The 69,727-nt window shown below is 35.2% G+C and overlaps 5 protein-coding genes across 5 annotated transcripts; 4 read left to right on the top strand and 1 right to left on the bottom strand.

Annotated features, from left to right (window-relative positions):
• Positions 1–13,104: 13,104 nt before the first annotated feature.
• LOC145755036 (arylamine N-acetyltransferase, liver isozyme-like) lies at positions 13,105–18,403 on the top strand. Its single transcript, XM_082571235.1, has 5 exons — positions 13,105–13,332; positions 14,087–14,236; positions 15,585–15,700; positions 16,265–16,332; positions 16,798–18,403. Exons 1-5 carry the CDS (start codon positions 13,153–13,155, stop codon positions 17,214–17,216), a joined length of 933 nt encoding a protein of 310 aa, XP_082427361.1. The 5' UTR covers positions 13,105–13,152; the 3' UTR covers positions 17,217–18,403.
• Positions 18,404–20,947: 2,544 nt separating this feature from the next.
• LOC145755053 (selenoprotein T2-like) lies at positions 20,948–22,437 on the top strand. The gene has a single exon (XM_082571252.1). The coding sequence runs from the start codon at positions 20,959–20,961 to the stop codon at positions 21,562–21,564; it is 606 nt and encodes a 201-aa protein (XP_082427378.1). The 5' UTR covers positions 20,948–20,958; the 3' UTR covers positions 21,565–22,437.
• A 6,880-nt stretch (positions 22,438–29,317) lies between these two features.
• On the top strand, positions 29,318–36,759 carry LOC145754798 (beta-1,4-galactosyltransferase 4-like). The gene is made up of 8 exons (XM_082570921.1): positions 29,318–29,802; positions 30,574–30,636; positions 31,408–31,646; positions 33,018–33,205; positions 33,527–33,663; positions 34,145–34,235; positions 34,928–35,042; positions 35,869–36,759. Exons 1-8 carry the CDS (start codon positions 29,427–29,429, stop codon positions 36,022–36,024), a joined length of 1,365 nt encoding a protein of 454 aa, XP_082427047.1. The 5' UTR covers positions 29,318–29,426; the 3' UTR covers positions 36,025–36,759.
• Positions 36,760–37,797: 1,038 nt separating this feature from the next.
• On the bottom strand, positions 37,798–42,084 carry LOC145755913 (uncharacterized). Its single transcript, XM_082572147.1, has 4 exons — positions 42,073–42,084; positions 39,929–40,051; positions 39,402–39,551; positions 37,798–38,163 (listed from the first exon to the last, which is right to left on the bottom strand). Exons 1-4 carry the CDS (start codon positions 42,082–42,084, stop codon positions 37,798–37,800), a joined length of 651 nt encoding a protein of 216 aa, XP_082428273.1.
• Positions 42,085–45,203: 3,119 nt separating this feature from the next.
• On the top strand, positions 45,204–50,424 carry LOC145755912 (MFS-type efflux pump MSMEG_3705-like). Its single transcript, XM_082572145.1, has 10 exons — positions 45,204–45,424; positions 46,091–46,243; positions 46,707–46,817; positions 47,208–47,370; positions 47,606–47,695; positions 48,258–48,315; positions 48,811–48,966; positions 49,511–49,633; positions 49,724–49,921; positions 50,309–50,424. Exons 1-10 carry the CDS (start codon positions 45,204–45,206, stop codon positions 50,422–50,424), a joined length of 1,389 nt encoding a protein of 462 aa, XP_082428271.1.
• The last annotated feature ends 19,303 nt before the right edge of the window (positions 50,425–69,727 follow it).

Raw genomic sequence — 69,727 nt, 5'->3', positions numbered from 1 at the left:
AGAAAAGAAAGATACGAAAAGGACGCCGCTTCTGTGGGATTGGATGCAAACGGACTAAGACAGTTACTCGAACCAGACGCAAAAGCTTTCAGAAATATAATGAAGCGAGGAATAGAAGCAGACTCAACAGAAGACGAGCCAGCTAATAAAATAGCGGCGGGAGAAAATACGGGGGGGGGAGCAGCACACCCGGGACAATTCACATCCCTGATAAGAGCACCGAAAATGTACAGAAATATAGTAGTATATGGACGAAGAAAGGGTGTGCTGCTATTTGAAGGTAACCGGACAGGCAGTGATGCCGAAACGACAAGAGCGCCATGGACACCGTGGTGGAGCCACACGAATACAGACAATGGGCAAATAGTACCAAGTACTGTACAACAATGCATAGTGAGCAGCGCAGTACAAACGCGCCAAATGTTGATAGGAGAAAATCACAACGCAGCCCATACTGGAAATAGATGGCGTTTCTATACGCCAGGGGGGAGCATAAGACATGCATTGACAGGAACAACCAATTCGGTAAAGGCGGACATAGCAGGATACGACATGTATCGAGTGAAAAATTGGCACATGAACCTCTGGCCAATAACAGCAATGAATAGGATAACCGCCGACGGCGCAATAAAACCAAGAGTGTTCCTAGACATGGCCTGGGACTCAGACTCGATGTTGTACCGTAGATCATTCGACATAGGCCACCAAACAACATCGACACACTATGTAACAAATTGTGATGAAGAACCACTGATAACAAACAACAGTATGAAACGATATGAGATAGGGGACGACTTCAATGACATCCCGATAATGCTGCTGCAAAAAGACAATCATGCGACGGGGATAAACGAGGAAGCTACGGGACCAACATTAAGCACAACAATAAGCGCCAAAAGAGACAGCGGGTGGTTCGACATCTCCGACATGACAGCACCTATATCAAAAGCCATGGTCACCCAGATGCACGTCTATACGGACACTATTAAAAAAAACCTGATAACATCAAAGTACACAGCAATACCTGGCAAATCCGACAATATAATGTCGATCCCGTATATAACTACGGTAGAAATAGAATTTGGATTTCATCGTTGACACTGGCGCGCCTTTTTTTATATAATATTTTGTAGCGCCAGTGTCGTTTCGTTTCGGTTCGTTATTTTTTCGTATAAACCAATAAAAACAAAAAGAAAAAAGGGGTGTGGTTATAAGCCAATGAGAATAGATTCTAATTAGTTCGTTTAGAAAAAAGGCAATGGGTACCGCCAATATAAGAGTGGGATTAATAGACAACATCATCACAAATTTCTGGAAGCGCGATTAAACAAATACAAAAGTAGAAGATGACACAAAGAAAGCAGCAACAAGACGAGAGCTTCTTAGTATATGGGGAGAATGGAGGCGACGAACTCCTTCCGAGCCCGCAAGTGGTGTTTCACCACGACCAATGGCTCGGAAGGAGTGTACCAAACACCCAACTGCACGATAGTTGTCGGTCCACAAGAAGGGGGGATGAACGGAGTGAGCCCACACCACCATGGTCTGCTTTGGCGGAAGAAAGCGGAGGGGCTCACTCCGGCCATCCGGAAGAAGACGGTCCTCGACACCCTAACGTCTCTTGGTATGGCAATCAGTTGGGCTGGTCCAGTAAAAATCTTAGACTCCTGGATCAGATACATGTACAAATCAAACACCGACGCGATGCCAGACATACTCCGCAAAGAACTAGCGAACAATACCAAAGGAAAAGGGATAAGAGGATACGAAACGACGGCAAAAAAGATCGCAAAAGAATTCGACAGCAAGCCCTCTGTCAATGCCTTCAAGCAGGCCTTATTCAGAGAAGACTTCACTTTCCCCGAGACGTTCGTAAAGCGAGCGTACGGCATGATGACTTGGGGAAAGGGGGAGTCTAGGATGAATAAGGCCTTCGGGAAGATGCCCACACAATCGGCACCATGGACAGCAGAGAGCGGGTCCGCAATAATCAACAACATAATAGACAACGCAAAGAACATCAAGTCAAATGGCAGCCGACTTTCAAGGTTTGACCTGAAAGTCGGACTCGTTGGGGCCGCGCTTGAGATACGCGACCCAAACGAGGACGGCATAAGGCTCAGTCAGCATTTTATGCTGCACGGAGCAGCCGGTAAGGGGAAGACGCTGCTTGGCGCGTTGCTCTTCCCCACTGAATATGCCTCCACCTTGACAAATGACAGCGCTGGGGTTGGTCAGATGTCGCTCCGGCTTAAGCATAAGATGATGAAGATAGACGATGCCGGAGCGTCATTCTTCAACAATGACCAACTGACCAGCGCTGTCAAGTTCATGTACCACAATGCGTGGTCAGCCAAGGTCCATGGCGATAGGCAGGACAATGCCGCGAGCTATTTTAAACCCCAAATATTTAAAATTAAGACTTTATCTTAATTAGTTTGTATTCAGCAAATCAAAAAGTCCTTTTCAGGGCTACTTTGACTTTGTCTTAATTAGTTTGTATTCAGCAAATCAAAAAGTCCTTTTCAGGGCTATCTCGAGTTAATTTTGGTATATATATTTTAATTTCTTTTTAAAGGCAGGTAATTTGTTAAAAACATTATGTCTTGGTTTTTTTATATTGTAGTTAATTAATCTATACAAGGCTCCTTTTTTCGTATATACCTTAAGTCATGATCAACATTTACCAGTTTATACTGTTAGAAAAGGAGCAAATAGTAGTTATATATTGAAATATTTAACCACACTCATTAAAGTTTCAACCACTTAAATTGTGTTTTAGCGAGTGATATGGTTTATTGGGATGAAGAAAATATTCCTCTTAAGCGAATAGAAACTATTCGGAAGGAGTGTCAACATTCGAAAGATCGAAATAAAGTGAGAAACCTTCGTACCCAACAAGGTCATGTAGTTCCCCAGGTTTGTGGGTTAGAGTTTAATACAACTGTCCTTTATTTAAAATTGCTACCAATGGTGCTTATTAATAAGGTTAAGGCAGGCAAAATTTTGTAATGCTTAAATATAAAGGTTGGGCAAAATAGGGTGCCAGTTTATAGTTGCACTTTGAAAAAAAAGCAACTTGTGCCTTCAGGGAACAAAAAAGTTTAACTGTACTGCTAAGCTTACCATATCAAAAATAGTCAGATTTTCAGAATATCAGGTTTTATTAATAATTAAGATAAGTTAACTATTTCAAATAATTCTGATCGCAAATTGAGAGTTTAAGATAAAGTTTATGATTTAATGTTTTTAAAGTAGTATATACTATACGTTTGCCATTTTATTTATTTATTAACACTTTTTAAGATCAAATCAAGCCTTAATGAAAATGATTTTAAAAATAAGAGCTGCCAGTGTAGATATCAGAAAAAATTAAAGTTACAGAATTACTTTGGCATGGTAGTTTACAAAATTAAGTTTCCACAAGACGAGGACCATAGTGGACATGTTATTGGTTATTATTTTGATTTAATCAATGCATTGTGTAAAACTTTTAAATTAAATATTTAAATTATATATGTATATTTATATACTATTATATCACTTAGTTTTTTCAAATTTTAATAGCACACCTATTTATAACGTCACATAATATTGTAAATAGCATAAACCCTTAGTAAATAAAACTTCTAATTTTTTTACAGGACGCAGAATATATGCAAATGGTTGACAAACAAATTATTGCTAAAATTGGAAAATTGGTTGATGACGGTGTAAGCAATGTTAGAGAATTACAAAGAGCGGTTAATTTATGTGAAGCATGACCTATTTAAAGCTAAAGAAGTTCCCATTTCTACGAATCGCCGATTTTTCCCGACCACAAGAGATTTAGCAAATCATTTTTATAAAGCATTTGTACAAAAAAAACCCTCAAAATTTGATCAAACAATTGTAAAACTTTTAATTGATGAATGGAAAGAGTCATATGGTACTGATGACAATGTTTTGTATCGACCCTATGTCGCAGATGGAAGGGGACCAACTAGTGAAAAAAATGATGTTAAATTAGATAAAATCTCTATTATCAAAAGTAGGCAGTCGCTACTATTTGTTCACCAATTTTCATGGCAAAAGCGACTGCTTGAACGATATGGTCAAGAGATCTGTCTTTTAGATGCTACTTACAAAACTTCAAAGTATGCTCTTCCCTTATTAAGACTAACGTTAACTATCAGGTTGTTGGATCATTTATTATACAAAATGATATTCAAGAGGCTCTTAAAGTTTTGCAAAAATGGTGTCCCAAGTGGAATTGTAGCTTATTTTGGATAAATCCACATAAGCTAACTTTTAATTTTATAAACAAACAGTTTTTGATGTTGATTTGAAATAAAATTGTTATTTATTTGCTGTCAAGCTTTGACGTATTTTTCCTCCCTATTTAAACAATAAGTTTCAATGCTTTTAACTATAACTTGTTTATCGAATTTGCGGCTTATTTAACAACTCTTTTCACATGGAAACTCTAACCTCGTTTTTCTGGTATTGAACTATTTTTCCAACGATTTATTTCTGTTTGGTATTTAATATTTTAATTATTTATAAAATATACACCTTTAAATGTAGCGTCTATTGCATTTATTTCAGCATGGCATTAATCTGTCATAAAAAAAGAAGGATTCTGTAGCGAATTATTAATTTTAATTATTAAGAACTGTCCTTTGTTGTTGGTTGATACAAGAATATAAAATTCTGGCTAATTCTTACGGAAATAAACTCTGAATTTAAATATTTATTTGGTTGTTTTTTTTAACAGGCTGACGGGTTCTTATGTGATTTTCACCGTGAACAGGCATAAAAAAGGTGAAAATGGTGTTGGAGATAAAGAAAAACGGCAACTTGTGTTAAATTTATTGCGATCCATTGCTTCAGCTGATACAGAGGAAATGTTTAGCAATGACCTTCATGAAATTTTGAAAGAAAACAACAAATTTAAAAACTACTTTAATAATATCTGGGAACCTACAAACAAAGTATGTTTAACAAATTAACATTGATTTTGTTATTGTTATTACAATCAACACGGGTGGGGGGGGTTACACAACTAACTACTACAGCGGATGAGTAAACATTTATATTTACCGAGATGTAATATTGCTTGCTAAATTTTAATAATTAGTAGTATTAATAATTAGTATTTAACCTATGTACCATATTTTGTGTTCATTTATTTTAAATTAAATGCAATTTATGCAGAAATGCCAACAACAAGAATAACAAAAACACAGAGGTGGTGTCCGAAAAGGAAATGGGGCGAAACGGGGAAGGCGCGCCAAAAAAGTGGATGCCCGCAGCATTATCTCTGCCGCAAAGTATAATTTAGTCAATATTATATAATTAACTATGACTAAAGATAATCACGATCATTTTTTTGCTTAACTGTTAAAATCTTATGCAAGTAATTTGAACTTCTAATGTAGATATTTTACAGAGAACAAAAAAGTGGCTAGCCTGGAGCCAAACAGCTCCATCCTCTCCATTAGATCAGAGAGGTTCCAGGCTAGCCAACCTCTTCGGTCGGTATCAAGGGTCTCCCTTCGTTGCGGCGGAACCATAACATCTTCCCGCGACAAAGAGAAGTCCCTGGCCGGAGAGGCAGCGGTGGGTAAACCCCAGGAAGGCGTGCCTTCTACTTCTACCCCAAGGCCCATTCGGACACCACCTAACAAAAACAATAAAATTATTTCGGCCCCAAATACCGCCAATCCCCCCACCTCCTTCCCCATTACCAACAAAGCGATCCATATATCCCCCTTCCACCCACTTAAATTTACCCCATGACTTATACTCTTGTTGTTGTTAAAAATTCTACCAAAAACATTTTTTGTGGTTAATGACAAAATACCAACTAATGGAGCTCAGTATTAAACTAAAGTTATACCGCTACTTACGAATAAAAAACGAATTTTTAACTTGTTCAACAGTTAAATCCAGCTATTAAAGGGTCTAAAAGCTTCAAGTTTTGCTTATACATCTTTTATCCATCAAAACACGCTATTTTTTTTATGCAAATTCCGTAGTAAAACAAGAAGAGAACTTCTTAGCCTATGGGGCCAACGTGGACGCCGACAACTCCTTCCGAGCCCGCAAGTGGTGTTTCACCACAACCAATGGCTCGAAAGGAGTATATCAGACACCAACAGCGATCATAGTCGTCGGACGTCACTTGGCATGGCCACAACCTGGGTTAGTCCAGTGAAGGTACTAACGAGTTGGATCAAGTACATGTATAAGACCAACCCAGATGCCATGCCAGACATCCTACAAAAAGAGATGGCGAACAACACGAAAGGCAAAGGCATCAGAGGGTACGAACAAACAGTCAAAAAGGTGGCGAAACAATTCGACTCAAAACCATCGGTCAATTCATTTAAACAGGCTCTGTTCAGGGAGGACTTCACCTTCCCCGAAACCTTCGTCAAGAGGGCATATGGAATGATGACCTGGGGGAAGGAGAAGTCCAAAATGGGCAAAGCCTTCAAAAATATGCCCAACCAGTCAACACCGTGGACGGCAGATACGGGGGCCGAAATGGTCAACCAAATAGTGAACAACGCAATCAACATCAAAAGCAATGGCTACCGACTTTCGATTTGAAAGTCGGACTCGTGGGGGCCGCGTTAGAGATTCTCGACCCACATAGTCCTGTATCTCTGTTCCTTAGCCCAGTTCCCCATCGTCCCGTATCCCAGTCCTCTGACCAAGTTTTCCATAGTTCTCTACCCCATTCCCCCTTTGAAATCCCCGGGCGACTGGGCTATTTCAATGCTGCAACAAAAAGAGGCATCAGAGAGGGCATACTGGTGCTAAACCATATCAGTGCCCAGTGTGCGGTAAACGTTGCAGCATAAAGGATAACTTGAATTCTCATACCAGTTCTTTTATATAAACTTACAAGTATTAAGTTTATTTTTCTTGGTTAATATTTTAACTTAATTCAGTGATCTTCAGCGACGGTTAAAACAAAGAAACTTTAGAAACCTGGATAAATAAAAGTGCTTTAGATAGCCAGACTACACTTGTATATTAGGCATATTAATATGATTATACTTATTAAGCAAGCACGTCTTTGGGTAGAAGTTGCTAGAATAAAACAAATCTGTGCAAATATTTTTGTCGCCCGAAACAGACATTTTTAAAACCCTTCCCTACGATGAAATACTAATAGGAGACGTGGTAGAAACGACCATGAACTAGGAGAACTGGACAGATATTTTGTTTTCAAATTCACATAGAACAGTCAACAAAGCGAGCCACTCGAACCAGAACAAAAACCAAAAAGAGCGAATATAAGAGAGCAGCATTTCAACATGACATAGAAAAGAAAAAGGTGACCACGTGGTATCGGTTGAGTGAGCACAATTATTTTTTATTTATCCTCAAGCAGAAGAGTTGCCTAAACCATTAGATACAATAGAGCTAGGTGCTAAAAAAAGTTAGGAGTCGATGTGCTTTTTTGTATTCAATAAATGCTTTCATGCTGTAGCACAGTAAGTGGTATAAACACCGACCTAGCTACAAACCAATAAATTATTAAATACCAAAGCAAGCTGTTATCGTATGTTTAAACAACATTAATTGTTTTATTTATTTATTCTCGATGTAGCGAGGTCTACTCTAAAATTTACACCAACCCAGTTTTGAATTTAAGTGTTGGTATCGTTTATATCGCCTTACTCAAGGGCGCTACGGCGTTAGAGCATTGAGGATCAAACCTAGAACCTCACGTAGTGATGCCAAGCTTTTTGACCACTACAACATGCTGCCGGCAATTCGTTAGCCATAATTCCAAGCCAGCAATAATGAACAAGCCAGTTAAGATCAACCATCAAGTTCTAGTTATAACGGATTAGTCCATCTTAAGCTTCTTTACGACTCGTACAAAGTGGTCAGGTTATAATAATTAACATCGCCCCAAGGCACATCTAACTATACGACTAATTGCTAGTTACTTAACTATTTTATTCGATCAAGATGAAGTGGCTGTTGACTGTATTGGTTTTAATTATCAGCAAATCTGCCAGTAAGTAACTTATTTTAGTTGTTAAAACTTAGGACTAAAAGAAATAAAGACCATTGTTGTAAAAGCTTGTCAAAGAACCAAAATTAATTTAGTTTTTTTGTTTGTTTAACAATATTTATTTTAAAGAGCTTTAAAGTAAGGTGAATAACTTAAACCTTAGGTTTTGTAAAAACAATTTAAAAAAAATCATTTTAGAACTACATTTGGGATACAAAAATTTAACTTTTAATGTAACTAACATTTTAGAAATCAGCCAGCTATTATGCGACCGGGGTTTTAGTAAAAAAGAAATAATTTACGTCTTTTGCTCGATCGTTTTCCATAAAGCTAGAGCGGTTAAAGAAAATAATTTAAGAATATTTTTAATTTTTTAAATACTTCCCAACCCCAGATGTAAAAAATTTAAGTTAAAATAATTTTTTACCGAACCTGAATAAAAAGTTAATCGCTTAAACATCACTCAAGCCTTAACAAATATTTTAGTAAATTTAGCGCCCAAACGTTAATTATAATATTCTAACCGATGAAGACCAACTTTCAATCCGCTTTTAAGCGGTTATTAACTCCATCTTCTTTCCGCTCCAAAGCCGTTAATCGCCAAGTAATCAAGTGATATTTTAGACAGTTGTTTAACAAGTATTGTTGTTCAGGTGCCGACCAATTATGCACAGAACTTGGTGGAATTTGTTCAACTTGGTCCAACAACTTCTGTACTGCTGGCTGGGTCAGAGGTCTTTGTGATAACGATCCAGTTCGGAGATGTTGTTTGAACTGTGGGGTACAATGTAAGTTACAATTTTAATTGTAGCTTGTGTATTTAATTGAAGGGCTGAAGGATAATGCAGAAATAATTTTAAAGGGGGTGATACGAAATCGACTCTAAAGTGCAAGGGGAAATTAGTTAGGGGCATAAAAATTCCTTTTTTTCCACAATTAGCGATTTTTTGTTAATGTTTACATAAGGTTTTTATTTTCCACACCCCGTAACTTTTCGCATCCCGTATTTAAGTATTATCCGCTTAAGGTTTTATGTAAGAAGCCGCACCAATGCCACACCATTTGACCAAAATTCGGCTTTTTCAGATACTTTAAGACCTTTTCCAGTAAAGATCTTTAAATAATTTAAAAAACAACAGCATCAACTATTTAGTTTTATTAATAAAACCTATTTAAATAATTTTCCAGCCAAAATCCATTTAAAAGCACCAAACTTCCCCCTACATAAATTTTATTATTTTTAAGAAATTTCTCTGTAATATTTTATTCGATTACCTACCAGGTGTCGCTGCAGAGGCAAATTTTGCTCAGAATAGTGACGTCACGTGCGTTACGTCATCAGGCAGATGTCAAGATACGTCGAACTATTGTCTTGGAAATTATGACGTTACAATCAGCTGTGGGGGCGGAGTCGATCGACAGTGTTGTTTAAGTCAGCCACAACAAGAAACAGGTATTTATGACGTCAGGATAACTTCCATATTTATTTATCCTTGATGTGGGAGGGTCGAATGTGCGACTTAAACATAAAGTAACATCAGTTACCCCGACCCAGTCTCAATTGACTTTGGCAGTTTGGGATATTATATATTATAATTGCCTAATAATTAATCTGCTAATTAGAATTGTTTAGAATAGTTTATTTAAATAAACTACAATATGGAAGTAGTGGGTATCGAACCAAGAACCTTGTGTAGTGAAGCCAGTCGTCGTCAGAAATGACGTCACTTTTTTACTTTTTTAAAGCGAATAGAAATTTAAAAAAATAGAAATATTTAAATGATCACAGTAAAATATATTTAAAAATAATAAAAATTTAATTGTTTAAATACTAGTTGTATTAAAAATAAAGTTCGGCCTTTTAAAAGTTAAATATTTATTTCACAAAGAATTTTAGTTTTTTATTTAACGCTTTTAAAACTGGCACCGCCTCGCCTGTAGCGCTGTTTTAATATTTATAAATACGCCTAGTTAATACGATTAACAAGTTGTAATTAACTTAATTGTTTAACTACTAGATCTCTGTTTAAATGTAAACATCTAAAACTAGTTTAACTCGTTTTTAAATGTTTTAACTTTGTTTAATTTCAACTTTGATCGAATAATGTTTATCGATGACGTAGTGGTTAGAGCACTTAACTTTATTACATGATTTCATTGGTTGGATTTCTAATGCTTTAATGTTGTAGCAAGTAGGGCACTTTAAACAGTTTCAAAAAAACAATCAGCAACCTAATTTTAGACATTTATAATTAATAATATCTAAACTGTCAACGTCAACTTGAGACTGGGTCAGGGTAACAAATGTTACTTTATGTTTAGGTCGTGAAGTCGACCCTTCCCATATTAAGGATAAATAAAAATGAAAACAAAACTTTTAATTTTTCTAGATTGCCCAATTGTAGAATACACACCAACATTGACAATAACGTCAAGGGATTCAAACCCGATCTTGGTCCACCGAAACTTTGTCGAACTCTTGAATGAAGTTGATTCCATTGCACAAGAAACTGGAGTTATCGTAAGATTTAATTTCTTTAAAAATAGGTTTATAACTTATTGGAAAAAAATAATTAAAAAGTTAAACACAGAAAATACCTGAAAACGTTACAAAACGCCATTTTATCCTAAAAACGCCATTTTGTCGACAAATCATAAGACATTTTCGATTAATCTTCTATCTTAACTTTCGTAAGAGAAATACCCTTTTATTTTCAGAAAATGTTGATTGCCCGGCATCACTTAAAAAAAATAAATATCAAAATTATTTTCTTAGGTTGAAGTAACAAAATCGTTCATCCGTAGAGCATCGCCTACGTCACGATCACGTGTTCTGGTACCCGGAAGACGTAACAATCACGTGGTTGGTCACGCTATTGATTTCAACATAAGAACCCAAAATGGAAATTGTGGCAGAAACTGTATTGAAGGTAAACATAGGTTTTTAAATTTTTTGTATTTATTTATCCTCGATGTGGAAAGGTCGAAGTGCGACCTAAACATGGGGGAACAACAGTTACCCCGACCCAGTCTCAAGTTGATTTTGGCAGTTTGGGATATTATAGATTAAAATTGCCTGATAACTTTGCTGCTTATTGAGTGCTGGCTTAGCAGGAGTTCATATCGTTTATAGCCTTTTACTCAACAGCGTTAGAGCATGAGGGCAGTTGGGATTAAACCTACAACAGTTACCCTGACTTAGTCTTGAGTTGCCTGTGGTAGTTTAAGGGTCTATAGCAGGGAATAAAACCTAGGATGTTTTGTAGTGAAGCCAAGTGTTCTGACCACTACACCATTCTGCCGGTCGTTTAGTCAAAATTTTAACAATGTTTTTTTTTCCTCCAAGGTCGCAGTAATGTGAATGCAAACGCGTTTGTTGATCGTATAGATGTTCATCCTATCCTAACTCGTGCCGCCAACCACATTGACGACCGATTTGATTTGGAACAAAACTGGAAACTTGAAGTAAGGAAAGCGCAGAATAATTGCTTTTAAAAGAACTTTAGACTACATGCAAAAACTTACTTGTAGATAATAATTATCATTAGCGTTATTAGAAATATAAATTATTTAAATAATATTAATTTGTAAATTATTTATGAAACACATTATGAATTATTAGTTAATTGAATGCCAAATTTTGTTTTAAAAATATCAATTTACTTTATTGTGCTTGTTATTTAAAGATAAATAAAAAACAACGATAAAGTGATTGGCTGCCCGTCATTGTAGTTAGAATTAATTTAGGTTTGGTACAGAAGTCCCGGGTTTAATCCCCACTGCTTCTATTTTACTATTTTTTGCACATTTTAGTTGTTTCTATAAACTATAAAACTAAGACAAAAACTAATTAACAGTCTCAATATTAGACAATTATAAAAAATAATATCCCAAACTGCCACAGGCAACTCAAAACTGGGTCGAGGTAACTAATAATACTCCATGTTTAGGTTGTAAGGTCGACCTTTTAACATAGAGGATAAATAAATATAAAATATAACAGTAGAACGCGCGGTCACACTTTTTGCAGTTACTCTATTCTTACTGTACAAATAAAATAGTGACGTCACTATCACAGTTCGCGAATTTTTTTTTTTGTAATAAAGGTTTTGTTCTATTTCTTAGTTTGGCAAAAAATTTAACAAAGGGCAAATAAAAGGCAATTCATCTTACTTTATTGAACGAAATAAGTAATAAACTTACATATTTAAATAATCAACAGCGTTTAATTTTTTTTTAAAAACTTTTTTTATGTGTATATCTTTATCCTCGATGTGGAAAAATCGAATGCGCGTCTTAAACATAGAAAAACCTGAGTTACTCCGACCCAGTCTCAAAATGACTTTAGCAGTTTGGGATATTATATAGATTATAATTGCCCGATTATTAAGCTGTTGATTAAGTGCTGGCTCAGCAGGAGTTCGTACCGTTTATAGCACTTTACTCAAGGGCGCTACAGCATGAGATCAGTGGAGATTGAACCCACGTCCTCATGTATGGTGTAGCAAGTGTTCTTACCCCACGCTGCCGGTTTAAAATCATGTGTGTACTTCTAGACATACAAACATACCCCCCTACAGGCCGATTTTTTTCGTGCTTTACGGTTATTTAAAAAAAAACATTTTTATATTTGCCATAATATTTGAAGCTTTTTTGCGCCTTTTTACTAAAAAAAAAAAAACTTTTTACTAAAAAAAATTTCATCCATTTTTAAATGTTTTTATATCAGCTATGATCAGATGATTAACACAAGACATTATGTTCGAATCGGCAGCATGTTTTGGTGGTCAGAATACCTAATATACAACCTGAAGTCCCGGGTTTTATCCCCACTGCTCTTATGCTTTAGTGCTCATGAGTAAGGTACTATAAACGGTATGAACTTCAGCACTTAATTAGCAGCATAAATATGGGCAATTATAATCTATAATATTCCAAACTGCCACAGGCAACTCGAGACTGGGTCGGTAACTGATGTTACTCTATGTTTAAGTTGCGCATTCGACTTTTCTACATCGAGGATAAAGATATATACAAAAAAAATAAAATTTTCCAACAAAAAAAATTAATTCTTTTTTAGAAACTTGTTTTTTTTATTATTGTAACTGGCATTCCATTTTAAAATCTTAAAAATGAACGTAAATGAATATCTACAAAGAATTGGATATAACGGGGATCGGAAAACAACTTTAAACGTTTTACAAAACCTATGTGCTGCACATATGTACACTGTGCCTTTTGAAAATATTGAAATCGTGTCGGGAAGGCAAATTCAATATAACTTGGAATCTATTTTCAACAAAGTGGTCAAGGTAATTTTCTATTTTTAATGATTTACAAAAATGAGATTTTTATGATTCGCTTACCATTATTAGCATGTTGTTACATTCTAAAATGAACTTATTTTTACCAATTATATATATGTTTTTTTTTATTATTTATCCTCGATGTGGGAAGGACAACTTTGTGACTACGACAAAAAGCATCATCGTTGCCCCAACCTAGTCTTGAGTTGGCTTTTGCAGTTAAAGATATTATTGATTATTTTTTTGTATAAATTTTTATCCTTAATGTGGGAAGGTCGAATGTGCGACCAAAACATAAAGTAACAACTGTTACCCCGACCAAGTCTTGAGTTCCTGTGGCAGTTTGGGATATTATAGATTACAATTGCCCGATAATTATGCTGCTGATTAAGTGCTGACTTAGCAGGAGTTCGTACCGTTTATAGCGCCTTAATAAAGGACTCTACAGCATGGGATCACTGGGAATTAAACCCAGGAACTAATGTAGTGTAGAAAGTGTTCTTACCACTACACCACACTGCCGCCGGTATTGTTTTTTGAAAATTAAGATTGGTTGTGGAATTTAATCAAGGATGCTACAACATGAGAGCAGTGGGAATTAAACCCAGGAACTCATGTGTTAAAACCAAGTGTTTTGATCTTTGTTGCCAACGATATTTAAAAAGTTGCAGTCCATGAAACTGTCGTTAAAAAAATAAATTTGTACAACTTAAGACTGTGTCAAATCAAAATGGAATTAAAATTTTGTTATTTTTTTTAGGAGAAAAAGGGGGGCATTTGCTACGAATTAAATACTTTGTTCTACTGGCTTCTTAAAACTATTGGTTTTGAAGTTACCATACTACAAGGACAAATATATATTGATCACATTGACACATATAAGGACAAATTTAGTCATTTAACATTACAGGTATTTATATTTAACTTAGTTTTTGATGGGCCAATCGAATCTGAGTCCGAGTACTCGGCCCGAGTATTAAGAATATTTCAATACTCGTGCTTGTCGAGCATTTTTTAGTACTCGGACGCCAAGTAATGATTTGTCAATTAAGATCGTATATGATTTACTAAACATAAAAAAAACACGAAGTTTGCCTTTTTCTAATAAATTATAATCTACTTCACGTTATTTAAGCAGCTATTGCACAACAAATACACTTTTTAAATAGTAAAATTTTACGCATAATAAATTTGAGACGTTTACATTTTCGTTTGGACTTAAAATGATATTGCTTTCAGCAGTAGGTAGTTTTGCCAACGTTAAACACTTTATTATCCATAAATACGTGATTTTGGCATATTTTGCAGTTTTAAAATTATGCGGGAAAGATTCTCGTAACCGGTTATATACGTTTAAATGACGTACGCCATAACCGAGTAATCGGCCGAGTATCGCAACAAAATACTCGGGCTCGTCGTATCTTGGATTTCAGCCCATCCCCATTTTTAATTAAATTAAATTTAGACTTTTTTATATAGTTAAATCTTCGAAGTGAAAAGGTTGATTAACGAGCCCTAATTTAAAGCAACGTTTGTTACCCCAACCCATTCTTAAGTTGACTTTTCCACTTTGGAATAATATTGATTATAGTTTTTGCTTAAAGCTGTTGATTGGTTTTTGGCCTTTACAGTCTTCACTAATTCTCTCTTATACTTTACAGTCCTCGCTAATTCTTTCTCGTACTTTACAGTCCTCGCTAATTTTCTCTTGTACTTTACAGTCCTAGCTAACCTTTCTTATACTTTACAGTCCTCGGTAATTCTCTCTTGTACTTTACATTCCTCGCTTATTCTCCCTTGTACTTTACAGTCCTCGCTAATTCTCTCTTGTACTTTACAGTCCTAGCTAATTCTCTCTTGTACTTTACAGTCCTCGCTAATTCTTTCTCGTACTTTACATTCCTCGCTTATTCTCGCTTGTACTTTACAGTCCTCGCTAATTCTCTTTTGTACTTTACAGTCCTCGCTAATTCTCTCTTATACATTGCAGTCCTCGCTAATTCTTTCTCGTACTTTACAGTCTTCGCTAATTCTTTCTTGTACTTTACAGTCCTCGCTAATTCTTTCTTGTACTTCACAGTCCTCGCTAATTCTCTCTTGTACTTTACAGTCCTCGCTAATTCTCTCTTGTACTTTACAGTCCTCGCTAATTCTCTCTTGTACTTTACAGTCCTCGCTAATTCTTTCTCGTACTTTACAGTCCTCGCTAATTTTTTTTGTACTTTACAGTCCTCACTAATTCTCTCTTTTACTCTAAGGTTGAAATAGAGAAAACCAAGTATTTGGCTGATGTAGGTTATTCCGGTTTTGGTTTCATTTATCCTCTCCAACTTTGTCTCAGAAGAGAACAAATTCAAACTAACGGCACTTACAGGTAAAGTTTATAAACAATCTTTATTTATTTTTTAACAACATTGTCGTTGTTAGTTTTGGCCAAAGGCATGATGTAGTGTGTAAAACTTGTGGTTTCACTACATGAGGTCGGTGGTTCGATCTACACTAGTTACATACTGTGTAGTAAGGCACTTTTTGCCAGCATGGTGTAGTGGTCATAACAATTTCTACACTACTTGAGGTTCTAAGTTTAATTCCCAACTGCTCTCGTACTGTAGTGTCCTTAAGTAAGGCGCTATAAACGGTATAAACTCCTGCTAAGTCAATACTTAATCAACAGCTTAATTATCGGGCAATTATAATCTATAATATCCCAAACTGCCACAGGCAACTCGAGACAGGGTTAGGGTAACTGATGTTACTCTATGTTTAGGTCGCGCATTTGACCTTTCCTTATCGAGGATGTATAAGTACAAAAAAGCTTGCCAATAGCTACATTATGTCGAAAATAAGATGTTAAAAATGATTTTAAACACTCAATTTTTATACTGTTATACCATTTTTATACTAGTTTAAGTTATAAAAACCTTTTTAATATATTTAGAATAAAAGAATTGGGAAATTCAAGTTATGTCGTTGAAAGAAAGAGAAAAAATTATCTTGATTCAACAGGTCTCTAGATTTTATCATCAATTTTATAAAGAAAAAAAAGCACACGCTTCAAATATAGTTTTTTTATAGGTTTTAGTTTGTAAAATTTAAAAATTTACACAGGAAAAGAAAGATAACATGTTCTTGCACATTATTATTAAAAAAAATATTAATTTACTGCTTATTTTGTTTCAAATACTGTCTAAAAAACTGTACATAACTATGCGAAAATAAAATTTTTCACGGTAATTAAATTGTGAAACCCCGCTGTTTTGAAAAAAATGTTGGCCGAAGTGTCCGGGTGCCGAAGTGTCTGGTTACCCAATTGCCAAATATAGTGCCTTACCTAAAGGCGCTAATGCATGGAAGCAGTGGGTATCAAACCCAGGACCTCATGTCCAGAAACCAAGTGTTCTAACCACTATACCACGCTGCCGGTATTCTATAAAAAACTGAAATAAATTTTTACAAAATTGAACAATTTAGGTGAACGATGTTTTGCTACAGACAACCCAAAATACTTTGCTGGATCGAGTAGCCATCGAGTGGATGGATGGGATATCATGTACAAGCTGACGACCGACAGCTACAACATGTCCGACTTTTCTGACACTCTGGAGCGGCGACATGCAAACTCAGACGATTTTCTGCGACAGAATTTTTTATGTTTGTTGCACAGCGAGAGGGGTTTTATGGGGGTTTGGGGTGATATGTTTGTTCAAAAGTATTATTACGCGCATGATGACAACGACTCGGACAATATGACATGCAAAGTTACAACTGTCCGAATGGAACCGTCTAAAGGCGTCCGCGGGGTTGTTAAATCAAAATTTGGACTCAATTTGCCAAGAAATTTTGTCGCAAAGTTTCGTGATAGAAAAGATCGAATTGAAGTCGTTTATTAACTTTGACCCGTTTTTTGGGGACAATTTTTACCCCTTATTCGAATAACTTTGACCCCCTTTTTTGATTAACTTTGATCCCTCATTTGGACAATTTTTGCCCCTTTTTTGGACAGTTTTTCCCCCTTTTTTAAATAATTTTACCCCTTTTTTAAATAACTTTGACCCCTTTTTTGAATAACTTTGACCCCCTTTTTTGAATAACTTTGCCCCCTTTTTTAAATAACTTTGACCCCTTTTTTGAATAACTTTGACCCCCTTTTTTAAATAACTTTGACCCCTTTTTTAAATAACTTTGACCCCCTTTTTTAAATAACTTTGACCCTTTTATTGAATAATTTTAACCCCTTTTTTGAATAACTTTAACCCCTTTTTGAAATAACTTTGACCCCTTATTTAAATAACTTTGACCCTTTATTTTAATAACTTTGACCCCTTATTCAAATAGCCTTGACCCCCATTTTTGAATAACTTTGACCCTTTTTAGACAATTTTTATCCCTTTTTTGGACAGTTTTTACCCCTTTTTTTAAATAACTTTAACCCCTTATTCAAATTAATTTAACCCCTTTTTTAAATAACTTTGACCCCCTTTTTTGAATAACTTAGACCCCTTATTTAAATAACTTAAACCCCAGTTTTATACAATAATTTACATAAATATTTAGATTTTTGAAATCTATTTTAAAATTGTCTAAATCATTATTTTAACTTTAAAGCATCTGATGCTGACAGTATGCAATATTTTAAATATTTTATTCTTTTGTGTTGCTCAATATCAAAAATTGTTTTAAATTTGTGAAAAAAAAGTTATTTCTTCAATCATTTAAGGTTTAAGGTTTTTTTTTAAATCATTTGGTTTTTAGTTTACTCTAAAGTCTACTTTATTCTAAAAAAATCAACTTAATAAGGTTAAGTCGACTCTAGTTGGTGTTTATGCCAAATTTTTACACCGTTTTAACGAATTTTACTAAAAGTTAACTTTTTTTTTATTTCAAATTAGTTTTTTTTTAGTTTTTGCAAGTGTTGTTGCTTTAGTTTTACTATAAAAAGCTAGGTAGCAGTGCTTTTAGAAATATTAGTCTAATCTTTTGTTATATTAACATAAATTGCAATGTTTCTATTTTTTTATTGCTGTGTTTATTATTATTTTATGGACAACTTTCAAATTCTGTAATATTTTTTCTTGTGTCAGCCTTTTTAGTTTGTAGTTAACATTATTCTTCAAATTAAAAATAGTTTTTAAAATATAGAGTATTATTATTTTTTTTTGTTTATTTCTTTATCCTCAACGTGGGAAAGTCAAATGCGCGACTTAAACATAGAGTAACATCAGTTACTCCGACTCAGTCTCAAGTTGCCTTTGGCAGTTCGGGATATTATTGATTATAATTGCTCGATAATTAAGCTGCTAATTAAGTGCTGGCTAAGCAGGAGTTTATATCGTTTATAGCGCCTTACTCAAGGGTGCTACAGCATGAGATCAGTGGGGATTAAACCCACGACCTCAAGTGTAGTGTAGCAATTGTTATTACCACTACACCACGTTGCCGGGTTAACACAAATAGAAGATAGCGTAGGGCATAAGAAAAGACATAAGTTTTAGTCTTAACTTTTTAAGTTTGGGGTATTATATAGATTATAATTGCCCGAAATTTAAACTGCTGATTTTGTGCTTGCTCAGCAATAGTTTATGGCGTTTATAGCACCTTACTTTATGGCGTTTCTGCACGAGAGCAGTGGGGATCAAACCCAGGACCTTGTGAAGTAAAACCAATGGTGTTTTGACCACTTCACTATGTTTTTTTTATTTCGGCATCTCCAAAATGTATATGCGCGATATGGTCAATATGCCTGATCTCATGCTGTATTAAAATTACCAACTTTTGTTTTTCTTTTTTTTTTAACTAAAAGCGTTGTGTACTAGCCAGAACACAACTGGCTTTACGACACAAGGTCCCGGGTTAAATCCCCCCTTTTTTTATTATGTAGTTTCCTTAAGTAAGGCACTATACCAGCATAGTATTAAAATTATAATCTATAATATCCCAATTTGCCAAAGTCAACCCGAGACTGGGTCTGGGTAATAAATGTTACCCCATGTTTAGGTCGTTATTAAAATAAATAAATACAAAAAAATTTCTTCCCACATTAAAAATAAATAAATACAAAAAATTTTATTTTTTGTTGATTTAAAAATATTTGGAATCTCTGAGTTTACGATCATTCACTTAAGCTAAATGTTTTCCAGACCTGAAGTCAACGATCTCTGTATTTTAATAGTTACACGTCAGTTTAACAACAGGTCTGGCTGACATTTTTTTGTTTTGGTCAGCTGTTTAGTAGATAAAAAAATTGTCGGTTGTTATGGCAAGGGGTTTTAGATTAAATAATAATTTTATAAAAATTTTTTAAGCGATATTTTTATAATAATCACTAATTAGTAATTGTTATTAAGTGTAGGAAGGTTTAATAGCCAAATTAAGTATTGTTAAAAAGCCTGACTTCACTACTTAAGTTCTTATGTTTGATTCTCACTGCTTGCGTGCATAAGCATCATTTAGTAAGTAACGCTGCCAGGAGCTTTTTTAGGGTCGTCCGCCAGTTTAAACGAGTAGTACTAAAATAAATGCAGAAAAGGCGAAACGTCCAAAAGAAGATTAGGGTGAGATTATAAAAATTCTGCAATTCCGCATTTTATAAACCTGGCAGACAACGCTAATAGAGCTCCAGTCACCCAGTCTAAAAAGTACACGCACAAGATTTTTTTCATTGAAAAAATGCATGTCTGGGTTTAAAAGTAAATACAAAGTTAAAGGTGAAAACGCCAACATAAATCATGCGTAGACCAAAAATTTTTGTGCGCGTGCAACCGCGGCCCTGCCATTTATTACGCTTACACGCACAAGTTCTCGTCGAAAACTGCCCTACGCCCTTAAGTAAGGCGCTATAAATAGTATAAACTCCTGCTGAGCCAGCACTTAATCAGCAGCATAATTACCGCGCAATTATAATCTAAAATATCCCAAACTACCACAGGCAACTCAAGACTGGGTCGGGATAACTGATGTTACTCTATGTTTAAGTTGCGCATTTTCCCACACCGAGGATAAAGATATACAAAAACGTAAAAGAAAAGATTAGGGTAAGGTTATAAAAATCCACAATTCCTCATTTTATAAACTTGGCAGATGACGCTAATAGAGCTCTAGTCACCATTCCCTCTGCAGATATACTGACTGAATTAAAATTTAATTGGCATTTTATTTATAGAGCAAATTATATTCAATAATATTTTAATACTGGCAAAGTTAACTTAAGACTTGGTCAGGGTAACTCCAGTCTAGAAAGTAGGGCAGCGTGCACGCACAAGATTTTTTTTTCGGTGAAAAAATGCACGCCCGAAATTAACGTTTTGCACGCCTGGTTTTTAAAAAAATTTGCGCACGATACTAACGCCTTGTAGTAGCATATTTAGGCCAAATTTAAGTAAAATACGAAAAAAATAAATCACGTGTAAACCGAAAATTTTAGTACGGAAGCACGTGCGGTCATTCCATTTTTTTAAAACTGCCCTACTTTCTAGACTGGGGGTGACAGTTGTTACTCTATTTTTGGTTGTTAAGTTTTTCCCACATCGAGAATGAATAAATATAAAAAAATCAACTTATGGCCTCATGCAATAAAACAATTTGTTTTAATTAAGTAATAACAAAACAACTTTTTTTTAGATTTATAAATAAAATATGGCTTCCAACACTTCCATGTTGGTGGTTTCAGTCTTTCTCTTAACTTTGTTAACTGTAAAAGATTTTCAAACAAATGGAGTTGAAGCAAGTCAAGAAAGCGCGATACCAAAACTTAAAAATCAGTTTACAACGCCAGTAATCAAGTTCCTGGTCTGTAATTCCTGAGGTTACAAACGCGCGTTCGAGGAATTTGCCGGAATTATACGACAACGATACTCGGACGTGAATATCGAAGGTGGGAATTACCCTCCACCGAAAGCCAACCAAATTATTGCCTCAATTCTTTCAACTTTAAAATTTATGATAATTGCTTGTATTCTAACTGGGACCAATCCCTTTGAAAAACTAGGACTCGAAACTCCTCAGATTTACAATTGGGCTCGTGAGAATATGATCTACTCTTGCGTGATGTTATTTTTCGTGACTAATACAATCGAAACTCAGTTAATATCGACCGGGGCTTTTGAAATTATGTTAAACGATGTCACAATTTGGTCAAAACTTCAATCTGGAAGGATACCGAGGGTCGACGAAATTATGCAAATTATTGATTCTCATATCAGCCTCGATAAAGTAGATCCTTCACAACAGTTTAAAATTTAGATTTTTTTAAGCATTTAAATTTAATGGTGATGATTTTTTGTTAAAAAGGGGAATTAGTGTGTTTTGTAGATTTGGTGAATTAGTAAAAACTTGTTTATTTAAAACTAAACCGTCACGTTATCGAAAACTATTTACGGAACAAAAATTTAACCCACAATGTGACATTTATTATTTGCCCCAATTCCTTTTAAAGGTACTTACACTAAATTTAAAGTATTTATCTTTAATTTAAAGTACTAACCCTATCTTTAAGGTATTTACCCTATCTTAAAGTAGTTACCCTATTTTAAAAGTACTTACCCTATCTTTAAGGTATTTACCCCATCTTAAAGTAGTTACCCTAAATTTAAAGTATTCACCCTGTTTTTAAGGTATTTACCCCATCTTAAAGTAGTTGCCCTAAATTTAAAGTATTCACCCTATTTTTAAGGTATTTACCCCATCTTAAAGTAGTTACCCTAAATTTAAAGTAATTACCCTGAATTTAAGGTATTTGCCCTGAATTTAAGGTATTTACCCTTTCCTAAAGTGCTTACCCTAACAATAAAAGTTAAAACACAATTGTGCAATTATCTATATAGGTTAATTGTTCTTTTTAAATTAAACACAATTAATTTATTTTTCAATAACTTAAAATTTAATTTGCAATATTTTTAATATAATTTTTTTTGTGGTATTAACTTACCTTGTTCTCGTTTAAATTATGTTGTTGTATTTATGTTAATTTACTTTTACTTGAGATCTTGTTTTTTTAACAGTTTGATTTTGTGAATTTAAACTCGAATTTTTATGACGACATTTTAACAAAAAGCTTGGCTTATTAAAATTGTCCGATTTTCGACATTTTGGCTTTATGTCGCCATTCATTTTAAAATAAACACATTTCCAAATTGTTACATTCTTGTTGTTTTATTTTTTATAATAAAGTATTGTTAGCATCGTGTAGTGGTTCAAACACTTACACACAACATGAGGTCATTGGTTTGATCCCAGCTGCTGCTATGTTTTGGCACTCATGAGGTCATTAGTTTGATCCCAGCTGCTGCTATGTTTTAGCACTCATGAGGTCAATGGTTTAATCCCAACTACTGCTATGCTTTAGCACTCATGAGGTCATTGGTTTGATCCCAACTGCTGCTATGTTTTGGCACTCATGAGGTCATTGGTTTGATCCCAGCTGCTGCTATGTTTTGGCACTCATGAGGTCATTAGTTTGATCCCAGCTGCTGCTATGTTTTAGCAATCATGAGGTCAATGGTTTAATCCCAACTACTGCTATGCTTTAGCACTCATGAGGTCATTGGTTTGATCCCAGCTGCTGCTATGTTTTGGCACTCATAAGGTCATTGATTTGATCCCAGCTGCTGCTATGTTTTGGCACTCATGAGGTCATTGGTTTGATCCCAGCTGCTGCTATGTTTTAGCACTCATGAGGTCAATGGTTTAATCCCAACTACTGCTATGCTTTAGCACTCATGAGGTCATTGGTTTGATCCCAACTGCTGCTATGTTTTGGCACTCATGAGGTCATTGATTTGATCCCAGCTGCTATGCTTTAGCACTCATGAGGTCATTGGTTTGATCCCAACTGCTGCTATGTTTTAGCACCCATGAGGTCATTGGTTTGATCCCAACTGCTGCTATGTTTTAGCACTCATGAGGTCATTGGTTTGATCCCAGCTGCTGCTATGTTTAAACACTCATGAGGTCATTGGTTTGATCCCAGCTGCTGCTATGTTTTGGCACTCATGAGGTCATTGGTTTGATCCCAACTGCTGCTATGTTTTGGCACTCATAAGGTCATTGATTTGATCCCAGCTGCTGCTATGTTTTGGCACTCATGAGGTCATTAGTTTGATCCCAACTGCTGCAATGTTTTAGCACTCATGAGGTCAATGGTTTAATCCCAACTACTGCTATGCTTTAGCACTCATGAGGTCATTGGTTTGATCCCAGCTGCTGCTATACTTTAGCACTCATGAGGTCATTGGTTTGATCCCAACTGCTGCTATGTTTTGGCACTCATAAGGTCATTGATTTGATCCCAGCTGCTGCTATGTTTTGGCACTCATGAGGTCATTGGTTTGATACCAACTGCTATGCTTTAGCACTCATGAGGTCATTGGTTTGATCCCAGCTGCTGCTATGTTTTGGCACTCATGAGGTCATTGGTTTGATCCCAACTGCTATGCTTTAGCACTCATGAGGTCATTGGTTTGATCCCAACTGCTGCTATGTTTAAACACTCATGAGGTCATTGGTTTGATCCCAACTGCTGCTATGTTTTAGCACTCATGAGGTCATTGGTTTGATCCCAACTGCTGCTATGTTTTAGCACCCATGAGGTCATTGGTTTGATCCCAACTGCTGCTATGTTTTAGCACTCATGAGGTCATTGGTTTGATCCCAGCTGCTGCTATGTTTAAACACTCATGAGGTCATTGGTTTGATCCCAGCTGCTGCTATGTTTTGGCACTCATGAGGTCACTGGTTTGATCCCAACTGCTGCTATGTTTTAGCACTCATGAGGTCATTAGTTTGATCCCAGCTGCTGCTATGTTTTGGCACTCATGAGGTCATTGGTTTGATCCCAGCTGCTGCTATGTTTAAACACTCATGAGGTCATTGGTTTGATCCCAACTGCTGCTATGTTTTAGCACTTTTCAATAAACTGTTTTAAACAATAAAATCTTCTGCTAAAACTAGGGTACGAAATGTTATTTTATGTTTGGGATATAAAGTGAACCTTCCCACATTAAGGATAAATAATAAACCGGCAGCATGAAGTAGTGGACAGAACATTTCCCTTACCACATGAGGTCCTGGGTTTGATCCCCAGTTATCTTATGCTGTAGCGCGCTTACTTAAGACACTAACGATAATAAGTCCTGCTGAGCCAGCACTTAATCAGCATTATAATTATTAGGCAATTATATTCTATAATAACTGCCAAGAATAACTTGAGACTGTGTCAGAGTAACAGTTGTTACTCTACGTTTAGGTCGCGCATTTGACTTTCTCACACCGAAGATAAAGATATATATAAAAAAGAAGCCATATTATTGGTATGTGATGTAAATATTTTTAAAATAGTAGGGTTTAAATGTACGCAGTACACTTAAACAAAGTTATTGATTGCTACTTCAATATATTCAAGAGTTACTTTCTATTTGTTTTGTCCCAGCTGTGTCAGGTTGTTAAGTTTTTATCGAGTTTCTCACATTTTAGCTTTATAACTGGGCCGACAGAACTTTTTTTATAATTTTTTGTAAGGCAACAGCGTGGTGTAATGGTTAATACACTTTGCTTCACCACACGTGGCCCTGGGTTCAATCTCCACTGCTCTCATGCTGTAGCGTCCTTGAGTAAAGCGCTATAAACAGTATAAACTCTTGCTAAGCCAGCACTTAATCAGCAGCTTAAATACCGGGCAATTATAATTAATAATACTCCAACTGCAAAAGTTAACTCGAGATTTTGTCAGGGTTACTAATGTTACTCTATGTTTAGGCTGTAAAGTTGACCTTTTCACATTGAGGATAAATAAATATTACTAAAGACCCAAAATAACATAAACAGTTTATTTAAGTTTTAAAATCATTCATTTTTCTCAGCGTCATCTTTAGACACAAATCCAACAACGGGTTTAACTTCTTCCCTCTCTTCATCGTTGTTGTTGCTTCTGTCGCGAACAACTTTACTTGCCAGGTTTGGAATGTAATTTTCCGGAAGTTTTATTGAGTAGCGATAACCAACATCAGGTTTGAAGCCTTTGCTGAATATTTCTTCGCTCTGCCTCGATTCGATACTCACTTTGCTTGATGTTGCTTCATCGGCAACTTCAATTTTAACATCATCGAGAAAATCGTTAACAGTGGGCATTATGACCTCATCAACATCCGTTAACACAGGATTCGAGTTTTTAAAATTGCTTTTCATTGTTTTTTCATCAATTTTGACAGCAACATTGTCAAGCAAATGATTTAAAAACTCGTTGACATCAAAAACATCGTCGCTTGATGTGACATCATTTTTCTTTGCCTCCAACTCTGTAATGTCACCAGATGTTGGTTGTACATCAATAAAGGAAAAGCTTCGACCATGGCCCATTCTTTCGCCAAGTTCATCATTTTGGTCACGATTTATTTTGTTTTCCACAACTGCACTAATTCCCTTCAAGACATAACAGACTCCACTAGCTATTGCTAGCTCCACTGATACACCACGAAAGGCGTGAAAGGACTCAAATCTCCGATATTGATCAACTACTTGGACTTTAAAAGTTACAGCCATTACAATTGTACATATGCCTGAAAAAAATTAATTATTTATCCTCGATGTGATAAGGTCGACTTCACAACCTATACGTAAAGCAACATTACCCAGACCCTGTCTCCAGTCTTCAGTGGCAGTTTGGATATTATAAATTATAATTGCTTAATAATAAATCTGTCTATTAAGTGTGGTGTAGTGGTAAGAACACTTGCAAAACACATGGGGTCCTGGGTTCAATCCCCACTGACCTCAGCGCTCTTGAGTAAGGTGCTATAAACAGTATAAACTCCTGCTAAGCCAACACTTAAACAGCAGTATACTTATCGGGCAATTATAATCTATAATATCCCAAACTGCTACAGGCAACTCGAGACTGGATCGGAGTAACTGATGTTACTTTATGTTCAAGTCGCGCATTTATCTTTTCCACATCGAGGATAAAAGTGTTGGCTTAGCAGGGGTTTACACCTCTATTTTCCATTTTTTACTTATAATTGCTACTGCATGGAAGCAGTAAGAATCGAACCTGTTCACAGTATAGTAGTAAATATTGGCATAAGGCTGAAATTTAAAAAATAAAATGCGCCTTAAAAAACTTTTTAACTAACTGATATTTCCTGACCTTGCATAATTTCAAAAAAGTTTGTAACTAAAAAAATGCGGTTTAAAAACTTGACAAGCTTCTGGGGAGGGTTGAAACAGGAAATAAAATTAATGAACATCAAGCACGAGAACTTGTAAAAATTATTAGAAGCAAAATTATGTAAAAATTATGTAAAAATTATTAGAAGCAGCCTGAATAATTGAGTCTCCTGAACTATAAATTAGATCCACTATTATTGCTAACAAAATATTGAATTGAGACAATTATGTAGCGTGGTGTAGTGTTTAGAACTCTGGCTATACTATGTGAGTTCCTGGGTTCGACTTCCACTGTTTTTATACTGTAGTGCCCTTAAGTAAGGCGCTATAAACGGTATGAATTCCTGCTGAGCCAGCACTTAATCAGCAGCTTAATTATCAGGCAATAATAATCAAAAATATCTCAAACTGCCAAAGTCAACTTGAGACTGGGTCGGGGTACCTGATGTTATTCTATTTTAAGATTGCAAAGTTTAATTTTGTGATTTAAAATTTAATAAGGTAAAAAGCCTGCCGCAAAAATTTGTGCAATTTCTAATTTTGCATTCAGTTCCATTTCTTTGCTTATTTCATCTGTTGTCAAAAATCCAACACCACATTTTAAGCAAGCTAAAATAAAAACTTGAAATAATATCCATATTAATTTGTATGTTTATGATTAAACAAAAAAAAAAACTTTGAAAAGCACTTGATCAGCAGCTAATTATAAAATCATAAAATCATGGGATTAACATTAACATCATAAAATTAACATCATAAAATCATGGGATTAACATCATAAAATCATGGGATTAATTATAAAATCATGGGATTAACATTTGTTACTCTGTCCCAGTTTCAAGTTGCCTTTGGCAGTTTGGGATATTATAGATTATGATTGCCTGGTAATTATGCTGCTGATTAAGTGCTGGCTCAGCAGGAGTCTATATCGTTTATAGCACCTTACTTAAGGGAGCTACAACATAAGGACAGTTGGGATTAAACCTACAACCTTTTATAACCTTTATTTAAGAATGATACAGCATGATAGCAGTGGGGATTGAACCCACGACCCCATGTAGTAAAACACTGGCAGCATGGTGTAGTGATTGGCACACTTTGGTTTACTTTATGAGGTCCTGGGTTTAATTCCCACTGCTTTCATGCAGTAGCAGCCTTGAATAAGGTGATATAAATCATATGTACTACTGCTAAACTAAAAAAATCAGCAGCCTATTTTTTTGTTTATATTATTCTTTATCCTCGATGTGGGAAGGTCGGTTGCGCAACTTAAACATAGAGTAACATCAGTTACCCTGACCCAGTCTCGAGTTGACTTTAGAGTTTGGAATATTATAGTTTCCCAATAATTAAGCTGCTGATTAAGTGCTAGCTTAGCAGGAGTTCATACCATTTATAGCGCCTTACTTAAGGGCGCTACAGCATGAAAGCAGTGGGAATTGAACCCAGGACCCCATGGTGGTGTAGCAAGTGTTCTTACCACTACACCACGCTGCCAAAGGTCCAACATTGAAAATAAAAAAGTAAATCTATTTTTTAAAAATGAACTAACGTGGCATATAATGCAGCCATTTTGTTATCTGGCATTTTCTTTTTTTAGCCTCGTGGACACAAATAAATTGAAATCCAGCATCGACCTTGAGTTTTTGAATAAGCTCAACAGCGTCAAAAGTGGCGTTAATCAGATGGTAATTATTTAAAAATTTGGACTTAGCGTCGTTACGGTCGTCGTCTAAAAGATTAAAATCAAATTATTTTTAATAAAACTTTATTTTATTTAAATAGCAAATACTGTTGTAATGTGTTTAAAGCTACCCGTAAACACTCGACATAAGGGCGAATAATGTGGTATTTATAAGGCTCGAACCCGAGAAAACTTTACGCCATGACCGGCACATAATTTACAACGTAGAAATTCCTGCTATTATCAAGAATATTATCAAATTGTGGATTTTTTAAACTTTCGATTTACCCAAAATTTTGTCTCGTTTTGAAAGCAAGTCAAGTTCTTCTTGCAAGTTTTGCCAACTATCATAATTTCGTGAAAATTATTTTTTATCCTCAATATTAAACTCTTGCCAGTAAAGTGTATCCATTTATCGGCAACTAATGAGGTTATTATTAAAGCTAAGCCAGCTAAACCTAGAGCCAGGGTAAAATAATCACAAAACAGCTTCAATTCCGCGTTCTTTGGAGTTCTAGACTTTCTCTTTTCCGATATTAAGTTAGACATTTTAATTGCTAATTCTTTTAATGGATTTATTTTGAAATAAAAATAAAGTTAAATTTTATCAACATTTAAAACGATTTTTATTTAATTTGTGACGTTTTAGAAAGACCATTATTACAAAATTTGTGACGTTTCAAAAGGACCATTATTACAATGATAAAATGATAAATATAAACAAAATATTTTTTAAGAAAATCAAGCTCAAGAATGGTTTAAAATAATAATTAATTTGTTTTAAACGATCTTGAAATTATCCTGAGCAAATAAATTCATGTTATTTACATAAAACGTCCTAAATTTAGAATTTATTATTTTATAAACCGCACCTTTTTTCCTCCTATTGTGCTTGTGCGTAAAGCGTGAAATTTTAATCTCTATTTTGTAGCAACGGTTTTAAGTCGAGTGGCTTTTATTCTGAGTTTTAAACCAATTTTTTTGAGATTTATCGAGTAGAAGGTATTAAGTATTTATTGAAATATCAGTCAGTTTGTGAAGTAAAAGTTAGTTTTTATTTTAATTAAAAGTTTGTACTATTAACAGCCATATGCGACTTAAAGTTAAAAATGAACGATTTCTAATTTTTTTTTTCTTGTCAGCTAACGATTTAATAAAAATGTTGAATTTAGAATCGTAAAAGTATAAAATATGGAACAAAAAATGCTAAAAGTTTAATAAAAGTTGGTCTTTAAACGATTGAAATACACTGTGAATAAAAATGAATAATTTTACTTCAATTATGTCGAAATCTTCAATTTTTTACAAACTTTCTGTACTGAAAATATATAGCGAACGATTACCTGTAAAGCAATGTCTCAAACTGTGTTTTTTAATGTTTCTTGTTCTTCAAGTTCTTCTTTTTTTTCATTCCTCAAACAAATCGACAAAACACTTAAAATTTTCATCGAATATTATGGAAAATGAAATTTTAATTGAAAAAATGTCGTCTGAGATATTTAGTCGTCCAAGTAAAGGGGTTCCTGAAGAGAGATTCGGTGAAAGAAAAATTAGTTCTTATAAAGACGAATATTATTTAACAAAAGAGGAGAATTTGAAGAAAATTCATTTCGGACAAGACTACAAAACTAATAACGGTATGTTTTTAGTTTTATTTGTCTTCGATGTGGAAAGGTCGAATACACGACTTAAACATAAAGTAACAACTGTTACTTCGACCTAGTCTCGAGTTGCCTGTGGCAGTTTAAGATATTATAGATTATAATTGCCCGATAATTATGCTGCTGATTAAATGCTGGCTCAGCAGGAGTTTATATCGTTTACAGCATGAGATCACTGGGAATTAAACCCATGACCTCATATGTGGTATAGCAAGTATTCTTACCACACGCTGCCGGTTTATAACACCATACTTAAGGGAACCACAGCTGGGAAAGTGTGGGAATCAAACCGAGGACCTTGTGTACACAGAAATGCATAATATTTTATACCAACGCAAATTTAAAATTAAATTCAATGTTGATTTTGTCTGTTTGCCAGAGTTATTAATTTAAGTGTTTGACCAATACTACTTGCCTGACTAAAAAGCTATTTTTTATTCTATTGAAGTGTTTTAATTATAAATCTTTGTTTAAAACTAATAATTATTGGTAAATTTTTAAAGTTTTCAAAAATACAATGTTATTTAAAATTCAAAATATTTAAAATTTGATTTTGAAAACTTAAAATTAAAATTCGTTTTTTATTTGTTTAGTCGTTAGAAATTAAATATTTATTGTTGTCTAACTCATAAACTTAACAACTCTGTCAATATAATCTCGTTAAAATAAATATGCTTAGTGTCAATAAGGTGATTTCAAAATAAAAAAAAGTAATTTGCATTGTCTCAGTAATAATATTTTTTATAGAATTCTCTAAAGAAAAGGAGGACAACAACTTACCATTATGTACTCTAAAGCCTCCGCATCTAGGTAAAAAAATGTTAATTACTTATTTATTAATTATTAATTACTGTGGCAAACTTTTATTTGTACTGCTAAAATGTGGCATCTTTAGTAAGATATTAAAATCCCGGGTTTGATTTCAACTACTAGCTTTTTGTAGCATTCTCAAGTAAGACCCAAGATCCTGGGTTTGATTCCCACTGCTGGCATTTTGTAGCATCTTTAAGTAAGACCTAAGGTCCTGGGTTTGATTCCCACTGCTGGCATGTTGTAGCATCCTTAGGTGAGACTTGAGATCCTGGGTTTGATTCCCACTGCTGGCATTTTGTAACATTCTTAAGTAAGACTTAAGAGCCTGGGTTTGATTTCCACTGCTGGCATTTTGTAGCATCTTAAAGTAAGATCTAAGGTCCCGGGTTTGATTCCCACTGCTGGCATGTTGTAGCATCCTTAGGTGAGACTTGAGATCCTGGGTTTGATTCCCACTGCTGGCATGTTGTAACATTCTTAAGTAAGACCTGAGATCCTGGGTTTGATTTTCACTGCTGGCATTTTGTAGCACCCTTAGGTAAGACTTAAGATCCTGGGTTTGATTCCCACTGTTGGCATGTTGTAGCATCCTTAGGTGAGACTTGAGATCCTGGGTTTGATTCCTACTGCTGGCATGTTGTAGCATCCTTAAAGTCAACTCGAGACTGGGTCAAAGTAACTACTGTTATTTTATAATTAGAACTTTATTTTAACCTACTTTGAGGATAAAAATAAATATAAAAAAAAATTGAAAATAATTTGTTACAGTCGGGCGCCTAAAATTTGATTTCAACGACACACCACCGACCTTCGCAGAGGTCGCGACCTCAAATCTTGATCTCAAAGTCGGAGGGTCATTTCATCCGAAGTCATGTCAGGCAAGGTCAAAGGTTGCAATCATTGTGCCTCATCGAGCACGGGAGCTACACTTGAGGGCGTTGTTGTGGCATTTGCATCCAGTTTTGAAGCGACAACAACTTGATTACAAAATTTATGTCATACACCAGGTTTGGAATTTTCTAAATTTAAGTAATTTTATTTTTTTAATTTTTATTTATCCTCGTTGTGGGAAGGTCGAATTGCCGACCCAAACGTAGAGTAACATCAGTTATCATGACCCAGTCTTGAGTTGCCTTTAGCAGTTTGGGATATTATAGTTTATAATTGCCCGGTAATTATGCTGTTGATTAAGTATTGGCTTAGCAGGAGTACGTACCATTTATAGCATCTTACTTAAGGGCACTTTAGCATGAGAGCAGTGGGGATCAAACCAAGGACCTCATGTAGTAACACCAAATGTTCTAACCACTACACCATGCTAAAGGCCCCCTTGTCATAAACGCTCTTTTTCAACAATGACCCATTTCCATTTTTTAGGATATGTCTTTAAATTTCTAAAAAAAATGACCTAAATTTTAGTAAAATGTCGTTGTCAGAATATCGTTTTCTAAAAACACTTTTACAATGTTGCATTTTTTTTAATTTTTGCAATGTTGGATTTTTATACAAATTGAAAATAAACAGGATGTCTTATAATACAATTTCATGAAATAAATTTTAAGTCATACAAAATGTTTGTATAGTAACTGTTGGTTTCAGTTATACATAATCTTTTAAAACTAAACTATAAAAGTTTTGTTAAAACATATTGATAGTTATAAACGTAATCTAAAAAAATTTACATAATAATAAATGCTTGAAATGGCATCTCTACATTATATAAAAATTTTTTAGGATTTATAATAAAGATGGGCACCAAACTAAAAAATTTAAAAATCATTATTAGACATTTTTTTTACTGTATATATCTTTATCCTCGATGTGGAAAATTCGAATGCGCGACTTAAACATAGAGTAACATCAGTTACTTCGGCCCAGTCTTGAGTTGCCTGTGGCAGTTTGGGATATTATAGATTATAATTGTCCGATAATTATACTGCTGATTAAGTGCTGGCTCAACAGGAGTTCATATCGAGCATGTTAACTTTCTTTAAGTTGTGCTTTCGTTAATTTAAGTTTATTATTTTAATTTTTGTTAAGTAAACCATAGTAATATATGTATTTATGTTTAATATGGCCGTTAAACAAGTTTTAACAATGTAATTTTTTAAACAATGTATGTGATGGCATCTGATCGTCATTCGACCATTATGCCAGTTTTTAAACTAAATATTTAAACTATTGTTAATTTTTTAGTTTTTAAAGAACTGTCAAACTAAACATTCTTTTTAATATTTTTAATAAGCAATCGTAATAAAATTTGTGATTATTTTTGCTTACTGAATTTAAATTTTAAATAAATAACAAAAAAAATAACCAAAAGTAGTTTCACAAAATTAAATTATTGAAAAAAATTTAAAATTTTTTTTTCTTGGTAGGCCGGAGACCTATCTTTTAACAAAGCAAAATTGATGAATATTGGCTTTTTGGAAGCTCTGAAGGATCGTGAGTTTGATTGCGTGGTCTTCCATGATGTAGATCTTCTTCCTGAAGATGATCGTTTGTTTTACGGATGCACCAACACGCCAAAACATCTTTCCGTCGCCATTGATAAATATGGTTATAGGTACGTCAAGTTTTCCTTTTTTATATTTATTTATCCTCGATGTGGAAAGGTCGAATGGCGACCTAAACATAAAATAACATCAGTTACCCGGACCCAGTCTCGAGTTGCCTGTGGCAGGTTGGGATAATATAGATTATAATTGCCAGGTAATTATGCTGCTGATTAAGTGCTGGCTTAGCAGGAGGGTATACCGTTTATAGCACCCTTCTAAAGGGCGCCACAGCTTGTGAGCGGTGGGGATTGAACCCACAACCTCATGTGTTGTGTAATAAGTGTTCTTACCACTACACCACTGGTTGTAAAATTTAGAAATATTTTTAGACTTCCTTACACCTCATTGTTTGGTGGAGTGACGATGCTAAGCAAAGATCAATTTATTGACGTGAATGGATATTCCAACTTGTACTGGGGATGGGGGGGTGAGGACGACGATATGTTCAACAGGATTTTTACTCGAGGTACAGGGTTCGATTCTTGGTAGAGCTATTTTTAGAAATTTTTTTGTATTTCTGGTTTAATATTGTAAAAGTAAGAAAGATTTCAGTCGTTAGGTTTTTATGGTAAACTAGCAGTGTGGTGTAGTGGGAAACACATGAGGTCTTGGGTTCAATCCTTACTGCTATCATGCTGTAGCGCTCTTAAGTAAGGCGCTATAAACTGTATGAATTTTAAGCCAAAACCAATAATGTTACTCTATGTTTAGACCTCTTTTGTCAAAAGTAAAAAAAGTAAGTCCAAAAAAAATTTGCTGATTTTTTTTGTAAACCAAGAAATATTTACACCAGACCAAAAGTTTTTATCGTTCATAGTGCCACCTACACTACTTGGTGTAAGCAGTGGGGATCGAACACATGACCCTATGTACTGAAACTAAGTGCTCTGACAACTTTTAAAAATAAAACTTTTTTACGATTTGTAAAAATTGATTTTTTTTTATAGGATATGTGATCAACCGACCGCCCTTTCATCTGGCCAGATATAAAATGAGTTTTCATCACAGAGATAAGGGAAATAGGCTCAATCTTATGAGGTAGTGTGTTGTTATTAAAGCGTTATATTACAGAGTTTTGCAATTTAGTAAGTGATGTATATAGCATGTTAGTATGGTTGACAATGAATCACAAAATGGCTTTAGAATCTTTAAAAAATGTCTGTGGTACTTACAATTTAGTTTTCAAAAATACTTGAAAATGATTAACATCAAAAACCAGGTTATCATATTTTTTGTGTGACGTAGAAAGTACTAAGTAAGCGTAGTGAATGTATACAAGCTAGTAATTTCTACGTCATCACAAACAAGGCTTTCCTTTTCTATTTTTTTTTTAAATATGTATAACTTAAAAAGTGAGTAAAATTATTTAAAGTTAAAATCATTTTTGTGTTCAGTGACACCAACTTTATCAATTTTTAAGTAAAAAAATATCGCTAATATAGGACTTTAACTTTACATTTTTTTTAATATTAAAAAAAAATTTAGCCAATAGCTGGCTCTATGACCGTCCGCAAACTCTTAATTAATAAAAGCTTGTGATAATATTCACAAAAAACAGCAGTTTCACTAATTTTGTAGGCCTAGATTAGACATACATGTATATATAAATTTAAGCTTCACAATACCTAAATTTCAATTTTTTTTTGATAAATATTATTTCCAAAAATAAAATAATAAAATTTTTGTTTTCATCTGGTTTTTCTTATTCTAAAATTCTAACTTTTTTACAGATATGAAGTTTTGTCCCGTTCCATTCACAGAATGCAGGAAGATGGGTTAAAAAATGTGAAATATTCCATCGTAGAAAAAACTGAGACTCCAGTCTACACTAACATCACCGCTGAGGTTTTTATATCACTTTTAGACGATTGTTTTTTTATATTTTATTGGCGAAGTTGTTATGTGTTTAAGCTATCTGTAAACGCTGGGCTTAAGGGTAAAAGTGTGGCATTGGTGAGACTTGAACCCAAAACCTTTTGCCCATATTACGATGTCATAACTTGATCACCAGACTGCTGGATCATTTTTTCAATACTGTTTAGGGGGTATTTTTGGGGGTTTATGTTTAATACTGTTTAGAGGGGGAATTATGGGGGGTTTATGTTTAAAACTGTTAGGGGGTATTTTTGTGGGGTTTATGTTTAATACTGTTAGGGGGTATTTTTGGGGGGGTTATGTTTAATACTGTTTAGGGGGTATTTTTGGGGGTTCTTGTTTAATACTGTTTGGGGGGGTATTTTTGGGAGTTCATGTTTAATACTGTTTAGGGGGTATTTTTTGGGGATACATGTTTAATACTATTTGAGGGGTATTTTTGGGGGTTCTTGTTTAATACTGTTAGGGGGTATTTTTGGGGGGTTTATGTTTAATACTGTTGGGGGGGTATTTTTGGGGGTTCTTGTTTAATACTGTTTTGGGGGATTTATGTTTAATACTGTTAGGGGGTATTTTTGGGGGGTTTATGTTTAATACTGTTGGGGGGGTATTTTTGGGGGTTCTTGTTTAATACTGTTTTGGGGGGTTTATGTTTAATACTGTTAGGAGGTATTTTTGGGGGGGGTTATGTTTAATACTGTTTAGGGGGTATTTTTGGGGGGGGGTATGTTTAATACTGTTAGGGGGGGGTATGTTAAATACTGTTTTGGTTTCTAATTTTTAAAACTTTTTCAAGGTTGGCACTGCGGTGGTTCGATGTAAACCTTATTTGTCGTCGTGGACTTGCCATCTTGTGTTGTGGATGTGCGAGCATTTAACTTTATCGTGTGGCCTCCTTCAATATAACTCAACAGATGAAATACTTACTCAGGATCTAGTCGGACTTTCCTAACAATCTAAAAATTTTAAACTAAAATTTTTTTTCTTTTAAGATTTATGATCAAAAAATAAATTTTTTTTGTTGAATGAAAAAGGAAATTTTTACTGAAAAAAAAAGCAAAATTTCAAAATTTTGGGCAAAAATGATTTAATTAAGGGTATTTCCCAGCGAAGGGGTAAAAATGGGGTAATAGAAAATGGGTTATGGATTTTAAAATGAGATTTTCGAGCGTGTTTCAAAAATTTGATTCGGTTTAAAATTTTAAAGTGAAAAATGACATTCTTTTGGGGATTTTTAAACTGTGAAATTGTAAGAGTACTTGTTGTCGTTTATGTACTAAAAATATTCTTTATTATAAAACTGTTAAAACCTAATTCAATTTACTTGATATTAACATGTACATACTTCAAAATATTTTCTTTAATTTTCGTGTATTTGATGAAGTTGTTTTTTTGTCTCTTTATGACAACATTGATTTAATGTTCGATTGGATTTAGTATGATTATTTTTAAAAAGGTTACTTTGGTAAATTTTTGTTTGCAATATCACCTAATATCTTTATGAGAAATTGTAAGTAGTTTTGCTCTAAGGCACGTCGATATTGCTATAAATATTTGTTTTTTATGTGTGTACAAGAAATGGATTTTAATTTCACAACATTTGTGCTTTTTTCATTTATCCTCGATGCGGGAAGGTCGACTTTTTGTCTAAACATAGAGCAACATCAGTTACCCCGACCCAGTTTCAAGTTGCCTTTAATCCATAAAATGGGATATTAGAGATTATAATTGCTTAATAATTAAACTGCTGATTAAGTGTTGGCCAGCAGGAGTTTAATTATAGCGTCTTAAGGGCGCTACAGCATGAGATCAGTGGGGAACGAACCCATGACCTCATGTAGTGAATCCAAGTGATCTGATACAAATATTATTTGCCTTTAATATATTTTGTCCAAATTTATTAACATTTTTATAAACTCGTGAATAATTAATGAGGCAACAATTGTGTGATAATACTTCATTTATTATTCATGAAATAACTTAAAAGTTTTTCAATTAATTAAATTTCGTTAAAGTGAAGTCATCACGTAATGACGTCACATGTAGGTATTGACATAAGAAAACAAACATAAATTTTGACATATATAGCAATTGCGGTTTTACAGACATTCCCGAAAATGCTGTTTTACCGAAATTTAGCTTAAGTTTTTGGGATTTCACTTATTCAACCTTTTTTGTGCATTTTTAAATTTTTTTATCCTCAATGTAAATCGACTTTACGATTTAAACATAGAGTAACATTTGTTACCCCGACCCAGTCTCAAGTTGCCTATGCCAGTTTGAAATAATACAGATTATAATTGCCCAATAATTCAGCTGCTGATTAAGTGCTGGCTCAGCAGGAGTTTATATCATTTATAGCGTCTTACTCAAGGGCGCTACAGCATAAGATCACTGGGAATCAAACCCAGGACCCCATGTGGTGAAGAAATTGTTCTTACCACTACACCATGCTGCCGGTTGTAAAAACCTTAAGATTAGTGTGACGGGTAGGTTTAAGTGGGTAAGCGTTAGAAATGTGTAAATTAAACGCAAGGTTAAACTCATTCAGTTACCCAGTTTGACCCGACTCGTTACTTTTATAAGTTGGGTTAAGTTGGACTCAAATTCTTTTCTGAAATAAAGGGGGATTTCCCATAGAAATATACATTGGCGGTAAAATGTCAATAATTCAAAAGTGTGACGTCACAAAGCCAAATTATGACGTCACGTCATCGTGGCGTCACTAAATATCGTCCTCGTCGGTTGGCAACGACTTGTATCTTTTTCCTCTCTGCTGCCTTCTCGTGGCCACGCTGCTGTTCGTGACGTCACGACCGTTATGGATGACGTCACGAGCACTTTTATTGCTGGCGATGTCACCCCAATCTTCATTAGAGATGAAGTCACGACCATTTTTGTTGCCGTTAACGTCATTCCAATCTCCGTGGGCTTGGGTGGGTGACCGGGAGTAGATCGGGGGCAACTTGAGGTACCGGGAGTCCCTCAAATTCTGGAGGTTGTTCCGGTCACGTTCGGTCCACGAATACGAGTCCGTCTGCACCAGGGTCCGCGGTCCCCAACTCTTCAAATCGTGCGCCCTGTAGTGACGCTAAATATACAATGACATCATGTTTAGTTACGTCATTCGTTTAGGTATTAGATAAAATAAGTAATAGAGCATTGGTGCGACTCAAACCTGAAACCTTTTGGTGTGTTTAAGCTATCTGTAAACGCCAGACTTAAGGGCGAATAATGTGTCATTGGTGCGGCTCGAACCCGAAACCTTTTGGTGTGTTTAAGCTATCTGTAAACGTCAGGCTCAAGGGCAAATAATGTGGCATTGGTGCGGCTCGAACCCGAAACCTTTTGGTGTGTTTAAGCTATCTGTAAACGTCAGGCTCAAGGGCAAATAGTGTGGCATTTGTGCGGCTCAAACCCGAAACCTTTTGGTGTGTTTAAGCTATCTGTAAACGCCTAGTTTAAGGGCGAATTATGTGGCATTGTTGCGGCTTGAACCCGAAACCTTTTAGTGTGTTTAAGCTATCTGTAAACGTCAGGCTCAAGGGCAAATAGTGTGGCATTGGTGCGGCTCGAACCCGAAACCTTTTGCTGTGTTAAGCTATCTGTAAACGTCAGGCTCAAGGGCAAATAGTTTGGCATTGGTGCGGCTCGAACCTGAAACCTTTTGCTGTGTTAAGCTATCTGTAAACGCCGGGCTTAAGGGCGAATAATGTGGCATTGGTGCGGCTCGAACCCGAAACCTTTTGGTGTGTTTAAGCTATCTGTAAACACCTGGCTTAATGGCGAATAATGTGGCATTGGTGCGGCTTGAACCCGAAACCTTTTGGTGTGTTTAAGCTCTCCGTAAACGCCAGACTGAAGGGCGAATAATGTGGCATTGGTGCGGCTCGAACCCGAAACCTTTTAGTGTGTTTAAGCTATCTGTAAACGCCAGGCTCAAGGGCGAATAATGTGTCATTGGTGCGGCTCGAACCCGAAACTTTATGACTGAATTGTTAAAGCACACTAACCAACAACGGAAACATTTAGTTGAAATGATATATTTTCCTATCACAGAGCTAACACATATAGGTTTAATATCTACATCTGGCGTTCACGGATAGCTCAAACATTAATTTGCAAATAAAACACCACAAGTCTTCTTTAATAAAATTAAAAACCAAATAACAAGCTAAGTTTGGCAGCGTGGTGTGACGGTCAAAACACTTCAAACACCACATGAGGTCCTTGGTTCGATCCCCACTGCTCTCGTGCTAAAGCGCTATTGATTAAAGCGCTATAAACTATATAAACTGATTTTAAGTTAAGGTAAAAAAATATCCAAACCTTGGATTCAGTTCTCCAGTCGTTAACAGCGCTACCTAGCGACAAAGTAGTTTCCAGCATTCCCTGTTTTCGTTTATTTGTTAATTTTCGTTCACCTTTAATCACGTGACCTTGCGCTTGCAAACCTCGGACGACCTCACGTTGAATTTTCTAAAAAATCGAAAAGAAAATTGATGAAAAATAACAAAGATAAAAACATTTGTTTTTGTTTAATTTTTATTTTTTTTAAATTTTTTTTACTGATATTTTAATAAAGAAATTGTTTACGTCGCAATAAAAATATTAAAATAGGTGATGTCCTTAGTTTGATTCCCACTGATCTCATGCTGTAGCACTCTTGAGTAAGGCACTATAAATGATTGACTTATCAGCAAAATAATTATCGGGCAATTATATTCTATAATATTCAAAACTACTAAAATCAACTCGAGACTGGGTCGGAGTAACTGATGTTACTCTATGTTTAAGTCGCGCATTCGACCTTCCCACATCAAGGATAAATAAAAATAATTTAAATTACGTCATACATTGTTTGTTGTCTCCCATTGTTCTCGATCGTAGCCGAGTACGATATTGGAAGACTTTGGATCAGCTCGTCGATATCTCGCAGTTCGGGAAGGATCAAACTTCCTTGCAGAGCGACTGGTTTCCTGCAATCAACATTAAACTTTAACTAAAAACCTCATATCTCATTGGGAAGGTGTTCAAGCTATCTGTAAACGCCGGAATTAAGGGGGGGAATGTGGCATTGGTGCGACTCGAACCCGAAACCTTTTGGTGTGTTTAAGCTATCTGTAAACGCCAGACTTAAGGGCGAATAATGTGGCATTGGTGCGGCTCGAACCCGAAACCTTTTGGTGTGTTTAAGCTATCTGTAAACGCCGGACTTAAGGGCGAATAATGTGGCATTGGTGCGGCTCGAACCCGAAACCTTTTGGTGTGTTTAAGGTATCTGTAAACGCCATGCTTAAGGGCAAATAATGTAGCATTGGTGCGGTTCGAACCCGAAACCTTTTAGTGTGTTTAAGCTATCTGTAAACGCCGGACTTAAGGGCGAATAATGTGGCATTGGTGCGGCTCGAACCCGAAACCTTTTGGTGTGTTTAAGGTATCTGTAAACGCCATGCTTAAGGGCAAATAATGTGGCATTGGTGCGGTTCGAACCCGAAACCTTTTAGTGTGTTTGAGCTATCCGTAAACGCCAGACTTAAGGACGAATAATGTGGCATTGGTGCGACTCGAACCCGAAACCTTTTGGTGTGTTTAAGCTATCTGTAAACGCCGGACTTAAGGGCGAATAATGTGGCATTGGTGCGGCTCGAACCCGAAACCTTTTGGTGTGTTTAAGGTATCTGTAAACGCCATGCTTAAGGGCAAATAATGTGGCATTGGTGCGGTTCGAACCCGAAACTATTTAGTGTGTTTGAGCTATCCGTAAACGCCAGACTTAAGGACGAATAATGTGGCATTGGTGCGGTTCGAACCCGAAACCTTTTAGTGTGTTTGAGCTATCCGTAAACGCCAGACTTAAGGGCGAATAATGTGGCATTGGTGTGGCTCAAACCCGTAACCTTTTGACGTGTTTAAGCTACCCGTAAACGCCAGACTTAAGGGCAAATAATATGGCATAGGTGCGGTTCGAACCCGAAACCTTTTGGTGTGTTTAAGCTATCTGTAAACGCCAGGCTCAGAGGCAAATAATGTGGCATTGGTGCGGTTCGAACCCGAAACCTTTTGACGTGTTTAAGCTATCTGTAAACACTCGGTTTAAGGGCAAATAATGTGGCATTGGTGCGGCTCAAACCCGTAACCTTTTGACGTGTTTAAGGTCTCCGTAAACGCCAGACTTAAGGGCAAATAATATGGCATTGGTGCGGTTCGAACCCGAAACCTTTTGGTGTGTTTAAGCTATCTGTAAACCCCAGACTTAAGGGCAAATAATGTGGCATTGGTGCGGTTCGCACCCGAAACCTTTTGGTGTGTTTAAGCTATCTGTAAACGCCTAGCTTGAAGGCAAATAATGTGGCATTGGCGCGGCTCGAACCCGAAACCTTTTGGTGTGTTTAAGCTATCTGTAAACGCCTAGCTTAATGGCCAATAATGTGGCATTGGCGCGGCTCGAACCCGAAACCTTTTGGTGTGTTTAAGCTATCTGTAAACGCCAGACTTAAGGGCAAATAATGTGGCATTAGTGCGGTTCGAACCCGAAACCTTTTGGTGTGTTTAAGCTATCTGTAAACGCCAGGCTTAAGGGCGAATAATGTGGCATTGGTGCGGCTCGAACCAAAAACCTTTTGGTGTGTTTAAGCTATCTGTAAACGCCAGGCTTAAGGGCGAATAATGTGGCATTGGCGCGGCTCGAACCCGAAACCTTTCGGCTCATAATCTGATGTTCACCAGACCCTCACTGATAGACTCACGAATTATCGGTTATTTTATTTTTAGATGTTAACCCTTTTTTAATATTTCTTATATTCATAAGATTAATTAAATGACGTTTATTTGACAATCTGACCCATAAACCCAAACTTTTAGCGGGGAATACCCTTTAGTTTCTAAAATTTTATCGTTTATAACTTGAAAAAAAAGTAGTTTTTAAAATATAATTTTAAGGATGATACAATTTTTTCATAACTAATATTAACTCAAAAATAAATCAAAATTTGCTCACCAAATATTCCATATCTTCTATTTTCAAAAAAACTCTGAAATTTAACAAATTAAACGAGTTCAAACTAAACTGAAACCCTTTAAAAAACAATCGTTTAAACGGATGAGACAATAAGGTCATAAACTGCCCGCTGTTAGCCAAGTTTAACAACCTCGTTGACCTAAAATCTTAAATCGTAAAATTTAAGTAAACAAGAATTTATTCAAATTATCGAAACATTTTCTTAAAAAAGTCGCTTGCATAAATTTAGTTATTCCGTTACCGTTTGATCTATAAAAATAAATTGGAAATGCAAAATTAATTTTTATGTAAATTGTTTATAAAATATTCATGCGACAATTTAATAAAACAAGAAATTTAATATTTAAAAGGGTTAAGAAATTACCAAACGTTCGCTTAATAAAACATTGGAAAACTTTGTAAAACATTTCAGACGATGTTATTTATTTTTAAACAAATTTAAATAAATTTTTTTAATTATTAGCAGTAACTATATATTATAATTTTTAATCATAATTTTTTTTTTATTTATCATAATTTATTTTGATATATATCTTTATCCTCGATGTGGAAAGGTCAAATGCGCGACTTAAACATAAAGTAACATCAGTTACTCCGACCCAATCTCAAATTGCCTGTGGCAGTTTGGAATATTATAGATTATAATTGCCTGATAATTATGCTGCTGATTAAGTGCTGGCTCAGCAGGAAGATATACCGTTTATAGCGCCTTACTCAAGGGCGCTACAGCATGAGATCAGTGGGGATTGAACCCACGACCTCATGTGTGGTGTAGCAAGTGTTCTTACCACTACACCACGCATCCAGTTCAAATTACAAATATTTGAGTAAAATCAAGCTTGAAATGTTAAATAAGCTTCTGCAAAAAATATGTTTTGGGAAATTGAACAATGATTTAACGTTTTGAAAAATTAAAGAAAAACGCAAATGCAAATTGATACTCGGTTATTAGTTTATCCTCAATGTCTTATTTTTTTAACAGTTACTGCGATGTCAAATCGTAGGTCTAATATTTGGTTAAGACCGTAATCAAAGATAGTGAAAGTAATACAATGTGTAATAAATGCAAATTAGGTATTTTAAGTGGCTGTCCAGGCAACAAAAGAAGTTTTAATACTAAAAATTTGCAGCCATTTTCATTGACGAAAGGTTTTAAATGACAAAGGTTTTAGGGACCTTATGAAAGTTTTAGAGCCCAGGTTTAAAATACCATCCCGCACAATACTACCTGCTCTTAAAACAGAGGTGTGGGAAGGATTAGAAGACGAGATCGAACAAATCTTTTTCGCTTATGCTAAGCCAACACATATACAAAGCGTAAACTTGGACTTTTACAAAGGACCACAAATAGCTTCATTTTAAGCTTAACCTAGGCTCAAGATTTCGATGTTCAACTAACAGTTAGGGAAGTGTAAATGGGAGACCTCCCAGCGACAATGGGAGGCCAACCACTTCTCCGTACGTGGATATTCATTGGTTTTATAAGCGCGTCTGATCAGCTTGTAGTGCCTTTTGGCCAATGGCTTTGATCGACTGTTCGCTTTTTTGAATATCGGATCACGTACGCTATGGCAGGAACTGTTTTCCCCTAAATTGGCACAGTTTTAAAGTTTTAGTCCGTTTTATTAGTTAGGTTGCTTGCTAAGTTTTTTGGTAGATGTCTTGCGCTTTAGTCTTAGTAGTTAGGTCGCTTGCTAAGTTTTTTGGTAGATGTCTTGCGCTTCAGTCTTAGTAGTTAGGTCGCTTGCTAGGTTTTTAGGTAGATGTCTTGCGCTTGTTTGTTTGTTATAAAAATGGTAAAACATCGTTTTTTGTACAGTTTCTTAATTCATGTTTATTTGGAAAAACGTTTTTAGTTAAATTATGTTAAGGCAGCCTGGTTTGGTAGTCAGAACACTTGGCTTTTCTATACGAGGTCTTGGACTTAATTTCCACTGCTTTCATGCAGTAGCGCCCTTGAGTAAGGTGCTATAAACGATATAAACTCTTGCTGGCTCATTACTTGAAAAGCAGTTTAATTATTGTGCAAATATAATCAATAATATTCTAACATGCTAAAGACAACTTAGGACTGGGTCGGGGTAACAGTTGTTACTCTATATTTAGGTCTTGAAGTCGACTTTCTTGCAATGATTATTTAAAAAGTGGTGACATTTTTCGTACGCCGCATATGAGTTACTACTTCAACTTTTTGTTGACATCGCGTTGAGGAAATGTGATTTTGTAAACAGACCAAAAACAGATGTTTTTAGATTAATTGAGCAAATTATAAAGTAAAAATAAAGAAATGTTAAGATATATTTATGTTAAAAATATTAGAAAAGTTATGGTCTGGTAATATTTGCCAAAATTGTTTGCGTTAGCTGATATATTCTGGATAAAATTTTAAGTTAATTTTAGGCATAAATTGGGTAGTACTAAAATACGGGATGCGGGAAGTTGCGGGGCGCGGGAAATACCGAGGCCGTATGTAAACGTTAACAAAAAATCACTGAATGCGGAGACGGACGGAATTTTTCTCCCCCAATCTTCCTTTGTGCCTTATATTTGATTTCGCATCATTTTTTGACCTTTAAAGTTAATCCCGCATCACCCCTTAGCCCTTAAGATAAAAACAGCAATCATCCCGCAGAAAAGTACAAAAATTTCGTTCCGTCCCGCATTCCGCGAATTTTCTTTAACGTTTACATACGGCCCCGCACTATCCCGCATCCCGTACTTTAGTATAGTCCTCTAAATTATATTATGTTTGCTGAATAATGTTTTTATTATTTTAATAATATTTAAACGAATAACGAACAATTTTTATGTATCAAATTTTAAAATTATATATACTGTAATAATGGCAGCATGGTGTAGTGGTCAGAACACTTGGCTTCACTACATGAGGTCCTGGGTTCAATCCTCATTGCTTCCATGCTGTAGCGCTCTTAAGTAAGGCGCTCTTAAGTAAGGCGCTATAAACCGTATGAACTTGAACCAGCACTTAATCAGCAGCTTTTTTTAAGTTGTCAAGTGGACCTTTCCACATCGCTAATTAATAAATGTAAAAATATATTTTAACAGAATTTAAATTCAGTTTACTTTAACATTAGGAAAACAATTTCAAAATGGTTAAAACATTTAAAGGGGAGCCTATGTATCATTGGTATTGTATAACAATCCTAATGTTGTGTTATGGGTTTGGGGAGTTGGGTCATTTTATGATCGGTGTCACCTCAAAGGAAATGGCACAGGACGTTCATTTTGGAGACATGGCTTGTTTGACTTTGGACATAAATGTTGAAAAACTGTCAAACACAAAATGCAGAGATGTGAAGAATTCAACACAGTGAGTAGTTGTTAATTTTGCATGCTAATATTATTTTATTGGGAATCAATTCAAGAACCCAGGATTGCAGGTAAACCCAGGATTGCAGGTCTTACTCAAAGATGTTACAACATGACAGCAATGGGAATCAAATCCAGCATCTCAGATCTTACTTAAGGATGCTACAACATGACAGCAGTGGGAATCAAACCAAGAACCTCAGGTCTTACTTAAGGATGCTACAACATGCCAGCAGTGGAAATCAAACCCAGGATCTCAGGTCTTACTTAAAGATACTACAACATGACAGCAGTGGGAATCAAATCCAGCATCTCAGATCTTACTTAAGGATGCTACAACATGCCAGCAGTGGGAATCAAACCAAGAACCTCAGGTCTTACTTAAGGATGCTACAACATGCCAGCAGTGGGAATCAAACTCAGGATTGCAGGTCTTACTTAAGAATGCTACAACATGCTAGTAGTAGGAATCAAACTCAGGATCTCATGTCTTACTTAAGGATACTTCAACATGCCAGCAGTGGGAATCAAACCCAGAATCTCAGGTCTTACCTAATGATGCTACAGCATGCCAGCAGCGGGAATCAAACCCAGGATCCCAGGTCTTACTCAAGAATGCTAAACATGCTAACTAACAAAGTAAATTATTAATAATCTTAATTTTTAGATGTAATCTCATGGGATGGAATGGAACAATATATTGTGAATGGAATTACTCAGGCCAGGGAATAGAATACCAAGTTCTTGCTGGTCCAATATTTATTGCCATTTTTACTGTTATGGGAGTTGTAATGGGAATTGTTGGCGATAAATATAACAGGTTGATTACCGACTATTTTTATATTTATTTATCCTCAATGTGGAAAGGTCAACTTTACGACCTAAACATAGAGTAACATCATTTACTCTGACCCAGTATCGAGTTGCCTGTAGCAGTTTGGGATATTATAAATTACAATAAGCCGATAATTAAGCTGCTAATTAAGTGCTGGCTTAGCAGGAGTTCATACTGTTTATAGCGCCTTACTTAAGGGCGCTACAGCATGAGGGCTGTGGGGATAAATTTTTTTTATAAACTTTTTTTGAGTAAAAGAGAGTTAATAGAAAATGTGCTTTTATTAGTAAAATGGTGGTTTTGGAAATATAGTTTTTGGTAAAATGTCAGTAACTCCATTTTCTATGCAAACCTTAAATCTCTTTAAAATTTTTTTAAATTTATTTTGCTTTTCAATATTAAAATTTTGAATTAATTTTTATAAAACTCTTTTTATTTTATGGTTTAGAATCCAGATATTATCTGCAAGTGTTTTCTTTTACTCGGTAATGACTTTTACCACCGGATTTGCCGACACTTATTGGTTGTTAGCTTTGCTGAGAGTTGGCTTTGGGGCAGGGTGAGTTTAAAGTTTGTTTCAGTAAAAAAAAAATATTTTTCAAAAAAAAAAAAGTTTTTTGTACCAGTTATTATTTTTAACTAAATTTGTGGATGAAGCATGGTGTAGTGGTAAGAGCACTTGGCATCACTTCATGAGGTTCTGCGTTTAATTCCCACTGCTCTTATGCTATAGGGTCTTAACAAACGAGAACGTCACTTGGCGTCATTACTAAATTTGTGGGTGAAGCATGGTGTAGTGGTAAGAGCACTTGGCATCACTACATGAGGTTCTGTGTTTAATTCCCACTGCTCTTATGCTATAGGGTCTTAACAAACCTTAATAATATCATATTTTTTTGTTTTGTATGTATAATAAATTCTCTTAAAAACCTAAAACTTTTTTTCTCAGAGAGTCGGCCTGTACTCCTCTTACCTCAAGTTTGGTGGCCGACATTTTCTCACAGAAAGTTCGAGCTTTTGCGATGAGTTTTTTCAACTTTGGAATTTATTTTGGATATGGTTTGGCATTTGCTGTTGGAAATTATGTGACTGACGCCAACATTCTTGGAATGGTAAAAATTTTTTAAATATTTTTGACGGACAGCATGGTGTAGTAGTCAGAACACTTGGCTTTACTACATGAGGACCTGGGTTTGATCCCAACTGCTGTCATAACGTAGTAGCCTACCCTTTTTTTGAACGATTTATTTTTAGGTTTTTCTATCAAATCAACCCCCAAAAAAAAAAAATTGATTTAAATTTTTTATGATTTTATTTTTAACTAATCTTTTATTAATTTTTTCTTAGAGCTGGCGTTGGTGTTACTTTATAGCTGGAGCTCCAGGCATAATTATGGCGATTATTTTATATTTCTCTGTCAAAGAACCAGAACGTAAAATTATAGAACAAGCTGAAGAGAATAACAAATATGAGATAGACTTTGGTATTTAATACTTTTGATAAAATGTTTAATAAATAAAACTGTTTTTGGGATTTATTTATCCTCGATGTGGGAAGGTCGATCTCATGACCTAAACATAGAATAACATTAGTTACCCCAACCTGGTCTCAAATTGACTTTGGTAGTTTGGGATATTATAAAGTATAATTGCCCGATAATTATGCTGCTGATTAAGTGCTGGCTTAGCAGGAGTTTACACCGTTTATAGCGCCTTACTCAAGGGCTTTACTGCATGAAAGCAGTGGGGATTGAACCCACGACCTTATGTGTGGTGTAGCAAGTGTTCTTACCACTACACAATCCTGCCATTTTCATTATAAGAATTGTATTTTTTAAGTCTGCCATAAAATTTCTTATTTTTTTGGAGAAATGTTTAAAAGTTATTTGGCCTATTTTGCAAACAATATTTTTACCTAAGCTATTTATAAACCTGGCTATAAATTTTATTATTTAGAAAAGCAGTCGGTGTTGAAATCAATTTTGACAACTTTCAAATTATTTATCAAATCTCCAACTATCTTATTGTTACTGGTTGGGGCTTCATTCAGACATTCTGGTGAGTTTTATATTTATCGATAAAATCCTTAGTCGGTGCTTCAACATGCCGGTACTGTGAATCAAACTTTAAACCTCACCCTACATACTGTAGTGGTCGGATCACTTGGCTTTACTACATGGGGTCTTTGGTGCGATCCCTTCTGCTCTCGTGCTGTAGTGCTTTTGAGTAAGGAGCTATAAGCGGTTTGAACTCCTGCTGAGCCAGAACTTAATCAGCAGCTTATTTATCGGGCAATTATAATCTATAATATCCCAAACTGCCACATTCAACTTGAGACTGGGTCGGAGTAACTGATGTTACTCTATGTTTAAGTCGCGCATTGGACTTTCCCACATCGAGGATAAAGATATATACAAAAAAAATAATAATATCCCAAACTGCTAAAGTTAACTCGAGACTGGGTCAAGGTAACAAATATTCATCTTTGTTTAGTCAAGTTAACCTTCCCACATCGAGGATAACAAAATCTAAATTAAATTTTAATATTTTCAGCAAGTTTTTGTTGGTCTTACAACAGTCAGTTATATTTTGATCAATATTACCCCGGCACAGAGGTGGGGTTGTGGATGAGTTTAACTTCCATCGTTGGTGGAACGATTGGGATAATCACTGGTGGAATTTTGTCCGATTTACTCGCTTCTAAATACGGTAATCTTTATTTTGATCATATTATTAAAAATTGATTTTACTGAATGGACATTTTTCTAAAATAGTTTTCGAAAACGGCATTATCTGAAAATTTTGACATAAATTGAAGGTTGGCAGCATGGTGTAGTGGTCAAAACCCTTGTCTTTACTACATAAGTTCCGTTGTTCAATCCCCACTGCTTCCATGCTGTAGATCCCTTAAGTAAGGCGCTATAAACGATATTAACTTCTGCTGAGCCAGCACTTAATCAGCAGCTTAATTATTGAGCAATTATAATATCCCAAACTGTCAACTTGAGACCGGGTCGGGGTAACTGATGTTACTCTATGTTTAGGTTGTGCAGTTGACCTTCCCACGTTAAAGATAAATAAGTACAATAAAACAGTTTTATTTTCAGAGAAGGGATAGGATATAAAGAGGTTAATATAAATGTCCCATTATATGTAAATTGACAGTATTATTAATATAACACAAATTTTGTAGATTTGTATTTAGAAATATTCCATTTTTTTGGGGGTTTAATTTTAAATCAAATTTTTTTAGGTGTACGAACAAGATTGTGGGTTTTGGTCGTTAGTCAAGCAATAGCCTGCCCTCTAGCGGCGGGAACTCTTTACTTTTCTCCGCCTTATGCTTTTATTTCGCTCTTTGGAGCTTATTTATTCGGTAAATAGTTTCATATTTTTTTAAGAGAACAGTTACCCCGACCCAGTTTTGAGATGACTTTATTGTAATCAAATTTTATTTAAAACACAGCGGAAATGTGGTTCGGAGTTTTGTTCACTGTTTTGGTTGAGTTCTTTCCTGCCCAGTCACGCGCGACAGCGATCGCTATGTTTATTTTTGTGATCAATAATATTGGAGGGAATGCCCCTCTTATAGTACCACCTATGATCAAAGTTTTAGGTTTCAGGGAAGCACTGTACATCGTTTACCCAGGATTTTACTTGGCTAGTAAGTTTTTTTATTGATAATTGTTTATCCTCGATGTGGGAAGGTCAACTTTACGACCTAAACATGGAGATATATTTGTTACCCTGACCCAGTTTCGAGTTTCCTTTGGCAGTTTGGGATACTATAGAAAATATATTAATAATTGCCTGATAATTATTATAATTGCCTGATAATTAAGCTGCTGATTGAGTGCTGGCTCAGCAGGAGTTTATAGCACCTTACTCAATAACATTACAGCTTGAGAGCAGTGGGAATCGAACCCACGACCTCATGCAGCAAAGCCAAGTTTTTTAAATAATATTTTATTGGTTTATATAGTTTAATTTTTAAACCTGGTTTAATTTATTTTTTGGTTAGTTTTTACGAAAACCTTTTTTCTAATTTCAGGTTCTTTTTTCTTTTTGTTGACTCAAATTTCTCTTCTGCGTGGTTCACCGCACATGAGCATTGAAGCGAATAATTGTGAAGAAAGTGAAGCGATAGTTAATAAAACAAAACTTTAAATTGAAAATAAAATTTTTGAATTATGTTAAACATTTATAAATTTAAAAAAATTTTATCATGACAATATTTTAATTTTTTTAAATATTTATTAGTGAAATTTTTTTTATAATTTTTTGCCAAAATTATTTTTAAAGTTATTTTTAATATTATACTAGTGAGTTATTTTAGTTCCTAAATTATTTGTTGCCATTCTTGCTGTTTTTATTTTCTAATTTATATCAACTAAACAGAAATTTAAATAATGTTTTGTATTCTCTTACTTTATAATTACTCCATATTTTATGAGAAATTATTATTGTTTTATATTTTTGAAATTAATTTATTTTGTTTTTGTTACTTCTTTTAAAATTTTAAAAACTATAAAATTGATATCATCTATTTTTTAAGATTATTTTGTCGAAAATGCAAATTATTAATAGTAATGTGCCGATCAAAATGGTGATCGTAAATCCCCGATTTTTGAAGGTATTTTGAGATCACCCGATCAAGGTCCAAAATCGGCAGATCGGTAATTACGTCACATTTAATTTTACGTCACAAATAAACACGCACTTTACATGCCTTAACCACATAGATTTCCATAAACTTTTACAGCGCTTTATTTCCGCGCTAGTAAAATTGTTTTTAGTTCTTGTAAATTATACTGAATATTACGGTTAAATTTTTAAACAAACTTGTGAATAAGTAGAAGTGTTTAACATACAGGGTCAATTTTTTTGTATTTAGTGGCGATAAAGTTACCGATTGTTCGGTCACGTTATCCGATCGTGATGTGATCCGAAAAAAAACGGCGATCGGCACATCACTAATTATTAAAATACTGTAGAAAGTGTAGCGAATTATTCATTTTAATTATTAATAAATTCCTTTAGTGGTTAGTTGATACAAGAATATAAAATTCTGGCTAAATCTTACGGAAATAAACTCTGAATTTAAGTAATGTCTAAATCCATGTTTATTAAGTGGCGTCCGTTCAGCAGAACGAAATTGCCTAACAGTTTTTTAAAACGAACATTTGCACTTCATAAAAGGCAGAAATGAATCGTTGGAAAAATAATTCAATACTAGAGAAACGAGGTTAGAGTTCCCATGTGAAAAGAGTTGTTAAATAACCCGCAAATTCGATAAACAAGTTAAAGTTAAAAGCATTGAAACTTATTATTTAAATAGGGAGGAAAAATACGCCAAAGCTTGACAGCAAATAAATAACAATTTCATTTCAAATCAACATCAAAAACTGTTTGTTTATAAAATTAAAGGTTAGCTTATGTGGATTTATCCAAAATAAGCTACATCAACCCAACTCAAAGTAGAGCCCGGGGTAATCAAAAATAAGAAAACACAACCGCTACTTTTCGATACGCGTCTTAATTCTCACAAGCGTAAATTTGTAAATAAGCGTTTATTGTTTGATGACTGTATTTCTTGCACATTCGAACTTTCATGAGGTAGGTGATTGCGACGATCGACGAATAAAAGGGACTTGGCCTCTGTGGGCATCATAGACATATTGGCCTCGTTTGGGCACTTCGGAAAAAATAATCGGCCTTCTGTGGGCATCAGACATGGGTGCGTCGATCATCGTCTTGAGTCGGCCATCGTTGGGCAAAAGAAACTAAGTAGTTCGTGCAAGAAATGTACTTCATCTTGTTCACTTGACCCGCTTTGGCAAAGAAAAACACGTAAAAAATGCTGCGATGGTCTCTCTTCATCTGTCGTTTTTGTAGTTTGATTGTTAAAATTTAAAGCTCGCAATAACGTTTTCCCATTTAAAAATTGTTAATTGTCTGTTTTTTTTCTAAAGTTTTGGCTGATAAACAAAAGCTGAAAACTTGCTTATCTCCGTTTGCGCGACTCCTCGGAAGGTGTTCATTTGGTCTGAGAACAGAAGCTACAAAATTCTGTTTAAATCTCAAAACCTTAATCACGTCGGAAATTCATCATTTGTAGCGAATTATTCATTTTAATTATTAATAAAATCCTTTAGTGGTTAGTTGATACAAGAATATAAAATTCTGGCTAAATCTTACGGAAATAAACTCTGAATTTAAGTAATGTCTAAATCCATGTTTATTAAGTGGCGTCCGTTCAGCAGAACGAAATTGCCTAACTGTTTTTTAAAACGAACATTTGCACTTCATAAAAGGCAGAAATGAATCGTTGGAAAAATAATTCAATACTAGAGAAACGAGGTTAGAGTTCCCATGTGAAAAGAGTTGTTAAATAACCCGCAAATTCGATAAACAAGTTAAAGTTAAAAGCATTGAAACTTATTATTTAAATAGGGAGGAAAAATACGCCAAAGCTTGACAGCAAATAAATAACAATTTCATTTCAAATCAACATCAAAAACTGTTTGTTTATAAAATTAAAGGTTAGCTTATGTGGATTTATCCAAAATAAGCTACAAAAGTTTTTTTGTTTTTATGCAATTATGCTTTTACAATTATTAAAATATTTAAATGTTAAAGATGTGTGGTGTAGCAAGTGTTCTTACCACTACACCACGATGCCGGTCTTACCACTTTACCAAGCTGCCGGTTCTTATTGGCTTACTCTTTATTAAAAACAGGTTACTTGCGATAAAATAAAAGCAGTAAACAGTTGAAACATTCAGAAGTAGAACGATCACCATAAAGCTACCACGCTCTATCAGAGAGAAATACTTGCGCGCCGTTAATTAGTGCGATTTTATCCAGACCCGCTACAAGCTTGCTGGCACTGAACACTTAATTAGGTTCTTTTAAACCTCATATGTAACACACTTTTTCTCCCACCAAAAAAGATGTCGCTCACAAGATTAAACAATCAGGTAAAATACAAGTAAGAGAACAATGAAATCTTGCAGCACATAGACATACATAAGCAAGATACGTCAATTAGAAAATAACATGAATAACAAAGCAAACAACTACTTATAGTATTTTTTTTAAACAAATTATTAACAGTAAATATCATATTAGCAAAAACATAAAAAACAAAACACTAAAAGCAAAGGTAAATAAACATTGAAAATAGGCATTGGAACATAACAAAATGTGGACCTTTAAGTGGTTTATTAAAACAAAGAAAACGGTGAAAACAAAACTTTTTTTATTAGGAGAAAATAAAACGAACACAGAGTGCAAAAAATACAAGTAACATGTAAACAATAATTTCACATAACTTAAAAAATCCTATATATATAGCAACAAAAACACTTAATAAGCCCCTTTAAACACAAAGTATGCGTGTGAAGCGCGACTAACTGTGTATATTAATTGTAAATATCGCTGAAAAAAAAACGGGGTGCCCAATCTAGCGTCGAGGCCTTAAAAAGCGTGTTTGAGCGCTGTCAGGTTCAAAGTCAGGTATTGTGTTACCTGATTCCTGTGATGTTCAGTAGATGTTGGGGTAGCAGTAACGTTGTCGCTGAAGTCTGCTGTTGTGGTTGAGTTTCGTGGGCTTGTTTGTGCCTCGTCGCAAATTACATAGTTTACAGGGATAATAACTTGTTTTTAGAATGAACCAGAAAATGGCAAATAATACTTTTTCTTTTCATTTTTGGCCGCATTTGGTGCAGAGTTCCCAAGCAAAACAGCATTGCCTACATTAAAAACACTGCGATCGGAGTTTCTATCATAGCAGGCTTTCATGGCGTTGTGTCTTTTTTTTAGTCTTGATTTAACAACTTTGTGAACCAGCCTTATTTTATCTTGAAGTTCCACCATCATTGCGGGTTTAGGTGCAACTATATTACAAGCGACCCACACTTTAAATCGGCCCGAAGACGTAACGAACGGCCTGTGAGAAGAAAATGCGGGCATGTTCGTTTCTTCATGAATGCTTGTGTCATAAGTGGCTCTGATTGAACTTAATGCATCATCCCAACAAAAGGGGTCGCGTTGCACATAACAAAAACATGGATAAAATTGTACGATTGTTTCTTTCGCATTAACCTTCAGGGTGATAAGGGCTAATTCTAGACTTTTTACAGCCCAATATTTGTAATAATTCTTTAAACAAATCGCTTTTTCGCCCCTGATCAGAATTAATACAATCTGGCACACCGTGAAATGCATGTACGCTGTTTCACGAGCATTTTGCCAAGACATAGGCCAGGGTTGCATATATTTAGTGTAAGTATCGCAAGACACCAAAATATACTTATTTTCCTTTTTTGTAGTAGGTAAGCCATTAAGCTTCATTGGGCTATCGTCGCTGCAAGGCATCAGAGGTGCTCGCACCGTTTTCTGCGGGAGCTTCTGCATATCGCACATGGGGCAAGTTTGGCAATAATCTTTCGTGGCTGATTTAGATTTTGGCCAATAGAAGCGCTCGTTTAGACAGTAACAGTAATACTTTTATTATAATACGGCAAATCACTTGGTTTGATCAAAAGTTACGTTACAAGATCAGCTAGATCGCTAGACTGACGTTACGGTTACAGTAAGATAGCACGGTTTGTAGGTCCAGTTATTGCGAGATGCAACGGTGACCAACTATCGGTAGATTGGTGAAGAAAGTTTAAATTGTTCCTGTATTTATAGCAAAACCGGAAGGCAATAAAAGTTCGTTCGTTGTAAAGCCGTTGGTCTTCTACGTACAGGTTACGTGGCTAATTCTCATTAAGGGCGATTTTAGTGTGCATTGTTTGAAGTTGACCCCCGTTGTAACAAGAATAATTGTTGTACGTGTCCGATCAATGACATTGAAGTAGCGTTAAAGTAGACGAGCCATCTGTGGGCTTTGTAGACATGGACGTGTCAAATGTCGGCTTACAGGCAAGGGAATAGTTGCAGTCAGAAAATTGAGCTCGTTTGGAAGTCTGGAGGAGGGCGTATGCCCCTTGTTCACCACTTTTGTTTGTATGGCCAATGTTCGAGAAGATATGGGAACTGTCGTAATTTGTTGTGCCTGCAATGAGGGTTTATGTTGTCTCGGATTATCTAAAAACAAAGTTGTTGTTACGCTTCCTACAAAATGTAGATTTTGGCCTTTGTTTTATTTTTGTTCGAGGAGAAATGGAAACTGTCGTAATTTGTTGTGCCTGCAATGAAGGTTTATGATGTCTCGGATAATCCAATAACAAAGTTGTTGTAACGCTTTCTTCAGAATATAGGTTTTGGGGTTTGTTTTATTATTGCACTATAAAACGTTTATTTGCTGCGCTTTGTTAAAATGGCATAATAGCCTTAGGCAGTTGCTAGTTATATTTTATTTGTGCGCGCATGGCAAACTAATTATTCAACACTTTTATAAAGGTATCTTATTTTATATCGTGATTTGGAAGGTTAAAAATATCGAAAAATTTGAAGTATTGAAAGGTTTGCGTATCCGAGGTTAATTATAGCACTCTACAACTATTTTATTAACCTTTAATCAGGCCGGAAAATCGCCATTTGTAGAGTTACTAGATTTGCTGTTATAATTATTTTGGTTGTTTATTTGGTTTAATTTGACTTGACTCCGTTTACGGACTCTATTTGTTATTATTATTATCTGTTTTAGTATTTTGTTTAAGATTTATTTATAAACGACAAGACGTTAACAGTAATACTTCTATTGTAATACGGCAAATCACTTACACGGTTTGATTTAAAGTTACATTACAAAATCAGCTAGATTGCTAGACTGACGTTAAAGTTAAAGTACGATTGTAGGTCCAGTTTTTGCGAGATACGACGGTGGCAAACTATCGGTAGATTGGCCCGACGATGTAACGATGACCAACTATCAGTAGATTGGTAAAGAAAGTTTAAATTGTTCCAGTATTTATAGCAAAACCGAAAGGAAATAAAAGTTTGTTCGTTGTAAAGCCGTTGGCCTTCTACGTACGGGTTACGTGGCTAATTCTCGTTAAAGGCGATTTTAGTGTGCATTGTTTGAAGTTGACCCCCGTTGTAACATGAATAATTGTTGTACGTGTCCGGTCAATGACATTGAAGTAGCGTTGAAGTAGACGAGCCATCTGTGGGCTTTTGTAGACATGGACGTGTCAAATGTCGGCTTACAGGCAAGGGAGTAGTTGCAGTCAGAAAATCGTAGCCCGTTTGGACGTCTGGAGGAGTGCGTATGCCCCTTGTTCACCACTTCTGTTTGTATCGTAAATGTTCGAAAAGATATGGGAACTGTCGTAATTTGTTGTGCCTGCAATGAGGGTTTATGTTGTCTCGGATTATCTAAAAACAAAGTTGTTGTGACGCTTCCTACAGAATGTAGGTTTTGGCTTTTGTTTTATTTTTGCGCTATAAAACGTTTATTTGCTGCGCTTTGTTAAAATGGCATAATAGCCTTAGGTAGTTAGTTATATTTTATTTGTGCGCGCATAGTAAACTAATTATTTAACACTTTTATAAAGGTATCTTATTTTATATCGTAATTCGGAAGTTTAAAAATATCGAAAGATTTGAAGTATCGGAAGGTTTGAAGTATCGAAAGGTTTGCGTATTCGAGGTTAATTATAGCACTCTACAACTATTTTATTAACCTTTAATCAGGCCGGAAAATCGCCATTTGTAGAGTTACTAGATTTGTTGTTATAATTATTTTGATTGTTTATTTGGTTTAATTTGACTCCGTTTACCGACTCTATTTGTTATTATTACCTGGTTTAGTTTTTTGTTTAAGTTTTATTTATAAACGACAAGACGGTAACAGCAATAATTTTATTGTAATACGGCGAATCACTTGGTTTGATTAAAAGTTGCGTTACAAGATCAGCTAGATCGCTAGACTGACGTTAAAGTTACAGTACGGTTTGTAGGTCCAGTTATTGCAAGATTCAACGGTGACCAACTATCGGAAGATTGGTAAAGAAAGTTTAAATTGTTCCAGTATTTATAGCAAAACCGAAAAGCAATAAAAGTTCGTTCGTTGTAAAGCCGTTGGCCTTCTACGTACAGGTTACGTGGCTAATTCTCGTTAAGGGCGATTTTAGTGTGCATTGTTTGAAGTTGACGCCCGTTGTAACAAGAATAATTGTTGTACGTGTCCGGTCAATGACATTGAAGTAGCGTTAAAGTAGACGAGCCATCTGTGGGCTTTGTAGACATGGACATGTCAAATGTCGGCTTACAGGCAAGAGAATAGTTGCAGTCAGAAAATCGTAGCCCGTTTGGAAGTCTGGAGGAGTGCGTATGCTTCTTGTTCACCACTTTTGTTTGTATCGCCAATGTTCGAGAAGATATGGGAACTGTCGTAATTTGTTGTGCCTGCAATGAGGGTTTATGTTGTCTCGGATTATCTAAAAACAAAGTTGTTGTTACGCTTCCTACAAAATGTAGATTTTGGCATTTGTTTTATTTTTGGGCTATAAAACGTTTATTTGCTGCGCTTTGTTAAAATGGCATAATAGCTTTAGGCAGTTGCTAGTTATATTTTACTTGTGCGCGCATGGCAAACTAATTATTTAACACTTTTATAAAGGTATCCTATTTTATATCGTAATTCGGAAGGTTAAAAATATCGAAAGATTTGCGTATTTAAGGTTAATTATAGCACTCTACAACTATATTATTAACCTTTAATCAGGCCGGAAAATCGCCATTTGTAGAGTTACTAAATTTGTTGTTATAATTATTTTGATTGTTTATTTGGTTTAATTTGACTCCGTTTACCGACTCCATTTGTTATTATTATCTGGTTTAATATTTTGTTTAAGTTTTATTTATAAACGATAAGACGTTAACAGTAATACTTTTATTGTAATACGTCAAATCACTTGGTTTGATCAAAAGTTACGTTACAAGATCAGCTAGATCGCTAGACTGACGTTACGTTTACAGTACGGTTTGTAGGTCCAGTTATTGCGAGATGCGACGATGGCCAACTATCGGTAGATCGGCCCGACGATGTAACAGTAACCAACTATCGGTAGATTGGTGAAGAAAGTTTAAATTGTTCCAGTATTTATAGCAAAACCGGAAGGCAATAAAAGTTCGTTCGTTGTAAAGCCGTTGGCCTTTAACGTACAGGTTACGTGGCTAATTCTCGTTAAGGGCGATTTTAGTGTGCATTGTTTGAAGTTGACGCCCGTTGTAACAAGAATAATTGTTGTACGTGTCCGGTCAAAGACATTAAAGTAGCGTTAAAGTAGACGAGCCATCTGTTGGTTTTGTAGACATGGACATGTCAAATGTCGGCTTACAGGCAAGGGAATAGTTGCAGTCAGAAAATCGTAGCCCGTTTGGAAGTCTGGAGGAGTGCGTATGCCCCTTGTTCACCACTTTTGTTTGTATCGCCAATGTTCGAGAAGATATGGAAACTGTCGTAATTTGTTGTGCCTGCAATGAGGGTTTATGTTGTCTCGGATTATCTAAAAACAAAGTTGTTGTTACGCTTCCTACAAAATGTAGATTTTGGCGTTTGTTTTATTTTTGCGCTATAAAGCGTTTATTTGCTGCACTTTGTTAAAATGGCATAATAGCCTTAGGCAGTTGCTGGTTATATTTTATTTGTGCGCGCATAGTACACTAATTATTTAACACTTTTATAAAGGTATCTTATTTTATATCGTAATTCGGAAGGTTAAAAATATCGAAAGATTTGAAGTATCGAAAGGTTTGCGTATTCGAGGTTAATTATAGAACTCTACAACTATATTATTAACATTTAATCGCCATTTGTAGAGTTACTAGATTTGTTGTTATTTTTATTTTGATTGTTTATTTGGTTTAATTTGACTTGACTCCGTTTGCCGACTCTATTTGTTATTATTATCTGGTTTAGTTTTTTGTTTAAGTTTCATTTATAAACGACAAGACGTTAACAGTAGTACTTTTATTGTAATACGGAAAATCACTTGGTTTGATCAAAAGTTACGTTATAAGATCAGCGAGATCGCTAGACTGACGTTACGTTTACAGTACGGTTTGTAGGTCCAGTTATTGCGAGATGCGACGGTGGCCAACTATCGGTAGATCGGCCCGACGATGTTACGATGACCAACTATAGGTAGATTGGTGAAGAATGTGTTACAAAAACGTTCAAGGTTCGCTTTCTGCTAGATTTAAACAGGCGTTCTTTTTTTTTTGTATATATCTTTATCCTCTTTTTTTTATCCTTTATCCTCGATGTGGGAAAGTCTAATGCGCGACTTAAACATAGAGTAACATCAGTTAACACGACCCCGTCTCTAGTTGCCTGTGGCAGTTTGGGATATTAAATATTATAATTGCCCTGTAATTATACTGCTGATTAAGTGCTGGCTCAGCAGGAGTTCAAACCGTTTATAGCGCCTTACTCAAGTGCGCTACAGCATGAGATCAGTGGGGATTGAACCCACGACCCCATGTGTGGTGTAGCAAGTGTTCTTACCACTACACCACGCTGCCGGTTCTTATTGGCTTACTCTTTATTAAAAACGGGTTACTTGCGATAAAATAAAAGCAGTAAACAGTTGAAACATTCAGAAGTAGAATGATCACCATAAAGCTACCACGCTCTATCAGAGAGAAATACTTGCGCGCCGTTAATTAGTGCGATTTTATCCAGACCTGCTACAAGCTTGCTGGCACTAAACACTAAATTGGGTTCTTTTAAACCTCATATGTAACACACTTTTTCTCCCACCAAAAAAGATGTCGCTTACAAGATTAAACAATCAGGTAAAATACAAGTAAGAGAACATTGAAATCTTGCAACACATAGACATACATAAGCAAGATACGTCAATTAGAAAATAACATGAATAACAAAGCAAACAACTACTTATAGTATTTTTTTTTAAACAAATTATTAACAGTAAATATCATATTATCAAAAACATAAAAAACAAAACACTAAAAGCAAAGGTAAATAAACATTGGAACATAACAAAATGTGGACCTTTAAGTGGTTTATTAAAACAAAGAAAAAAAAGAATTAAAACGGTGAAAACAAAACTTATTTTATTAGGAAAAATTAAAACGAACACAGAGTGCAAAAAATACAAGTAACATGACTTAAAAAAATCTTATATATATGGCAACAAAAACACTTAATAAGCCCCTTTAAACACAAAGTATGTGTGTGAAGCGCAACTAACTGTGTATATTAGTTGTAAATATCGCTGAAAAAAAAAACGGGGTGCCCAATCTAGCGTCGAGGCCTTAAAAAGCGTGTTTGAGCGCTGTCAGGTTCAAAGTCCGGTATTGTGTTACCTGATTCCTGTGATGTTCAGTAGATGTTGGGATAGCAGTAACGTTGTCGCTGAAGTCTGCTGTTGTGGTTGAGTTTCGTGGGCGTGGGAAAAAATATTGAACACAAGGTGCGCTTAAAGGAATGTTGAAGTTTTCTGCATCCGGAACCATTTCACCATGGTTGTCATCGTTATCGTCAAAACGACAATAGTCGCCCAAACTTTTCTTTAGTCTATTGCGATGAACAGTCATAACTTTTGTTTGTGCCTCGTCGCAAATTACATAGTTTACAGGGAAAATAACTTGTTTTACATAGAATGAACCAGAAAATGGCAAATAATACTTTTTCTTTTCATTTTTGGCCATATTTGGTGCAGATTTCCCAAGCAAAACAGCATTGCCTACATTAAGAACACTGCAATCAGAGTTTCTAGCAAAGCGGGCTTTCATGGCGTTATTTTAAGTCTTGGTTTAACAACTTTGTGAACCAGCCTAATATTATCTTGAAGTTTTGCCATCATTGCGGTTTTAGGTACAACTATATTACAAGCGACCCACACTTTAAATCGGCCAGAAGACGTAACGAACGGCCTGTGAGAAGAAAATGCGGGCATGTTCGTTTCTTTATGAATGCTAGCGTTATAAAGGGCTCTGATTGAACTTAATGCATCATCCCAACAAAAGGGGTCGCGTTGCACATAACAAAAACATGGATAAAATTGTACGATTGTTTCTTTCGCATTTACCTTCAGGGTGATAAGGGCTAATTCTAGACTTTTTACAGCCCAATATTTGTAATAATTCTTTAAACAAATCGCTTTTTCGCCCCTGATCAGAATTAATACAATCTGGCACACCGTGAAATGCATGTACGCTGTTTCACGAGCATTTTGCCAAGACATAGGCCAGGCTTGCATATATTTAGTGTAAGTATCGCAAGCCACCAAAATATACTTATTTTCCTTTTATGTAGTAGGTAAGCCACTAAGCTTCATTGGGCAATCGTCGCTGCAAGGCATCAGAGGTGCTCGCACCGTTTTCTGCGGGAGCTTCTGTACATCGCACATGGGGCAAGTTCGACAATAATCTTCCGCGGGTGATTTTGGCCAATAGAAGCGCTCATTTAGCCGCTCGTATGTTCGTTTATAACCTATGTGACCTACATCGGATTTATCATCATGGATTAATTTTAACACGTTGGTCCTTAGTTTTTTGGACACTAAAAGTTGGTATTTTGTATTACTAAGAGTATCTTGGCAATTTTGATATAAAACTCCATTTCTGCAAGTAATTTCTCCGAAGATAGACCAAAAATGTTTAACGATATCGTGTCTATTTTGTTTAACTTCTGGCTGTTGAGGTGGTTGTTTTCTTATAGGGGCGGAAAACGTGTCCCGCTCCATTGGTGTTTCTCGAGCTTAATCTTCTTTTGCATAAACGACTGATATGTTCATATTCGCCACATGCGTAGCATTGTCGGTTGAAGTTGCTGTGTTGTGGTCCTTGTCTGTTAAAATGGTTGCGTCTATAATTCCTTGTCTCATAGTGTGTTCGCAATTAATCCATTTTCAGTTTAAGCTCCAAGTACAACTGGTGCACTTCTGGTTCCTTGGTTTACTGTATGGGAAGTATCTGTTGTTGGTATTGATGGCTATTTGTTACCAACATACTAAAACGCTTTGCAACTGTTTTAAAGTCTGGCTAATACTTGCCTTCATTTTCTTTTTGAATTGCCTTTGCAGTTGCTCGGTCTTGGAGGCCTTTGACAAGAATATTGTACAAGACAGTGTTCTTTAATTCCCGATCGTTTTTATCTGGCCACGCCATATGACCAAGTTTGTCTAGACAAAAAACAAACTCTTTAGTTGTTTCGGTAACATGTTGAACTTTTCCAAAAATCTGTTGCTTGGCTGCCTGCTTATCCTTATTTGACGTCACGGTTTAAACGCCTTTGGCAATATCCTCATGAGTTAAATCATACAAGTCCCTGATGTCCTCTGAAATATCAAACTTTAGGTCTTCGGGTAGACTTTGTAACAGAACATGTTTTTTCATATCATCACTAGCACCAATGCTTTCACAAACAATGCAAATTCTTTTTATAAAAACTTTAAAATGTCGATGTAAAGGTGAAAAACAATCAAATTTGCCATTTTCTTCTTAAAAACGCTAAAATTATTTAAAAAGCAGAAACCTCTGTGGTTACCAGTGTTACAAAAAGGTTCAAGGTTCGCTTTCTGCTAGATTTAAACAGGCGTTTTTATTCGCTTACTCTTTATTAAAAACAGGTTACTTACGATAAAATAAAATCAGTAAACATTTGAACCATTTAGAAGTAGAATGATCACCATAAAGCTACCACGCTCTATCAAAGAGAAATACTTGCGTGCCGTTAAATAGTGCGTAAGCACAATTAAGTCAGTCAACGCCCCGCGTCACAAATTATCCAGACGCGCTACAAGCACGCTGGCACCAAACACTACATTAGATTCTACTACTATATGACAATTGTAACAATACGACAAAATTCTACTACTATACGACAAATGCAAATGTTTAAATTGTTTCAGTATTTATAGCAAAACCGGAAGGCAATAAAAGTTCGTTCGTTGTAAAGCCGTTGGCCTTCTACGTACAGGTTAAGTGGCTAATTCTCCTTCGCCCGTTATAACAAGAATAATTGTTGTACGTGTCTGGTCAATGACATTGAACTAGCTTGAACTTAGAATTGATTGTAATAGGCTTATTACAATTGATTCTACAGAGTCCTTTGAGTTCTCATTAACGGACCACGTCGCCAACCGTGAAATTCCTTATCGACTGAAGCCATTTTTGTTGCAATTGTAACGAAGGCAAATACTCCCTTGTCAATCGCTCCCCAAATTGAACTCTAAGATCGTCTGTAACTGTCTTCCTTGACAAACGTGTCTGGAGGCAGGTCGTTGTCCATTGTTCAGCAACATACTTGGCGTCAATGCCAATTCATCCTTGCAGTCGTCGCTGAGTGGCACCAGAGGTCTGCTGTTTAAAATTCGTTCCACCTCAGCCATCAATGGCGGACAAGACATAGATTGTTACCGAATGCCCATGCCTGTTATGATACTTTGTTACAATGAGCTCGATTACAATCTGGTTAGATGGAAGAATTATCGGATGTTCGGTGATTAGAGGGACGAAAGTTGGTGGTCATGAAGTTATTGATCAACTCGGGAAAAGATTGTCGTTGAACTGACAGCACAGCAGTTGTTGCGCTATTCAGTTCTTTCAGCGATAAAACTAAATACAACCATAATCAATATTAAGGTTTGAAACATCTATGTATACTAATGTTCTTTTAATCAACAAGAGTGTTAAGCCAATTATTCCAAGTGTTAATATATTGTTCTGGAACCAGATCACAAAAGCACTTCCACGAGGCTGTTAGTAAAGTCCCTGTAATAAAACGTCATTTAAAGAAACAACGCAGTGTTTTGTAGCACAATCAAACACTATAATAAACTTAGGGCCCGTACAGTGGTGTGGTATATACTACGTTATATCGTTTACACAATTCCTATTACCCAATACAGTCCCATGTCCTTATTTTACATATTCATCGATTTATTCCCTATATTGGCTAAAAGTTTCAGCAATAAATTTCTTTTTCAAAGATTGCACCCTTTGAAGTGTCATTTTTCTATTCTTTAAAAGTTTAATATATTTCTTTATCCAGAGTAATCCAATTTCATAGTGTCAGCCATTTTGCGAAACTGTTTTGTTCATAATTTTCAACGTACTTTTGTCGTTTAATGACATTTCGCTCTTTCGCGCACAATCAAGGTCGTAAAAATTGCTCAACAAAAACATCTGAAATTTTGTTGCATGATGTCGATACTTGTTCAGGCTCATGCATAAAGTTAACATTAGTTCGTTGGGAGGATTTTCTTGGGTTTTGGTCTGAGCCAAACAACGCCCAACCCAACGCCGTATGCGGGCCGAAAGCTTGCAGTACAGATACTTGTATCTGAACCGTCATTCAGAAAAGCGTTCACAAAATTACTTTGATTGTTGCCCCACACTTTAACTGGCACAATCTTGAAACATTTCACATTTTTAACGCTGTTATGGGAAACCTCGTTGCATGCCACAATAGCTGACTCGCTTTGCGGCTCCGATAGCGGGCTTTATCGTCACTTTAGTAGATTATGACATCACAATTAAATTACCGTTTCAAAAGGTATTTGAATGCGTTACTAGATAAAATTGTTTAAGTTTACAAATATTAAGGTTGTTTGGTTATTAAATTAATTAAGAATTGTCATAAGTGGATATCGTAAAGCTCCTGACTGTAAGTCTATATATTAGAGAAAAATGAGGCGACTTTACATTTCCATTCAAACAGTCAGAGAATAACACTCAAACAGTTTAAGCTACTGTCGCTTCAAATCTTAATAGATAACAATTCGAATAAGTATTTTAATGCAGCGTTCCTATCATTGTTACGTCATAGTGTCGTCACATCTCGTTTAAAAATTTTTTTTAAATTTTAAATAACAGCCGATTTAAAATTAATTAAGATATAATTTTTGGTGTGTTTTGATCCCTGCGTGTTTTGATACAAAAATGTCGGAACAGACGGAAAGTTATTTTCAATTATTTGTGATAAATATTAATAACAAAATATAACTTGCTTGTTAAATGAGTTTAGAATAAAACAATTGTAACTTGAAACTTGCTGAAATGAGTTTGAAAATATTTACATTTTTGTGCTTCTGGTTATGCTTAGCTGCATCCCAAAACAACCAAGTTTGTTTTAGTGCATGTCCCATTGCATCTGCTCATGAACCTTCTGAAACTAAACAAGGAAGACCAGGAAAACTTGGCCCAGCTGGAGCGAAAGGTGAAAAAGGTTTCAGGGGTGAAATTGGGGCAATTGGGGGGCCTGGCGTCAAGGGTGAACAAGGTTTCAGGGGTGAAATTGGCCCCATAGGTCCTAAGGGTGAAATTGGGTCAATTGGGGCTACTGGAGAGTGTTCGTGTCATGATGAAATTGTTGCAGTAATAAAACGAGTTTTTCCTGATAAAGCAGGTATTTTTGTCACTTTACATTTGTTAAATAATAGTAATATCATCGGCTTACTGGTAAAACTACAAAACTAGAATAAAAACAATTTTAAGACAATTAATTAACTTTTTAAACCTTGCAAGTCTATTTTGTATGGTTCATTAACTTTGTTACTTATATAAACAAGTATACTTAATACAGTGGCAATCTGTGTTTTATGGAATCTGTGCCCAAAAAATACAGCTTTTAAAATTTGTATTTTTTAATATCTGCTTTTTTTTATTTAAAGTTTAAAATTCAAAAGATAAATTAATAAAAAGTTATTTTTTAAATAAAATCATTTTTTTAATGCCGGTAAATTTATATTTGTTGTCAAATTTTGAGTTACGAGGTTCTAACAGTAAGCAGACAATATAACATTTATAAACATTTTGTAATATTTAATTTTACAATTTAAATATTTAAGAGTTAAGCCTAATCATGCCAACTTATAAGATTAATTCTAAATAAACATAAACCTAAATATTTATAGCTAGTGTATGTGGGCTTGGGTTAAAAGATGGAAGAATACCGGATAGTGACATCACAGCTAGTTCTTATCGGAGCAGCAACCCACCACATCAAGCAAGGTTGGATGCTCATATCGGTGGTTGGGAACCTAGACAAAGTGAGTTGTTGGAATTATTTTTTATCTTATAATAAAGTTTCACAACTTTTGTAATTAGTGGAAGATAAACATTAACATTGTTTTAATTAATAGCCAGGGTTGGGGAATGGATCCAAATTGACCTCAAGACATCAACTCGAGTGACAGGAGTTGTGACACAAGGAGGTTCACGTGGTTCTAATAGGATCACCAGCTTTAAGATATCTTATGGGTCCAGTACATCAGATATGCACTTCATCCAAAATAATGGAAATGATCTGGTAAGCTTAAATTTAAAACAAAAATTTATTTTGTTTAACTTACTAAAGTTTAGAAACAGTTTTTAATTTTAACTTACTAAAGTTTAGAAACAGTTTTTTTAAATTTGTGTTAATTAATTTAAAAAGTTTATTTGTTTCAATTACAATCACCAAAACTTGTTTTTAAAAGTTGTGTGTTGTTTACAAGCTAGATAATAATAACCAAGCAAACCATTGTTTAAACAATCCCTATTCTAATTGTTTTGTGATGTCATAGCTTGTTACAAAATTTAATTATTTGTCGTTTGTAACAATAAAGGGTCTGCGACAGTTTTAAATTTTTTATTAATCTAAAGTTTTGTAATTTTAAAAATTAACATTGCAAAAATCCCGCGAACCGGTGTGAAAATAATTATGTTGGCTTTTCTTATGTTTGTACTCGGTCTTCAGTCGTTGTTTGGCTGGAAAAACGTTTTTTATTAAAATATGTCCAATATAGCAATATTGATGTTGTGTTTTAATTCTACAGGTTCTAAGGCTAAACTGGATTACAATTTTTTACCGATTTTTTATTTCAGTTTTATTATTTTCCAGTGCTGACTTTCTCTTACTTTTTTAGCACCAAATGGGGTTTACTACTTGTTGAAAGACATTTTTATGTTTTTCCAAGTAGTAAATAAGTTGTCAGTTTATAGTTTAACGCAAGTTATAATCTACTGTTTTCTTAAGGCCGAACGTAGCTACTTTGGTCTCAGCATACGAAGTAGCTTGGAAAGTAGTTTTTAGTACTTAACTTACTTAAAAACTGCTTTCTTTTTGGCCTTAGTGTTAATTAAAAACAGTTTTTTAAAGTGCAGGCTACATTTGATTTTGTGGTTGTGATTTATGTCCATAAAACTGTTTTTCACAGGACATGAAACGTATTTATATCACGTTGCTATGGACGCTGTTCTAGCTCCCTAAAAACAGTGTCAACACGAATGCTTAAGTTTAAATTTATGCACAACTTAAATATAAATTCGATAAATTAAATTTAAGCATCATCGTATTTTAGTTAAAATAGCAAAAACCGTAACTTTTGGGCAGGAAACAAGCCATTTAGATTGTAATCAGGGGCCCGCAAACACGTCACAATGCCCCTTATATACATTTTAATCTTGCATGTTGCAGTCCCTTTAAGTTAAATGTGAAGCGATAAACAACGTGCGATTATTAAAGTTATAAAATTTAAATAATTTAAACAAAACTTGAATATTATTACGTTAAATATTATATTAAATCTTTTTTAAGGTCTTTGTTGGTAACGAAGATAGAAAAGGTTACAAGTTCAACAACTTTCCTCAACCTATATGGGCTCGCTATGTTCGATTGTATCCACAAACCTGGTATCGTGATCCCATTCTTCGCATGGAACTTTTATCTTGCTAGTAATCACATATTTCTTTTGGTTAATTATTTTAATTCCTAGTTGTTAATTAAAATTCTTTAGTTATGTAATATATTAAAACTTGTAAACTAATTAATTTTATAATTTTGAACAAATAATCCTTTTTATATTAATTAAATCTTACAAAAAATAAAATTCTGTAAATGTACTAAAATGTTAAGGCTGTAATAGTTGAGTTTATTAAATGTTGAATAAACATAATGTAACAAAGTCTATAGTAGTAATATTTAAATTTCCTATTTATTTTCAAGTGAACAGTTACTGCGATGTCAAATTGTAGGTCTAATATTTGGTAAAGACTGTAATCAAAGATAGTGAAAGTAAAGCAATGTGTAATAAATGTAAATTAGTTATTTCAAGTGGCTGTCCAGGCAACAAAAGAAGTATTAATACTAAAAATTTGCAGCCATTTTTATTGACGAAATGTTTTAAATGACGAAGGTTTTAGAGATCTTATGAAAGTTCTAGAGCCCAGGTTTAAAATACCATCCCGCTCATTACTACCTGCTCTTAAAACAGAGGTGTGGAAAGGATTAGAAGACGAGATCGAACAAATCTCTCTCGCCAAAGCTTTAATTTAGGCTTTTACGAAGGACCACAAATAGGTTTATTTTAGGTTTAACCTACGCTCAAGATTTCGATGTTTAACGTACAGTTAGGGAAGTTTAAATTGGAGGCCTCCCAGCGACAATGGGAGGCCAACCACTTCTCCGTACGTGGATATTCATTGGTTTCATAAGCGCGTCTGATCAGCTTGTAGTGCCTTTAGGCCGATGGCTTTGATCGACTGTTCGCTTTTTTGAATATTGGATCACGTACGCTATGGCAGCAACTGTTGTCCCCTAAATTGGTTTTCAAGCTTTAGTTCGTTTTATTAGTTAGGTTGCTTGCTAAGTTTTTTGGTAGATGTCTTGCGCTTCAGTCTTAGTAGTTAGGTTGCTTGCTAAGTTTTTTGGTAGATGTCTTGCGCTTTATTCTTAGTAGTTAGGTTGCTTGGTAGTTTTTGAGGTAGATGTCTTGCGTTTTAGTCTTAGTAGTTAGGTCGCTCGCTAGGTTTTTTGGTAGATGTCTTGCGTTTTAGTCTTAGTAGTTAGGTCGCTCGCTAGGTTTTTTGGTAAATGTCTTGCACTACAGTCTTAGTATTCAGGTCGCTTGCTAGGTTTTTGGTAGATGTCTTGCACTTTAGTCTAAGTAGTTAGGTTGCTTGCTAGGTTTTCAGGTGAATGTCTTGTGCTTTAGTCTTAGTAGTTAGGTCTCTTGCTAGGTTTTTAGGTGGATGTCTTGTGCTTTAGTCTAAGTAGTTGGGTCGCTTGCTAGGTTTTTAGGTGGATGTGTTGCGCTTCAGTCTTAGTAGTTAGGTCGCTCGCTAGGTTTTTTGATAGATGTCTTGTGCTTTAGTCTAAGTGGTTAGGTCGCTTGCTAGGTTTTTAGGTGGATGTGTTGCGCTTCAGTCTTAGTAGTTAGGTCGCTTGCTAGGTTTTTTGATAGATGTCTTGCGCTTCTGTCTTAGTAGTTAGGTCGCTTGCTAGGTTTTTTGTTAATGTGTTGCGCTTCGGTCTTAGTAGTTAGGTTGCTTGGTAGATTTTTTGGTAGATGTCTTGCGCTTTAGTCTTAGTAGTTAGGGTCGCCCGCTAGGTTTTTGTTAGATGTCTTGCGCTTCAGTCTTAGTAGTTAGGTCGCTTGCTAGGTTTTTTGGTAGATGTGTCGCGCTTCAGTCTTAGTAGTTAGGTCGCTTGCTAGGTTTTTAGGTGGATGTTTTGTGCTTTAGTCTAAGTAGTTGGGTCGCTTGCTAGGTTTTTAGGTGG

Source organism: Corella eumyota, chromosome 6 (genome assembly GCF_963082875.1).
Source record: "Corella eumyota chromosome 6, kaCorEumy4.1, whole genome shotgun sequence".
In the NCBI taxonomy this organism is placed as follows: domain Eukaryota; kingdom Metazoa; phylum Chordata; class Ascidiacea; order Phlebobranchia; family Corellidae; genus Corella; species Corella eumyota.
Note: the sequence above shows the minus strand (reverse complement) of the source record. Positions and strands in the feature narration are given on the sequence as shown.

Excerpts from the sequence above, each read along its gene's own strand:
- LOC145755036 (XM_082571235.1), top strand. The coding sequence starts at position 13,153 with ATGAACGTAAATGAATATCTACAAAGAATTGGATATAACGGGGATCGG. Across the intron at positions 13,333-14,086 it reads TTTTCAACAAAGTGGTCAAG|GAGAAAAAGGGGGGCATTTG; the intron begins GTAATTTTCTAT and ends TATTTTTTTTAG. Across the intron at positions 15,701-16,264 it reads CAAACTAACGGCACTTACAG|AATAAAAGAATTGGGAAATT; the intron begins GTAAAGTTTATA and ends TAATATATTTAG.
- LOC145754798 (XM_082570921.1), top strand. The coding sequence starts at position 29,427 with ATGAATAATTTTACTTCAATTATGTCGAAATCTTCAATTTTTTACAAA. Across the intron at positions 29,803-30,573 it reads AGACTACAAAACTAATAACG|AATTCTCTAAAGAAAAGGAG; the intron begins GTATGTTTTTAG and ends TATTTTTTATAG. Across the intron at positions 33,664-34,144 it reads CAACAGGATTTTTACTCGAG|GATATGTGATCAACCGACCG; the intron begins GTACAGGGTTCG and ends TTTTTTTTATAG.
- LOC145755913 (XM_082572147.1), bottom strand. Across the intron at positions 39,552-39,928 it reads AATGGGAGACAACAAACAAT|AAAATTCAACGTGAGGTCGT; the intron begins GTATGACGTAAT and ends TCGATTTTTTAG. Across the intron at positions 38,164-39,401 it reads ACTGGAGAACTGAATCCAAG|CGTCACTACAGGGCGCACGA; the intron begins GTTTGGATATTT and ends TTGTATATTTAG.
- LOC145755912 (XM_082572145.1), top strand. The coding sequence starts at position 45,204 with ATGGTTAAAACATTTAAAGGGGAGCCTATGTATCATTGGTATTGTATA. Across the intron at positions 46,818-47,207 it reads AGAGTTGGCTTTGGGGCAGG|AGAGTCGGCCTGTACTCCTC; the intron begins GTGAGTTTAAAG and ends TTTTTTTCTCAG. Across the intron at positions 49,634-49,723 it reads CTTTGGAGCTTATTTATTCG|CGGAAATGTGGTTCGGAGTT; the intron begins GTAAATAGTTTC and ends TTTAAAACACAG.